The sequence below is a fragment of the Lycium barbarum genome, chromosome 5 (assembly GCF_019175385.1).
Source record: "Lycium barbarum isolate Lr01 chromosome 5, ASM1917538v2, whole genome shotgun sequence".
Taxonomy (NCBI): Eukaryota; Viridiplantae; Streptophyta; class Magnoliopsida; order Solanales; family Solanaceae; genus Lycium; species Lycium barbarum.
Window position 1 is genome coordinate 2,028,551 of NC_083341.1, and position 72,089 is coordinate 2,100,639.

Below are 72,089 nucleotides of genomic sequence, written 5' to 3' on the forward strand. Positions count from 1 at the left end.
CATACCTTTTCTTTTCTATTTAAAGTTGTAGAGATTATTGTAGTGGTGTAAACTTTATTAAATTCAAGACCGTACAATAATTTGGATTGTACTAAATTCAAGATATATTAGCCCAAATAAATTATGGGCTAATGTAATCGGATTAATTATTTAAGTCCAATAAATATGGATTTAATTAAAAATGTCCAAATGCATTGGGCTATAAATAATGAACCCACTTTGTTGAGCCCACTTTGCTAAGCCCAAAATGTCATCTTCCTAGAGGCCTACTTTAGTACTACGTGTCAAATGATGTGGCATGCCAAGTCAAACAAAGAAGCCTGTAGGGTCATGCCACATGCCAAAATGATGCAGCATGGCTAGTCAAATCAAAGGCCAATGAAGATGTGCCACGTGTACAAGTGACTTGTTCCGGCCAATCAAATATCGTCATGTCAGCTTAAATCTGATTGGCCGAAGGAAGTCTGTCCTTATCACAACTCTTCCATCCTACAACTATAAATAGGGGTCTCATAATTCAGAAAGGGGATAAAAAATTCAAACAAGAAGCCAGAGGGAGCTCGTGGATCAAACATTACAAGTTTTCCACAAGCTGCAAGCATTTCTCTACAAATTTCAAATATTCGAAGATCAAGAATGAAGGCGAATCAAATATCAAGGCGTTCAAGATCAAATTCACTTGTTCGTGGCGGCCATCAAAGTGTTCATGACGAATCAATTCAAATCAAATTCAAATCCAGCATAAATTCAAGATCAAGTCAAGATCAAATCCATTAAGTTCAAGCTCAAGCTCAAAAGCCCTTGAATTCAAGTACAAGTCAAGATCAAATCCATTTAGTTCAAGCTCAAGCTCAAAAGCCCTTGAATTTATTGTTGAAAAGACGAATCAGAGGAATCTTAGAGATTGTAACACTCATATTCTGAAATCAAATACAACGATTGTTGCGATATTTTCCTGTCTTGATTATTATCTTCTCGACGCGAATTTTATTGTCTACAAATTCTGGCACGCCCAGTGGGACCAAGTCTGCCCTTCATCTCTTCTCTCACAAATCAAATCCGCAGTGAAAGATGGAAGCTCCATTGTAATGGATACTTCAAGTCTCGTCTTCGAGTTTCGGTAAGACTACACCCCGACAAACCTTGAAGTAGGGGGCATTTGTAGATATCGAAATTTTGTGGGACTCTACAAGACGAGTCCAATCTCTGTTAGGGTTCTTGGAGGTTACTCTACCCTAAACCCTAGCCCACGCCTATATAAAGTGACACATATTCTCTTGAAAAGGCATCTCGAATACCCCATAAACTCATGGGTATTCACAAAGAGATCAAGACATCAAATATTGTCACGAAATACCAAAGTGTTGTCTAACGTTCTTGGTGATCAAATATATCTCAAGGAGGTCCAAATCATCCTACGTTCGAGAAATACGCTACTAACAACCCTCGAATTATGGAGAAATATTAGGAGAGAAGAATCAAGGGAATAAACAGATTTGTACCCGCACTGTTTATCAATAAAATATTCCTATTTCTTTATATTTTGTTTGTGGTTGCAGTTTACTTTCCGCATATCAAAATTTGTTACAAACAATTATACTTTACCAAATTTTGTTTTCTATTTAAAGTCATAGAAATTATACTTTACCAACTTTTCTTTTCTTTTCTCAATTTTCCAGTTACAACACCTCTTCATCTTTCCTTCTCACAATTAATTTCCTCTCAATTTTCTCTCTTTAACCCTTAAATCCCCACTAAAAATTCTCATCATTCTCTTAAACTACTCCAATTTTCTTGTTAAAGTCCACAAGTATTGAGTTACTTATTTAACCAATTTTTATCCAAAAAGAAAGTTTTAACCGAAAACATCAGAAAAGTCGCATCAATTTTTTTTGCGATAAAATAATTATATTAAAAACACAAATTACAAATGATATAGACTAAATTTTACCTTAAAAAGCTACACTAAACTTTAGAAATAAATAAAAAACAACATAAATAAATTTAGTACACCAAACAAAGGAGGAACAAAATTTGAGAGTGGTTCCAAATATCAGAAACTTACACCAGAAGCAATTTGACATTAGGTATTTTTTTTTCTTACTTACCACAAGTTCTACCTGATAGCTACCGGCGAAGTGACCTTCGTAAATTAATTGTCTCTGTCAATTTATGTGATACACTTTGTTTTTTTAATTTATCTGAAAAAGAATGATGCATTTCTATATTTAGAAAAAATTTAACTTAAAACTTTCCCTTTTGCCCTTAATGAATTTACAACCACATAAATATTTATGATTTATTTTAGATCACAAGTTTTAAAATTATTCCTTTCTTTCCAAAATTTAATATCTAGTCAAATTATGTCACATAAATTAAGACGGAGGAAGCTATGTCGCTCGAACTCTTCAAAAATATCAACAATACATGTCGAATATTTCAAAAATAGTATATTTTTAAAATATCCAACATAAATGCGATATCAAAAGTGAAGAGTCCGCGAAACGTAAGGAGTAAGTAATAATAAAGAGAGTGGCCAAAGGAGTATTTTAAAGGTGAAGTCCACTAAAACGTGTCAAAGTTTGAACTATTCTACGTCTCAGTAACGTGACCCATACCCTTTCTTGAATACATATATATAAACTTTATAATATAAAGTCATCAAAATTACACTTTACCAAACTTTTCTTTTCAATTTTCCAATTACAACACCTCTTTATCTTCCTTCTCACAATTAATAACTTCCTCTCAATAATAACCCTTAAACTCCTCCAATTTACTTAAACTCTTATACTGTGCATTCTTGATAAAGTCCCACAATATTGGGTTACTTTTATTTTACTAAATTTGATCCAAAATCTTTAATTATTGTGATTCTTGATTTATGGAATCAAAAGGGTCAGATAAATTGTTAGCACCAGGGTTTAGATTTCATCCAACAGATGAAGAATTGGTTAGGTATTATTTAAGGAGAAAGATTATTGGTAAACCATTGAGATTTGATGCTATTTCTGAAATTGATATTTACAAAGTTGAACCATGGGACCTTCCAGGTAATACCCTTTTTCCTATTTGTTGTAAAGTCTTGATCTTTAATTTTTTTTTTTTTTTTTTTTGTGAAATGGGCTTGATTTGTTAGATCTATGTGACCAAATTTAGTGAATTGATTTGCTGTGTTTCAAGTTGAGGAGGGTTGTTGTAGGTTGAGAAATTAGAGTAATAAACATTCGTACCGATTTAAGTGTTTTAGTTTGACTGACCACGTTTTTCAAGAAACAAAAGGGGGCTTTTGAATCTTGTTTGGTGTTAAACTTGCCAGGTAGAATGTTGGAAATGAAAAACTTACTAAATATAGAAAGAGGCGGTCCTTTTGGGACATACCAAAATGGAAAGTAAGACACTTAAATTGGGACGGAGGGAGTAATAAATTATCCAAAATATTTCTTTATCGTTATTCTTGATTTATGGAACCAAAAGGGTCAGAGAAATTATTAGCACCCTTTTGAATTCTTTCAAGAATGTCCTTATTTACTTTGTTAGTTACTCAATATTTGTTGTAAAGTCTTGGTCTTATGTGCTTTTTTGGGGTGAAATGGGCTTAATTTGTTAGATCTATGGAATCAACTATGATTGACTGTTGTGTGAGCTTTGTTTAGTATGTTCAAAGTATGAGAGGGTTGTTGTAGGTTGAAAATTAGAGTTAAAAAGATATTAATAAATTTTTGAGACCCCGAATAGGAATGGTTATAAAGGATTTATAGGGGCGAAATCAATTAATTCGGGGTTGAGGGGTAGTTATGGATTGATATAAATTTTAACCAAATGATCAAGGTATCTATCTGATTTTGAGCTTTGTTTAGTTTGTTCAAAGTGTGAGTAGGGTTGCTGACTTGCTGTAGGTTGATAATTATTAAAAATTAATTCTCTAGAACCCAAATAGGGAATGGAAATACAGGATTATAAAGGCAAATTCAAGTAATTTGGGATTGAGACATAGTTAATTGATTGATAAATTTCCAACTAAATGAACAAGATTTCATCTTTATGAATTTTTGGTACTTTTTTCGAGTAAAAAGATAGTAATAAATTTCCAGACCCCGCATAGGGAATGGATATAGAGGATTTATGTAGGGAGACCCAACTAATTTGGGGTTGAGGGTAGTTATTGATTGAGGAATTTCCAACTAAATGAACAAGATTTCATCTTTATGAATTTTTGGTAGTTTTTTCGAGTAAAAAGATAACAAATTTTCGAGACACCGGATAGGGAATGGATATAGAGGATTTATATAGGGAGGTTCAACTTATTTGGGATTGAAATGTAGTTATCAACTAATAAATTTCCAACTAATTGAACAAGATTTCATTTTTCTGAAATGTTGGTAGTTTTTCTCTCTTACCCTTTCTGTTTATAGCTTGAAGGCCTGTTGTAGTGTTGTTCTTCACTTCTCAACTAATGACTTGGCATGTTGCAGTAGGTTGACATTCAGTGTAAACTTTATAGACCCCGAGTAGGAAATGGATATAGAGGATTTGTATAGGCGAACTCAACTAATTTGGGATTGAGAGGTAGTTATTGATTGTTGAATTTCTAATTAAATGAACAAGATTTCATTTTTCTGAATTTTTGGTAGTCTGTCTCTCTTACCCTTTTTGTTTATATAGCTTGAAGGTCTATTGTAGTATTCTTCTTCACTCAGCTTCACTTCTCTACTAATGACTTGGGGGGTTGCGGTAGGTTGACACTCCGTGTGAAAAGATAATCAATTTTCTAAATCCTGAATTGGGAATGGATATAGAGGATTTATATAGTCAAACTAAACTAATTTGGGGTTGAGGCATAGTTATTCATTTATAAATTTCTAGCTAAATGGACAAGATAGTTATCTGATTTTTTGGTAGTTTTTCTCTCTTACCCTTAAAGTTGATAGCTTGATGCTTTATTGTAGTATTGCTCTTCACTCAGCTTCACTTATTAACTTATACAGAACTGCTGTAGTTTGTATGATAGGCATCTATGAATGGTGTGTGGTTTGGTCCTTCAGGATGATTAGTGAATTAGTTCTGACCACTACTCCGAACTAGTTGGTGTCAGTTGTATGAATTGAAATACAAATCCACAACCAGACTAAAATACCTCCTTGCAAACACATTCTAATGCAGATTAGAGTGACTACTAGTTGGTATCGTCTACGTGGTTCTTTGCTTCTCTGTATTCTATTATCAACCAAGCTAGAGATAGTAGTTCTTTTGGGACATTTCTCTCCATCTGTTGCTTCCCAGCAAAGTAGGTTTGATTTCATTCATTTTATCGGATTTTGATTATTTATTCTGCTTCTTACTCCAATTTTCTAATGTTCAATTTGAAAGTTAGGAGATTGACTTGTGGTTCAAATTTTTGTTCAGAGTGTTTGAGTCACGTGTATGTGTTTATTTAGTCAGCAGTACCCTACGATTGAGCATAGGTACTTTGGGTTTGTCCGTTAGAAATTAAACCATTGATCTGTTTAGTTTGAGTATCTATAGTACATTCTTATCTTCTATCTTTTTCTTCTGTGTATGGCACTTTAGATCATGTTATCCTTCGAGAATATGTTCACAACACTCTTGTGTTTTTGGCATGTTACACCATAGCTTTCCTATCTTATTTTCCTCTGTATGGAGTTGTAAATCACAACCTGGTAGCCCGTTTTGGCGTTATTTATTAGAACATTTGATTATGGTTTTACAGAATTGGTGTTTATATAGGCACAAGTCCTAGAGTAAGCTTAGTATAATTTATTTTTGATTGGTTTAGCTTAGCATTATTTTATCCATGTCTTAGGTATGTCGAGGCTGAAAACAAGAGATTTGGAATGGTACTTTTTCAGCGTGCTTGATAGGAAGCACGGCAATGGAGCAAAAACCAATCGGGCGACAGAACGAGGCTACTGGAAGACAACTGGAAAGGACAGGGCTGTCAATCATAAGTCTAAGGTTGTTGGTATGAAGAAGACCCTAGTTTTTCATAGTGGTCGGGCTCCAAAAGGTCAGAGGACTAATTGGGTTATGCATGAGTACAAACTAATTGATGAGGAGTTGGACAAAGCTGGAATTTCTCAGGTGAGATCATATGAACATGTGGTTGTGGGAAGCTAGAAGGAGATAACTCCCTCCCCCCTCTCTTCATGAGCCTTATGATAGTGATTATTTTTGCTATTTTATATATTGAGTTGTATTTTCTTCTCGTTTACTTATTTTCTTCTCTCTCTCTCTCTCTTTTTTTTTTTTTGGTGTAAAAAGGATGCACTTGTGCTATGTAGAGTCTTCCAGAAGAGTGGTGCAGGGCCGAAGAATGGGGAAAAGTATGGGGCACCTTTTGTCGAAGAGGAATGGGAGGAGGATGATGAGTTAGAAATTGTGCCCAAGAAGGAGGTTGCTGAAGAATTTGAATTTGGAGATGATATCTATCTAGATGGACATGACCTTGAGCAGGTATATACTCTTTTCTTTGTTCTGGGTATGCCATGGTCTTTCACCCCCACCCCCACAGCTCTCTCTCAGTCACACATACAGAGTGCAAATCATTAACACCTTATCCAACGGTCAAAAGAGAACCCAGCTGACTCATTTTGGATCTGCCGAGTGATTTGGTTTACGTTCATGAAATGTGGCTGTTGATCAGGAATAGTGATTCATTTTCGTAAAGTAAGTCAGGAGGTAGTTATTCATCCTTGAAGTTACTCTATTGTGGTGTCTTTGAACACCAATCTGAGTAACAACGGGAGATCTCTCATTATCAATTCAAACATGATAGTCAATCTTATATTCCTGTTTTCTGGTGTCATTTGAACATCAAAACATAATTAGATGGGACATTTATCAATACCAATTCAGCTCTCCTTCTTCCTTGTGCTAACTTATGAATTTGACTTAGGGAGTGAAATGAAATTGATTGCATTTCTGTTTATGTACTTGATGGGGCCTGCTTCTGCGAATTTCGGCGTGCTAGTGATTTTACACCTATTAAAGCTATGGCGAGAACACGATCTGTTTTAAGGGGCAGAAGGGCTTCCAAAAGCTATATGATGTTTTTGCCTTTTTCTTGTGCTTCTTCCATTTGAAGCGAATTAGCGGTAGCTAAGTGGGAGAGATGATAAGATGAGTTTCAACTGAAGTAGCTAGTGTTTTTCTTTCTTTCTTGGATGGGGTCTTCGGTGTTATAGTTCTCAATCCTTTAGCGTGTGTGAAATAAGTTGTAGGTTCAGTGAAGCTGCAAGCAAGTGCATACCTTGTGAGTGTTCTGAATATCTTTAGCCTTTTTGTCTCTTGAACTTGTTAGTAAGATCTTGTTGCTGCTTCTCTCTCCTGGATAAGATTGTGTGAGTTAGGATAAAAGCCTGAGTTGATGAAGCTTTGGATTCTATATCTCGAGTCATCCTGTCTGTACCTCCAAATAAAAGAAAACAAGGGTAGCAGCTCGTTTCCTGTTTTGCACAAAATTATATCTAGATGAACTTGCTGTCAGTGTTGGATGGAGGTAATATGTATCTTCTCATTTTGGTTCATGTTTCTCTTGCACCAGATTCTCGGGACTGACACACCTGTGGATAGTGCTCCACTTTCTTCGAAACGCTACTGTGAGGAAAATGCTAGCAACAATGGGGAAACAAGTAACTCCTTTGAAGAAGCAGAAAACTGGCTTCAGCCCCCGGACGAGCAGGAATCATTTGATCCTGCAATTGAACATTACGCAATCGCAAATCCAGTCAAGCATGAATTCATGAATGAACCAAGCAATAGTGTGAACTCTGAAGATGCAGATTACTTACTTGATGAACCAATTGTAACTGCAACTGATAACCTTCAATTCAATGATGGAGCATTCCTTGAAGCTAGTGATCTTTCAAGACCCATCGAGGTTGATACATCAAGTTTTGACATGCTTGAGGAGTACCTTACATTTTTTGATGCAGACGATGACTTCCAAAGTATGGATTTCAATCCACCAATGATGATCGGAGGTGATGCTCATGTCTCTGACTTAGCATCTCTGGAGGAGAAGGTAACTTTACTTACTAACTCCACTTGTACTAATCGTTCTGTTCTGGTCTTCTTGAATCTTAGCTTATTACCTTCATGGCAGAACATTGGTGAGCTAGCTGACCAACCAATTGCATCGAGTGAAGAGCCCGAGGATCAGAAGAACAATGTTGCATCATGCTCGAAACTGGAACCATCTAAATTTGGATCGGGTAGCGGTAAGGGTTCTTTTTGAACTTACTACTGATAATAACATAAGATATGGGGGTGGAAAATTAACGCATAGAAACATGATCTGCCCAATTTTTAACTCAGCTCATTTTGGGCTGACATGCAGCTCAAATTGACTCATGAGAAATTTTGTCCAAACGTTTTTAAAGATACCTTTTTTGTTTGTTTGATATGTTATATATAGCAGTAATAAAGAGAATTTTCTTTTATTAGATAAACAAATTATAAAAAACAAACAAATAGTTAACTTAGTAAGAATCTGGCAGGTTGGGTTACTGACAAACCCAAAAAAAAAAAATTATTAACTCACCTATCTTGATCTTCCCAAATTCATACCCATTTGACACCCCTAAATTTAGATATATTACTCTGGCCATTAGCTTAACACAAATTTCGGTTAAAACCGCAATTTTGTTTCTTAGGATTACATCTTTTAACTTGTTTATTTTCAATGTTGCAGACTATAAGTATCCATTTATGAAGCAGGCAAGCTGCATGCTGGGCGGTATTCCTGCTCCTCCTGCATGTGCTTCGGAGTTCCCTTCAAAAGCTCTCCGTATGAATTCTTCCTCGGAAGCATCCAGTTCAATCCATGTCACTGGTTTGGTTCAAATAACGAACATGACTATGAGTGGCAATGGAACAGACGGGTTGGTGGGCAAGCATGGGAATTACAACGTTATCCTATCTTTTGGCATATCACAGCTTGATGATAGCTCTGCTCACTTGGGATCAGTAGTTAGTGTTCTTCCTGGGAAGACGATGTCGACATTGTCCTGGTTCTGGTTCTATTATCTGTTCCTTTGGGTGCTCATTCTTTCCACTAGCTTCAAAATTGGCACCTTAATTCGTGTCAAGTAAGGGCTCAAGAATATAGGGCGCTCAATCAAATCAAGCTTGAGACTAGTTTTACTTTGAAATTCTTGGTAGATTATCTTGATCTTTACTGAAGTGACATTATTAAATATGATATACCTATACCAGGAATTTTTTAGTGTTTACATTAAAGTGAATTGATACAGCTTCTGACTGTTGACATATGATGTATGCAATCTCCTGAACGAATTTAAAACTAAATGGTGTATCACAGTGAAACTCTTTTACAGCAGTCGAGTACTGTGAATTTGCGTAGAGGCATTGTCATTTCTACTGTTTCCTTGGTTCTTTTGTAGCTAGATTGTTCTCAAGTTCTGTCAGATGGGCAAAACTTGATCACAAGTTACGAGGATTGGGCGTAACTTTGGTACAAATTGTTTGTAAGTTTTGCCGGATGGGCAAAACTTACCTGTGTTTAATTACATAAGTTTTGTTGGATGGACGGGCAAGATTTGGTACCATCTTAAATTGTTGAAAGTTTTGTCGAATTGACAAAACTTGTACTACGTGGTGTTTAATTATTTACAAGTTTGGATGAACTAATAAGACTTGGTATTGTCTTCATATCTTGTTAAACAAGTGCGCAAAAGTTGCTACTACAAGCATGAAGAGTGATTTAAAAGACTCAAAAAAATACGAAAAATGATTTTCTATGCCCACTTATAATAGAATAAAACGAGCTTGTAGAAGTCTTCTAGTTTTTTTTTTTTTTTTGACAGATCTCTCTTATAGAAAAAAAAAATCATATGACTAGAATTACATTTGTAAAGATAATCTAAATATCTAATGGAATCAACGCTTATAGTAACATCTAACGAGAAATGTGATAAAGTCGGAGGCACTTAAATTAGTTTAACTCTTATACACTAAATTATACTAACAGTATACATACTCTTTAAACTATCCACGTATATAAATTTAGATTCAAATTTAGTACTGTTGAACTAAAATGACTTGCTTTACTTATAGTGCTCATTTCTTGGTGCAATAAATTTCAGACACGATTTAAATTCCAAATTGAGCACTAAAAAAGTCAACTTAATTGAGTTCCCAATTTGACCAAAGAATTCACCTCCTTAGCACTCATAATATCACTTATTCGTTGAACGTGAACTATAATAAGATGCAGAATCATGATGGATTCTGCAATATTGCTAATGACTTACAGCAATATATGATTTATCAAGTCATGTAAGAATAATATAGAGCAATAACAAGGGCCGGCTTAGGATAATTGAAAACGAATTCAATTCTAGTAATTAGAGGCAGGTCAGGGTTGGCAGGCATGTCTTGAGCTTCTCAAGTTTAATTGGGAATGTGACAGACCAATGTTACGAATTTTCGAAATCCAATGAATTTTTCGTAAAGTCAATCATTAAGCAGTGTCCAATCTATACATAAACTTATCGATAACAATTCATATTCATGCAAGACTTGGTGATTGAGGATCCATACATAATTTTATGAAATATCTTAGAGATCACGGAGCAGATGCTTTCTTCAGTATATATGCATACTTTAGATAGTAGGATATAGAGAGGAAAAAACGAGTTTTTTATTATATATAAACTATTAAAAGGTATAAATAAATAATCTATTGTAATGGCAAAGGGAATTTAAAAACTGCTTCTGGTCACAAGTTTAAATCCTATGTGTGATATTGTAATTTCTTTTTAAATATCTTATATAAAACTCTGACTTTGTCACTAATCAATATGCACAAATTGATTCGGACATCATATACTTTTATTTTAAGAAAATTTAAAAAGAAAGAGCACTACAAGAATGGACTGTTCATTTTGGTACTATGATTGAGTTTCAAAGACGAAAGCAAACTAGCAAAGTGTGCTCTGTGCATATGGCCACCACCAAAGCAATACAAAGCAAAAGAAAGAAAAACATGACATTTGTCATTCAAAGAGTGAATTCCAAGAAAAGAAAACTTCCAATTTTTCTACTCCCCACTATACACATTGAGATGAAAAGGAACTTAAAGAGAAGGTGAGTTAGTGGGTATTTAATTTGTGGTCTTCATTGCTCCTTAGAAGTGTCCAAAATTGCGTGCCTAAGCCTATCCAACCAAAAGGCAACATATGCGAAGACCTTCTAGTAACCCTTTCTTGTTATTCCATCAAATATAGAATATGAATTTAAGTCCTATGTGTTGACGTAACGGTGCAAAAAATATCTACATAATTAAGTCGATTAAAAGGTAATGACAAGCAATTATATTTAATAACATCGACCCGTAATCCAGAATGATAAGTAACTTATTATAACAAATTAAATTGCACTGATGTTAGAAAAAATAATTACACTATCACTATTAATGTATTTAATTTAAATTCGTATAATATTCCTTCCTTTTTCATATTGGAAAATAGAGGCACTATTGATCACAAGGGTTTGATAGGCTACCACATTATTTAAAGTAAAACAGCTGTTAAAACTGCTACTTGATCTTGCTAGGTGCTATTTACAATAATAATTGTGACCACCAAAAGTTGTGGTGGAAAGTTGTGGTAGCATGGATACGATCCTTCTAATATTAATTAGAAGTCTCGAGTTTGAGTTTTCGATATAAAGAAACCTGGTAAGGAGCGATTTTGAACCTTATGTTATGCGAATTCAAATTAAATAAAGTTTTAATGCGAGTATTGGACAATAAGTGGGTGAAAACCCCAATATTGGTGAGTTAATGGGATATTTAATTTGTGGTCTTTACTGGTCCTTAGGAATTTCCAAAAATTGCATGTCAAAGCTTATACTCTCTCCGTCCCATATTACTTGGCCACATTACTAAAAATATATGTCCCAAATTACTTGTTCATTTACAAAATCAAGATAAAATTAATTAAATCTTTTCCATCTTACCCTTAGGCCTTAGTATTAAATGTTCTTGAAAATAGTCAATATTGATTAGAGTGTATTTATTGGAAAGAGGTAGGAGTAAGGTAGTAAAATACGTTTTTTATTTATGATTTCTTAAGGGGCGTGCAAAAGGAAAAGTGGCCAAATAATATGGGATGGAGGGAGTATCCAACCAAAAGGCATCATATGTGAAGAGCTTCTAGTAACCCTTTCTTGTTATTCAATCAAATCTCCAATAGTCTTTCCATTTTCTTGGACCATGGACGAACCTTTAGAAGTAGAAATAGCGCCCGTGGCCATTTTTCGGTCCTGCTATTGAAAAATAATTATTATCTTGAAATTTCAAATTTTGTAAAGTGAACTTTAAGATGTTATTTTGAAGTTTCACTTGTAAATTTTCAAACTTCGAGTTATTAGCTATTTTTTAATTATAAGAATTGAAAAATAACTATTTGTGAATTAAATAATAGTACAATAGTTAGAGAAAGTAATAGTAGTGATTAGTAGTGATTGTTTCTCCAAATTGATCTAACCAAATAATAGTGGTATAGTTTGAGAGAAAATAACATAATCTAATTGGGAATTACAGTGAAAGTGTATTGAATTAAGAACATAGAAACGCATTTACTATGAATGCTTCCGTATACACTATAAAAGGTCTAGCGATACAATAGGCATTGCAATACAAAGAGCTTTACTTAGAGAAATAGAAGGAACGTGTAATAGACATTGCAATACAAAGAACTTTACTTAGAGAAATAGAAGGAATGTGTACCACATAGATACAATCTGAGAAAGTTTCAGATGAATATTCTACCATCACTATATTCGGACATGAATCTGAACGAATCTGAACGAATTTATATTGAGAAATAATTATAAAGAACTTATGATGCATCCATTTGTGTAAAGGGTCCTCGATATTTCCCAGAGTTGTAAACAATTGAACATCTTTAAAGTCTGTTTACAGGATACCAAGTCTTATTCTAACGCTTAGCCAATGAACCAACATTAATAAAGTAAAGCACCTTGCATAATTTCTTATTAAACCTACCAAATAAATTAATTTCACCGCAAAATATATTGATTTACTTAAACACTTTATCAATCAATAAAACATTTTAATAGTATGATCTTTTTATTAATTAAATGTACCTAACACATTAGATATCGACAATCTTTGCATATGGAAGTCACTAAAATATGTAGTCAAGTGAGAACAGAAATTGACAGAGTGGAAATGTATCTAAAACTCCTTGGCCCCATTATCCTAATTCATTCTTTTTAAGCCTCAAATAGAAAGTGGGAGCAAACTGTATCTCTAATAAAATAAGAGTTTAAGTAATATGTATTGACATGTAAAAAATATTTTCCAAAATCTAGTCATTTATTAGGTACAGGTAAATTTTTTGATATACATTAATCAATAGTATGATAAAAACGATAACTAATCTATTGTTATAGGCTAGGATTTATTGATAGTATTGTACGTAAAAGAATCTTTACATTGTCATTTTATTTGTAGCTCAAGGTCGGATTTACACCACAAGTTACGGATTTGGCAAAACCAATAGCTTTGTCCCAAATTCTCTGTATTTTGTGTTAAAAAATGATCACTTAATATGTACTATAAATTATCTATCTCGAACCCGTTCGTTATCTTATCATAAAATTCAGAATTCATCAACTGGAATCCACCTTTTCATATAACTTAAATCCATAATATAATTTTGCATGAAGCTAGCTAGACGATGAAGGTCCACCACTTACAGACCCATGATAAGTCTATCTATTGTAAAATGTAGCCACCTACATTACCACCAACACCACTAACTCCAATCAACACGTTCATATTTTCCTCTTCAAATAAAATATACTCGTTAAGAAGCTACTAGACAACCATGCAACTAAGAAAAGTTGGATTTTGAGTGCCTATAAATAGCAAGACTAACCTTAAGCTTGTCACTCACAATCATAAGCATTTACTCTCTTGGCAAAGTGACACTTCCCTTACAAATATTGCATAAACACAAGTACTTATAAATTACTATTGTACTTGATATATAATAAGCCTTGCATTGGGAAGTTTGGAATTTAACATAATGGTGCATTCCAAACTTTTAGGAGTTGCATTAGTGATATTACTCTTTGTTGATCTTGCTTGTGGTGCAAGATTCTATGGTATGCGAGAAGGCGGTGGCGGTGGCGGTGGTGGAGCGGGAGGTGGTGGTGGTGGAGGGTCAGCATTGGGAGCAGGGTCAGGTTATGGTTCAGGGTATGGCTCTGGGGAAGGCTCAGGATATGGTGAGGCAGATGATGTGTTTGGGAGTGGCGGAGGCGGTGGAGGTGGCAGGGGTGGTGGTGGTGGCGGCGGTGGTGGAAACTCAGGATGGGGTAGTGGCTCTGGATATGGCTCAGGCTCAGGGTATGGATCAGGTGGAGGAATAGGAAGGGGTGGTGGTGGTGGAGGCGGTGGTGGCCAAGGTGGTGGTGGTGGAGGTGGCTCAGGAAGTGGTTCAGGATATGGTTCGGGGTATGGAAGTGGAAGTGGTTCCGGTTATGGAAGTGGTAGTGGAAGAGGCGGAGGAGGAGGCGGTGGTGGTGGTGGCGGCGGCGGAGGAGGTGGTGGCGGCAGCAATGGTGGCAATGGTTCGGGATATGGTAGTGGCTCCGGCTATGGATCAGGATATGGAGGAGGGAATGGAGGCTACGGAGAGGATGAACCTTGACGTACTAGATGAAGTTAATTAATTAATTTACACATAATTACCATCTTTCGCATATGAATTTAGAAGTTTGTGAAATAAAATGCATTGTTTCACTTACCTTATTTACGTGGCTAGTGAACTTTGCATGCGTGCATGAAATGAATTTTTCACTTTACATGTTATATTGCATGTTCTATACCATAATTTTCCAGCTTTGGGTAATATATATACCTGCAACAAAAGATTTTCTACCTAGGATGTCTTAGTATAACGATAGTCATTTTAGTGGGGGGCCGAATAGACTAGCCCTCTGATTGAGTCGGAGAATGCACGACTAGTGTGTGTGTACATACATAGGGCTAATCTGTTCGGCCTTGGTCAATTTAAGTTGATCCAAGGCTTTTTCAATCTCGGAGAGACGGACCAATCTCCTTGATATTCTTCCGTCCAGGAAGACTTGGTTCTATCGAAGAACTAACATCCCTTCCAACATCTCCGTCATAAAGTGGAATGTCCTCCGTTAAAGAAAGCAGCCAATCGAGAAATGGAATGGTCCAAGTAAAGAAAGTTCACAAGAAAGGAAGCAATAAAAAGTACTGCTAAGTGCTACCAAACTCTTTCAAATCTTACTTCTCATCGACATATACCTATGAACTATATGTGCGTGTGGAGTCTCATATATTGTTGCTTAATTGATGCATAAGCTGAAACAGATGCTGATATTGATGACAATGACCATTTCTTCTACAAGACATGATAAAGGAATAAAAATAATTCATCGAACCAATCCAATAAAAATCACAATTCTCAACTCAATGTTACCTACTGAAATATTACAACTGTATAAAATGACCATAAATTCAGCCAATTGAATCAATTCCAATAGTTCTATTGCCTCAAAGGTTTCAAAACTCAACAAAATTCAAGCACTGCTTCCAAAATCACCATATACAATTAGAAATTCCAGCTATCCATTACGAAAATCACAAACGAAATATTTAGAGATCAAAATCCATCCTCTCGTGTCTCAGTAACTGTCGCTACTTTCTTAGATATCATTGACTCGGCTATGCTGATCGCTCTTTGAGATCCTGTAATAGTCACCTTCTTGCAAAAGCCCAGAAGTTTTTAAATATTTGTAGGGTATCTATGTACTCCTATGTTGCTCGGACTTTTCAAATTGTTGTGGCACCCGTGTTAGATCCTCCAAAAAATGCACGACTTTTGGAGAGTCCAACATGCAACTGGCGATATTTTTGAAGAGTCCGAGCAACGTAGCTACATACTCCATATGTCAACATGCCAAAAGAAACAATAAATCCAGGAAATCTTACCTGTCAGAAGTACCGGACATTAAATTACCCCTATCTGATATCTTTATTCTAGCTCCACTTACCTGCAAACACAGCATACTTAGGACTCTTTTGGTTTGAGCTATAAGATGAAATAATCATGGTATAAATATTAGTATCGCTTTATCCTGTTTTTGATTTGTATTTTGAATCTTGAAGAGCTAATCTTGAGCTGAGGGTCTTTCGAAAACAGCCTCCCTACCTCCCAAGGTAGGGGTAAGGTCTGCGTACACTCTACCCTCCCTAGACCCCACTAGTGGGATTACACTAGGTATGTTGTTGTGGTTGTTGTTGTTGTCGTCGTATCCCCTTTTTAGTACAAAAAATCGAACGCCCGATAAAAATGATCTCTGAATTACAATCTCGGCACCGCTAATTCATGTATTGCAATCCCCGCATAAGTTGTTTCTAAACCAAACGACCCCTGCCCTTAGAACATATACGGGCAGGAAAAATTACAACTTCTTCACTCACCTGACTTATCTCCATTACACTCCTTCCGTTCCGGCCAAGCACTAAACCAATACGCTTATCAGCAACACCAATAGTAACAGAATTGTTCCTATCCTCCTGCAAAACCACCAAAGTAGAACAGGTGAAAACTGATAACAAAATCTGACAGTTCTAAAAAATACAACATGATAAGAATATTGTCATTATCAGCTCCAACACCAATACAAAGAAAAAGAACAAGTTGACTTCAAGCGAAAGCGGGTTGCAAACCCAGTCAAAAGCATTAGGGGAAACAGATGGTGTTCTCACAGAATTAAACTGGCCCTTGTTCTGATATCTGTTATTTGGAAATCTCCCTCCAATTACTCCATTTGGTGGTCCATAGTTCATGTTAACATAAGCTGCTAAGAAAATAGGGAGCAGTAGAAGTAGAACTAGGTATCAGAATATGACATAAAATAAAATAAGAACTGCAAAATGCGGCGTCAACTACTACAATGATCTCCTAAATGGAACACCGAACAGCTCGGAAAACATTACAGAAGAGATGGTCATAAATGTTGTAGAAAGCACGACAGACAAGACAGAAGTAATTACAAGCACAGATAATGATTAAAACACAGGAACAAATCCTACACCTCCTGAGCTATCACTTAAATGGAAGTATTACAAACTAATTATATTTGAATAATACCTGCATAGGGAAAAGGAGCATTCATGCTTTGTATATAATGAGTGTCTTCAGCCAACTTATATAGAATCAATTCAATAGCCCGCATCTGCTCCCCAAGAGTTCCAATCACTACTACTAACCTATCATGCAGTCCTGGAAAATTTTCATCCTGAGGTAATATATTTATGCCAGCCCGAGAGTCTTCAATAAATGACCTGTAAAAGAAAGCCATCTATGTTAACACTAATTTGATGATTTCATCAATTATCTTTATTCTGCATCTCAAAATTGTATTTGGAAATATAGTATATATGTTTCCTTTATATAATTTTGGTTGCAGATGAAGTTCAAAATGCACTATCACACTAAAGTTTAGAATGCACTTTCATATAATTTTTCTAAAGGCATGCTTGAGCCCTAAAGCTAGTGCAAAATATGATGTGCATTTAGAGTAGCTTACGTATTGGTTCATTGCAGGACTAAAGCGCTAGGGCACGAACCTCACCACTATTTTTTTTTTTTGTTGAATAGAGTGACACTAAACACTATGTATTTCATCTTTTTTTCACCAAATTCTATTTTTTTATTTTTTTTCAATTCTTCTGTCCACATTTTGGTTTATAGTTATCATTCTTGAACTACAAATAGATTTTTATCTTTCACTTCTTCTGTCCGTATAACCCATGCTTTATTTGTGTATTGTCCGTAAAGCTCCAGTATATAATTTGATGCTTCTTTTTGCCTTTCGCCTTTGATAACACTGTATAATAGTCCCTCAATTTGCAGATGAACTGTATGGTTATTATCCTAACTTTTCTTGAGGACCCTCAATGCCCTAGGTTTTTGAAAATCTGTGGTGAATTGGAACCTCCCCGAACATTGTACTTTGCACAAGAGAAGTCGTAAGCACGACATAAAATAACAGAAAACTTCAACCATTTATTCCCACCAGACTCACATGTTACACATTGACAACATCCTGGTCTGGAATGGGGTACCAACACATGAACGCAGAGAGTTCAGCCAGTCACATGGGACAAGGAACCCAGTCAGATCAACAAGAAGAATTGAACCAAAGCTTCTAATGGCATATATAATTTGTTTTAAAGCAGTAACAAACTAGGATGCAATGCTTGCATGGCTCACACAGTTGATCAAACTTCCAGTCAGAAACTTAAAAGCGAAAATGGAACATTTTTTTTGTCAAGGCAAAGTCAGCTAAATTCATCACAAGGATATGCCATTGCGTACTCAAATTCAGATTGATTATGTCACATAACATTATCAGAATCAAAATCAAGCATTTCTGAATCAGTAATATTTGCCTGGTGGAAGAGCTAGTTATGTTAAATGAGTTATGAGACTATGAAACCTGCATGCATTTCCAGGAGTAACGTATTTGGGGGGAGAGGGAGCAAGCTAAATACTTATACTAGGACATAAAATGAGGAAAGTGTCATACTTTATTGTAGCTCCTCCCTTCCCAATAATTCCACCACAAGAGCTGTTGGGCACAACTAGTCTAACTTTTGATCGCGGGTCAGCATCACCACCATCTTCAACATAACTCTGAGTTGGAAGAAGACAGTTTTCTCAAGCCATCTGTCAATAATAGTACACAGAGTGGGATTTAAGACATGATGTTACCTCATCTAGTAGTTTATTAAGAATAAGATCAACTGCCTTGAGTACATCATCAATTGGCCCAGACGCCATTACAATCCTATCCATGGTGCCAGGGAAAAATTCGTTGTTGCGTGACAACTGAATTCTCGCCCCAGAACGAGACTGAAAGTCACTGATTGTCGAGCCGCCCTTTCCAATAATTGAATCAGCTTCAGCATTTGATAGAAGGAACTTGACAGATATTTTATTCTCCTCATGGTCTGGAAAAATAACAAATACAAAGGAGAAACATCAGTACTATGAAGAGTAAGAAGGGAATGAAGTACTGCGGCGTAATCAATTAAACATTTTGGTCAAATTACTGAAAACATGATGCTTGGAATCATAAAATGTAAATTGAAATTTTATAGACATCGCCAATCTAATGATATCAGGCTTCTTTACAGGCATAACCCCTAGTAATGGAAAAAGAGTTGAAACAAATTCTCACCTCCCTAAAGCAGGAAAAAAGACATATTCTCATGTTAAGTACAAAACCTATAAGATACATGATACTTCATTACAGCCCAAATAACAAAACAAACAACAACATACCCCCAGTGTAATCCCACAAGTGGGTCTGGGGAGGGTAGGATGTACGCAGACCTTACCTCTACCTTTGAGGGGTAGAGGCATATTTCATTACAGCGCATTAACCACAAACTATCATCACAAAATCAAGTCAACCAGAAAACAATCAGACAACATTTGACGCTTAGTGTAAAAGTATATACAAAAGGTAACTTTGTGACCATCGAATCTTTGAATATGAGTAAAAAACAATGTAGAAGAAAGATAATTCTTTCATGGATAAAGTCTGAGTCTATTAAAGACATTTCTTCTTGCTACAAATATATGTAAGATTAGAAATGCCCAAAAAGAATGATGTCCATTCACTGTTTGACATGGTTCTTTCGATCTTAACAAGACTGCTGCTTAAGGCGAAGAACAAAAAAATTGGCATAAAAGAGAATGACTGGGAGGACTAGAAAATTAGTATTAGCAAACAGCAATGATGTTATTGAACCTACAAGGTTGCTTTATTTGTAACTTTTGTGAATAATTGCACTTCCTTGTTGGGTCATTATGCCAAACAACACTTACCTGACTTATCAAGAGGGGGGAGGAGTAGTAAGGATGTATCACGAAGGTGCTTTGAAGCATCAAAAGGTAATTCTTTTCTCACAAGTATGTAGTCGATAATGGTCGAAAAATGCAGCTCAACTGCACAATTATATGCAAGACACACTTTCTAGATTAAGCACCGTCTTTCTTTCTTTTTTTCAAAAGCAAAAACTTCCTATCCAATCCGTAAGGTGATGTGTTTGAGGGTCAATATTAGTCTTTGGAAACTAAGAATGACCTCATTAACAGCGGCGCATTGTGAGAATGTGAAGGCTTCATATAAGAATTAAAATCTGATGAAGCTCAGTGAGATACAGCATAGACAAGAATTGCAGTTTTTTTTTTTTTGGCTAAATGTGGAAATGAAAAAAATTAAAAATGATCCTTTATCTCGAGACATAGGAGAGGTTATACCCTTCCAAAAACTTATCACGATTATTTTATAGAAGTCAAGGCGTCCTTCCAATAGAAACTAAATAAATCAATTATACCAAGAAATGCTTGTCAAGTTAATTATCATAACTAAACTAACCAAAATTGTTTTCGAGTCAGGACAGCAAACAAGCATACTGCACAGAAATGAAAAAAACCACCAAGACATCTGGTTGCAAGCTCAGAATTCAGACCAGTAAATAGCAAACATACAACTCTCGTTCTAAAGGGCTCACCTTACAAACAGAAAATTGAGAGTACAAGTCTCAGTTCCCTTTTCTTATTTAACTTCCTAAATTTCTAAATGATCTTTTCATCTTTGGGTGGGATTGGGAGGAGTGGGGGATGGAGATCTTATCGACTTTTTGGATCTAATGGCCAAGTCCACCCCTTCAATCATACTGTTCAGCATGCTTTCATCAGGGAGATGGTGAAGCTGAATATCGTCAAAATAAAAGAAAGAAGCTCTGTCAAGAGATTGAGATATCTGATCTTCATGACCTCATCATCCTAATCCTGCATGCCCTTGACTAAATGGAGACCTCTGCTAAGGATGAGGAACTTAGGGTTTACTTCAATGACAAAAGGTATACTTAACACCACCAGAACAGATTCAGGACAACACAGATGTGGCCCATGTTGAACATCCTCAATATCAAATTAACCCGCAATATACCATACAAGCTATTGCAAAAATAGCGACCTCTGGAAATTGAAGCGAAGATGTTAGCCCTCCTATAAAGCATATTCTCTAGCAATGAACGTATGCACACACGTCCGAACCGGCACTTTTGCCTATGCAGTCAACTTTGGCACCCAGGGGCGGATGTGCAGTATAACAAGTGGGTTCAACTCAACCTAGTAGCTTCAGCTCAGGTAGGTACAAATAATATGTTATGAACCCCGAAAATCAAATGAACTGCGGGTTCAGAATATCCGAATCCATAAAGTTGAAATCTTGGATTCGTCTCTGTTGGCAGCAATGCTGCCGTGAAAGAATTTGATTACCTAGTCCATTTGTAATCAAAGTACTACACATGATCATATTAACTTTGGTCCTAACTGCTATACATAATATTTCTTTATGATATTAAAATAGAAATTCAGGATATGGATGTTCAAGTCAAATGTATCATATGCTCAGGGACTAAGTCTACTCCTTTGCAAGTCCCCGTTATTCCTTCTATCTTCCACAAGTGAAGATCTTGAGGAGGTTGTTCAATTGGAAGCTTACCAGAAAGTTCCTACATTGTTTTAAAACATTTAAGAAACGAACTCGTCCTGATATGATTCATTCAATCTTTTTAATTTAGTTTTGGAACTCTTCCGTATCACTAACTATATATGCTAGTCTATAATCACAAAGTCAATCCTGAAATATTTCTACCGGACACATTTTTTGTTTCCCCTATCTTAACTTACTTGGGTTAAACTGAATCTGCTACCTCACTCATTTCACTAATTTCTTTCTCATTTAACATAAACAGTCACTTTTCAAGTTTATTTCTTTTTAAAAAGATATGGACACTTGAATATGCTACCTCATCCATTGCTTCTAATTTCTTTCTCATTTAACACAAACAGTCTCCTTTCAAGTTTATTTCTTAATGATTAAAAACACAGAGTTTCCAAACTAAACTATCACCAACTAATTAGTAAAACACACCTCAACTATCAAGTACGAAAATTGAACATCTGATAGTTGAGGTGTGTTTGCTAACTATTTGGTGATGGTTTAGGTAAGAAACTCAAAAAAAGTGATACTTGAGATGTGTTTTTTACCCTTAACTCAAAAACTAAAGAAACTTGTATTTGCTACCTCACTCATTGCTTCTAATTTCTTCTCACTTAACATAAAAAGTCACCTTTCAAGTTTATTTCTTTTTCCAAAAACCTAAAGAAACTTGAATTGCCACCTCACCCATTGCTTCTAGTTTCTTTCTCATTTAACATAAACAGACACCTTTCAAGTTTATTTCTTTTTCCAATAAAGAACTTGAATCTGCCACCTAACCCATTGCTTCTTATTTCTTTCTCATTAACATAAAGTATGACCTTTCAATTTCAAATTTGTTTCTTTTTCCCAAAAAAGCTACACAAACTTGAATTTGCCACCTCACCCGTTGCTTCTAATTTCTTCCACGATCACCTTTCAAGTTTATTTCTTTTTCCCAAAAAAAAAAAAAAAGATTCACAAAATCAGAATTCTAAAAACCACATTATTATAAAATTAAACACCAAACAAACAACATAAATAGTCACTTGAATTTGCTACCTCATCCATTGCTTTTAAGTTCTTTCTTATTCAACATAAACAGTCACCAAGTTCCTTTCTTTTTTTCCAAAAACACTAAATAAACTTGCTAGGGTTGTAAGTTCACACAGTTGCAACCAAAAATTAGGTCAAGAATTTTCAAATCAGAATTCTAAAACCACATTATTAAAATTAAACACCAAATAACAAACATAGAGCAGATCAGAAGCTATTAACTATAATTTCAAATCCTTGATTAAACGCAGTTAAGTTACAATTTTTCGAAGCTTTGAAAATCAGAAAATTCTTAAGAAAGATTAAATTCGATTAAACTGGAAAAAGATATTAGAACAAATTGATCATGAGAATGTAATTAAGAACTTTGCCAGATGGAAAGATAGAAGAGTACAATTCCAATAAATAGATAAATCAAATAAGTTTAAAATCTTTTAGTAAGATTTCAACTTTAGGCCACTAGTTTTATTGAGCCGACTCTACGTAAACAAAGCCTGAAAAGCTTCAGAATCTTCCAAGAAAGCTTCTTTCTTGTTCCTTCCAACTGCTCCTTCAATATCTCGAGTTGATTCAAGTTTTGACATCTTTCAACATCGATACCCTCCACCCAATCGCGGAGACCGTTCCTCCTCGGGGTCGAGATCCAGCCCCCGGAAACAACATCATAATTAGAATGATGGGAATTCAGCCCTGATGTTGACTGTTCCGTACAACTACAACTACTACTAGAAAAGTGTCTCTCGATAGCAGAATTAACGTCTCCACAAGTGTAAGGCCTTCCGGTGGGCGAAAAAACAATAGAGGCAACACGAGAACCCGTCATGGATTCGAGTTCTTTAGCTTTTTTGAAAAGTCCTTTGTGATTTTTTCAATTTGTATCTTCTTCCCCCTGTTCCCATTCTCTAATTATCTTCAAAAACTTTAATATTACTTATCTTTTTTCAAACTGCTTTGAATTGTTTTTTCTTGAGCCGAGAATCTATCGAAAACAGTCTCTTTACCTTCCAAGTAGGGGTAAGGTCTGCATACACTCTACCCTCCCCAGTGCACTAGTTATATATTGTTGTTGTCAGGGGCGGACCTAGTAAGAAGCCAGGGGGTTCCGAACCCCCTTCGGCGAAAAATTGCACTGTATATATAAGGTAAAAATTATTTTTTATGTATATATAGTAGACGTTGAACCCCCTTAGCTTCTTCATTTATGACTTCTTTATATTTTTGAACCCCCTTGGCATAAATCCGGCTCCGTCACTGGTTGTTGTTGCTTCTTCAAGAAGCAAATTGTGCTTGAAATTAATCTCAAACTTGGTATTCTTTTGCTGTTTGGTGTAAATGTGTATTTATAGGTTTAGGTAAGGATTCCTAAAACTATAAGAAATGGTAGTTTCCTATTGAAAAATGTTCTCTTTTCTATATTGGGTTTCCTAATTTTTTTCTGTGTGAAACAATGAGACGTTTTTTTTTTTTTTTTTTTTTTAATTTTCTTTTTCCTATTTGGTTTCCTAATTTTCTTTTATCGAATCTGCTACCTCACCCATTGCTTCTAATTTCTTCTTGTCACGCCCTTTTTTGCGCCCCGCGCTATAAACGCGCAAGTTTTTTTTTTATTATTAAAGGGTTTTTCCATTTGAAGTGACGGTTTTGAAAAGATATTATTTTATTCACAGAGTCACCACTTGGAATTGAGTTTTGGTGTTCCAAGCCACCTTATGAATCCCTAATTAAAAGGAAATGACTCTTTTATTATGGTCCGCGAAAACAGAAGACCAGGTAAGGAATTCTGTTGACCGGGGAGAAGGTGTTAGGCATTCCCCGAGTCCCGTGGTTCTAGCACGGTCGCTTTATCGACTTATACTTAGCTTAAATTAATCTTTAAATATATTATGTATTTGAGCCTTGATTTGCTCGTACTTTTATTGTTGAACATTTATTGGTCTTAAACCGGATGCGTACCCGCATTCCGAATCTTTTAAGCGTCTCAAAATAAGATGCATAACTGCATTCTTATTCGAAACAAAATTAATTATTAAAACAAGTTCGGCCAAGGTGCGTAACCGCATCCTTGAGTTATAAAAAAAACGTCTCGAAATAAGATGCGTAACCGCATTCTTAATCGAAACAAACGTCTTGAAACGTGCCTAAAGCTTATCTAGCGTTAAAAGCAATTATTTGTCTCTAAAATCCGAGACTTATTATTATTTGGTTATTATTTTTTAGTCCTTTGTCACTCTTTGACAACGGGTTTTGAATAAATTCGCAACCCATCTCGCTCCCTTACAATTGGTTTTACACTCTTTTCGTTTATACTAGACAACGGAGTTTGAAATAATTCGCACCCCCATCTCGTTCAACTCACATTTAGTCAATTAATATGGCCTTAACCGTTAGTCTTGGCCTGATTCTTCTGTTTAAGAAATATATTGAGCAAATATACGACCGAATAATTAAATTAACAAGACCTCCATTAATTACAACAAAGCATAATATCCAAAACAGAGAAGAGTATAAAGAAAACGACATTGCCTCCAATTTTATCACTGTAACCAAGGCCTCCATTTTTTACATTTTTGTTTTCTTCCGGGACATCCCACTCGGGAATGAATACATAATATTTAAAAGCGAGTAAAAGAAAAGACACGCAAATTAAATGAACCTAACATATTTGCCTAAAGTTTATGTCGGATCTTAAATTTGCTGATTAATGTTAACGAATCCATAAGTGCTTCAGCGATCCAAATAAATTAAATAGAAGAAATAAGATATTTTAATCCCATGTTTCATGCATAATTCACAATCATGACTCAAGCTCATTTGATTCTAGTTATTAACCCACCCCACTATACTTTTACTACCATTAACAACATTTATATTACTTAAAAGAAAATTCATCATCACAGCAACGGTAATAGCATGATTAAACTAACATACTAACCCAAACAATATTAACTTAGTTTCAATGCAAAGTAATAAATATATCACTTTACGTACACAGAGCCAAACCAAACGAAATGGATTTATTTCAAAGAGGAACAACAAAGTATGAGCTTAGAAATGGACCTTAAACGGAACTTTGAACCGTCACTCTACCTTAAAAAAGCTGAAGATTATGATGGGTCCTTTTTTCTCTTTTGTGAACCCTCTTATATAAAAAATGAACCCTCGCCCTTTTGTTGTGGGGTCCCTATATTTTTTCTTGTGGAACAATTAACTCTCCTCTTTTTATCATGGTGATGTATTGTGTATATTTATTAAATTATGGGGACCATCAAAATAATATTCCCTCCCCTTGGGTCACGTGTTCTACCCATTAAAAAATCTGTTTTTTTATTTTGTCTTTTGTGATGTGTGTGTATATATTGTGAAGTAGTGAGCAAGAAAATGGAGTGGGAGAAATTAATTTGTTGGAAAGAATCTTATGAGGTGGAACTTTTTGGTTGGTCCTCCTTTTTTTTTTTTTTTTTTTTTTGTTTTAATAAAAATCTAAATACACTTATAAGTATTTTAGCCACCTAATTTTAGACTAAGAAAAAAAAACTTATACCTTTAAATCCGGTTAAAAAGGAAAAAAAATATTTTTTTGAAAATTTTCTCTTTATCTTAACTACGACTCTATTTTTGTTTTATATTTTTTATTTCCACAACAAAATCACTAAAATGAGATAAAATTCGAAAAATACAAGATTAAGCCAAAAAGAAACATTTAGTGTTAAAAATCGTGTAAAACAACTCAGAGAGGGTCAAAAATTGCGTGTCTACGCTTCTCATTTAACATAAACAATCACCTTTCAACTTTATTTCCTTTTACAATTAAACTAAAGTCCCCCTTTCAATTTAAAATTTGAAAAATACAAGATTAAGCCAAAAAGAAATATTTAGTGTTAAAAATCGTGTAAAACAACTCAGAGAGGGTCAAAAATTGCGTGTCTACACTTCTCATTTAACATAAACAATCACCTTTCAACTTTATTTCCTTTTACAATTAAACTAAAGTCCCCCTTTCAATTCCAAGTTCCTTTTTTTTTCCAAAAAAAAAATAAAAAAATACCCAAATCGAAAAAAAAAATTCCTATCTTTACTTAAATTTAACTTCTAATACCCAACTTAAAAAAACCCAATCTTTTTCCTATTTGGTTTAATTGACTTCCTTTAAAAGGAAACCTTACCCATTGCTTCTAATTCCTTTCTCATTTAACATAAACATTCACCTTTCAACTTTATTTCCTTTTACAAATTAAAAAAAAAAATCACCTTTCAAATTTGTCCCCTTTTTTCCCAAAAAAAAAAAAAAAAACTGTTGAACCACTGACTGCCTGCAATCAAAAGGGTGAAAAGTCATGTTAAGTCTTTGACAGAATCGGGATTTTAAAAAAAAAAATCACGTGAAGTTAAATGCCTTTGCGAAACATGCTAAATACATACCTAATTTTATTCTTTTAGATCCGTGGAGACATCTCTCCGGGGTGTTTCTTCGTAATTCATGCATACGAAACTGAGAGATAACTTTATAATAAACCTTAACATTGCAGTTTGATGGGTATTTGTCACTTCAATTTCATTCCAAACAGCAGCGAACCCAAGATTTAGTACGAAATAGACTCCAAACAGAATTTGGCTCAAAGAATTGAAACCTAGCTTCTTAAACATCAACTCTTTTCAACCCCAGAATAAGAGGATAAACTACAGATGACTCTATTGATAATTTGAAATATCCAAGATACTCACTTTTTTAGCTCATCAAAGACTAAATTTTTAGGCATAAAAACACCAGCAAATCCTCATAAACACCTTCAAAATTGACAAAAAATATGACAAAGTACTGATTCAGGTACAAAACATAACACCCATCTGTTGCTTCTAAGCCTAAGAAACTCAATGAATCACATATTTCAAATATAAACCTTTGTTCTTGGCCTTGGCCACCAATTTCCAGGAAACCCATAAAGCAAATAGTGAAAAATAATAACCAAAACGTTCAAAGAAAGAATTTTTCCTCAAATCATAAGAAATACAGGAATTGTTTTGTCCCAAAAAGGAGAATAACCTCAAATCTATGTACCTGAAAATCGATATACAGATTACCTATAGGGCCATTTGTAGTTTTCAATTTTTCATCCAAAAAATTTCGCAGAGTTCTCAAATCTTCACCAAATTTGAGATACAACCTCTAAACCACAATACGAGTAAATAACAAATATATATTGGAACAAAAACATCTACTTCATAGAAATCCATTTCTGTAATTTTTATTTATTTCCAAAAACCCTTCAATGGAATTTCTGATTTGTTTTTATTTATTTCCAAAAACCCTTCAATGGAATTTATGATTTGAAGTACAATCATGGTACCACTAAGAAATCAATCAAAAATGTAGATAAAGAAGGGAACTTACCTGTACTAGTTGTAGTTATGCCTTATGGGGCAGATTTTTAGTTATGCCTTATGGGGCAGACTTTTAGTTAAGGCATAACTAAAAGTATGCCCCTAAGGTGGAATTTTTCCTTAAGGTATAAACTTTGCCTTATAAGGCGGAACTTATAGTTATGCCAGGTCCAACATAACTTTAGTTATTCCTTAAGGAAAAGTTCTGCCTTATAGGGCATACTTTTAGTTATGTCTTAAGGGACACACTTTTAGTTACGGCATAACTAAAAATTTACCTTGAAAAGTAAATATATATATATATATATATGCCTGGTTAAACTTAAGTAAAATTCTGCCGGTGGGGGCATAGCGAAATTCAAACTCTGCCTTGCGATTTTTTAAAAATATTTGACTGAGTGGGGTCCGAACCTAGAACCCATAGGTTTTAGCATAAGGGAAAAATTTAAAGATTACAAATATGAGGGACAAAATTTAAAGACCACCCAAAAGAAGGCCAATTTTTTTAAACACTTATTGGGTCTTAAGAGGTCTGATTCGCTCAGATCTATGAGGAAGTCTTATAACCATTCATAGCTCAATTCCTCAACAACGGCTTTTAAATTGATAAACTTTGTATCAATAGCTATAGAACAACTGACGCTTTCTTCCACAAACTCAACCTGAATTATTCCCCAACTCTTTTACTACTATTCTCTCTTGGGGGATAAAACAACATAGATTCATATACTCATCGGATTCCGTAATTTTTTATTTCTTTCAGTGAATTTTTTTTTCTTTCATGTGAGTTAACAATACCATTGAAGTTTAAGAATACCATGAATATATATAATTTGGGTTTGATAAAGAATACCATGGATGAAAAATCACGGCAGATTGTGATTCTTTGACTTTCAATTATTTTGGTTCTCTTACTCTTTACTATTTGTTCTCTTGATTTATGATACCATGATACCATGACTTTCAATCAAAAAACCCTTACTTCATTACTGGAGAAGAAAACCCTTCACTAAAGAAACTGAAGTGTTTACATAGAGTGGCATTCTTTTATTATTTAGGATTTAATTTTTCGTTAAAAAAAAAAAGGAGCTTTGGCGGGTCTACTAAAATTATTGAGGGAAATATTGGGAGAAAATAAACCGTTGCAATAGCTATTTTTTCAATAGAACCGTTGCCATAAAGAATCTACCGCAGCGGTTCACACAACTGTTACTATATGTACCTCTATAGCAACGGTTCTTGGACTAATGCAACGGTCTAATAGTAGAAGTGTTCCGTTAGGTAAAAGGGGATACTGCAACGGGTGTAACCGTTGCAAGAAATGTTCTATTGTAACGGTTTGATAACTGTTGCCAAAAAACCATTACTATAGGCCTATTTTCTAGTAGTGTCTCCTTCAATTTGACGGACGCGTTGGAACTTCTGGGATTGAGTCCCTTTGTGAATGCTTGGGCGGCCTATTCGTTAGGTATCAGCGGTAACAGTATTCTTTCCTGCTGGAATCGGGTGATGAACTCTCTGGGTCGTTCGTCATCCTTCTAAAAAATCTTGAAAATATCTGTCTTCCGTGTTTGTACCTTTCATACCCCTGCGTGAGCTTTTATGAAGGCATCCGCAAGTAACTCAAATTAAGGGATGGAGTGTTTGGGTAGTGACCAATACCACTGCATCGCCCCCTTAGTCAATATTTCACCGAACTTCTTTAAGCTCACTGACTTAATCTCATCATCCTCGAGATCATTACCGGCTATAGCACATGTGTAGGCAGTAATATGCTCTTGCGGATTGGTGATTCCGTCGTACTTTGGTATATCTAGCATTTTGAACCTCTTCGGGATCAGCTTTGGTGCTGCACTCGGAGGAAAGGGCCTTCTCACCATATATTTGGTTCCTTGACCGGTGAGAATCGGAGGTGCTCTTGGGATGTGATCCACCCGGGAATTATAGTCATCCATTTTTTTCTCGTTGGAGTCTATACATTTGGTCAAAGCTTTGAGCATTCTTATCATCTCAGATGACTCGCCATTGACCGGCCTGTCCTGACTGTCATCGACCTCAATTTCCCATTGAACTTATTCAGATACCTGATCTGGTTCTGGTGCTAACACATCGCTGAGATCCCTTTGGAGTCGGACAATGGCATCTTGTTGCTACTGCATGGTGACATGGTGTTCCTTTAACAAATTGTAAATCACACGTAAATTAATTTCCTCCGCCTCTCCTACGGGACTCCATGCCTATCCGCACCATCAGCACGTGGGTTTTGGACGGGCTGATTGCCTACTGGATCGAAGGCGGGTATGCTGTTGGGTGGTACAGCGGCCAAGTTTGTGTTGTGTTCACTAGATTCATCTTCGCTGAGATGAACGGAGTGGCTCGGGTTTGACATGATTAGCCTGAAATCACAAAAACGAACATAACAAATGAAGGTTGTCTATATAAGCCGTCACTATTATCCTTTGCCCCATGGTGAGCGCCAAACTGTTTACCCTAAAAAGAGAGCAACAATTGAATTTGTACGCGGTTTAAAGGATATGTGACCAAGCTTGTTAACAAAGATACAACGAATGAACAAACAATAAAGAATTAAACGTAAAATGAAGGAGATAGCCTGTGAATGCAAATGGCGGGTCCGAGTGAGGAAAGATTATGTCTCCTTGCTCGGACTAAAATCTAGCTAAAAAAGATGAAGCTTTTGTAATGGTCAGGCCTTTGTATTTAGAGAGAATTGATATACATAAAGACACAAATGAGATGAAGATGATGATGCCCTCTAATGGGGCTGATTCACATGCTTTTTATAGTGCTAGTGTCCTACTTTAGCTAAAAGACACAAACTCCAACATGGGTAAACGATTCCTAAAATATCGGGTACGTCCGTTGAAGGCGTGATCCTCGGAAATAAATCTGTGAAAGATAACCATTCACAGATTTGGGCTTATCTTCTCGGACACATCTCAAACTTATCTTCTCGGACTTATTTTCTCGGACACATCTCGAACTTATCTTCTCGGGCTTATTTTTTCGGACCATCGTTAATCACACCGTATATTCCTTTGATGAACTGAAGAAAACTTTTCCAAGTTCTCACAGCACACAATTAGGGATAATCAAGATATAAACCACACGAAATATGCTTCTTTTTTTTTTTTAAAAAAGAAGTTCTTGTCTATTTGGATTAGTAAAACAAATAAATAAATAAAGTTCTGTATTTGATAAACCTAACTACAATTTTAAATTAGGAACAGTTACAACTTTTAAAAAATTAGATTTTAATAAATAAGTTAGTGATTTAGGTATTTTCTTAGTTCCATTTATTTTGGTCTAGCGATTGAGTCCTAAAATAATTATCTAATATTTTTATCATTATATTTATTCTTATCTAAAAAATATTGACAAAAGGAGAAATAAACAAAAAGACAAAAATAAAAAATTATCCTAAACTAACCGAACCTGCACGTCCCTTCTTCAGTTTTCCCTTATCACGTTGCACACTCACACACACGTCCTACACTACACAGACATGCACATAATACACGACCATCACCTACACTCTTCTTAAGCATGCCAAACAGTTATTCGAGTTTGCAGATACTTGTAGAGGTGCGTACAGTATAAGCATTCTCAAAGTACTAGATTTTTATAATTCTACTGAATTTTTCTTTGTCATGTTGTATATATATCATCGACTTGGTCTTTAAATTTCTTCATATTACTCTGTTGTCTTCTCTTCCTTGTTAATATTTATTTACTAGCTAATTGATTGATTAATCATTAAATTTAACTTCTTCCATTTTATTTCATTACAAAAAAGGTATCCATCCAACGGACATGAGGAAACTGAAATAAATTGCAAGATTGCAAGCAAAATGGATCCAGCGAAAACCATCAATTAAAGTATAATGGCATAGATAAGAAATTTACATTATTATTATTATTGTATGTTTAAGATTTTTGTACTGTCTATTTATGTCTATGTCGATCCACTTTTCACCAATTGTAAGATTTCAGTTGCTATACATAGTATACATGTATATATTCTTTCATTCTTTATATTATTTCTAACAGTTTATAGAAATATACAAGTTTATTGTCTTGCATTATACAAAGTTTCATAATGTATTATGATGCTTAATTGATAAGCTCAGTGTTTGTGTTTTCTTTATAACGGAGTTTAAAAAGCAACATCATACAGTTAAAACTCAACAAGAACGGTACTATCAAAGAAAGAAGGAGATAAAAGATTTTCTATCCTTGATGTAAGTGTAACTAGAGTTAGTTGCACTCTGTAATTAGTTCTGGCTATTTTTTTCCCCTTCTGTTTAGTAACATTTCAATCGGTAAATAAATTGATCTCCGCTTAAATCTTTGATTCTGCAAACATGTGTTCAAGGAATAAGACTTTCTTGAAATTTGCAATTTATATATGGAGTATTAGTCGTGTACCCGTTCTTTAGTACAAGCATGATGATAATAAGATCATTAGCTTCATGTATAGCTCATTGCACAACAAATTGATCTTGCCTACTACACTGTTTTTTTTTCGCTTGAGCATTTTAACACCTTTATTTTGTTATCGTAGCAAAATGACGTGTTTATAATTGTGTCAGGATTAAAAAAGAACTTGCAAGAGAATATCAAAATTTGATTAAAAGTTAACTGTAGCAAGATGACGTGTTTGTATCTAAATAGCATTATACTTGATGTACGATAAGGATAATTAGGATCTTAAAATTTTAGCCTTTCAAATACATACTTGATATACATATTATTTTAAAAAGAACCTTATTCTATTTCTAACATCTTATTAATTGGCACGCTTTTTGACTTGTAAAATTTAAAGATTCAACGTTTTAACCTCTGATAAACATAAATCAACCTTAATTTTTCTTCTCAAAGTTATCACTGGTCACTATGATTTTTTTCAAGAGTTATTTCTTCTCCTATTTTTGTTATATTGATTATTAGCTTTATTCATGCCTATCAAATTCTTCACATTGAGCCTAATATCTGTGAATAATGAAATTATAGATAAATAATAAAACCTCTTAAGCAATTATATTTATTTTTTGTTTACTTTTTATCCCTTCTCAAAATAGAGGACGTATAAATTGTAAATATAGATGGTTTAATTTTATTATTTTAAAAATTCATAGATTAGGAAACTGCAACAATTATCTATTATTTACTTAAATATACAACTAAATGTGAAAATATACAAGAAAAAAAAGAGTATTCTTATAAGTTAAAAGTGTCAAGTAGCTCAAAGTTGTAGGAGAATTTGTTCTATTGAAGATCTCTTCATGTTTTATCAAAGTCTTTTCTATCTCAAGATTAATAAAAAGTTAAAAATACTCTTCATAAAATTTAGTCAAACTATTATCTTATTGAATCATTTCATTTTTGTTTTGTGGTTATTGGTGGATATTTAACATGTTATTTAAAAAAAAAATCTCAATTTAAAGTATGTAGACTACAAGATTGATATGATGAATAATTTTTTCTCCATGGTACATATCTTTTTGTATATTTTTTGTTTCAATTCTGACGTTAATTTCAATAATATCATTTTGTATTAGATCCTGCATTATGAGTCAGTGCAGAATTTATACTAAAAGGATGTCATGAAACAAAAATAGAGAAAACATTATATTTTGTGGATATCGAACATTTCAAATAACTTTGAAAGTTAGGAAGTTTTATTGACACATCGACAAAGAATATAAAGGATCAAGATGTGATTATCCATTATGTATTATATTGTAATTCTAATAAATTTGGTGTATTTTTTAAATTAGGATTAATAGTCTATAACATAAACTAATGATAAAAGAACCACACAAAGAAAACAACGAAGAGTACATAAAAATCACAAAGAACATGTGAAAATATTGCGTGAAAAAGTTCTCATTACAATAATATGTGAAGTAAAAATGATGACGTAAAAATAATTATACAATTGGTGCTAAGTATATTTAACATAAAATGATAATTATACATATTCATAAAAATGTCAATCTCCGTTAACAAGTGTGTGTTAAAGTTGTGTTGGTGAGATGGAAAAATATTAAAGGTACACATATTGTAAAATTTTGGACAGTAAAATATTCAATTTTTATGTTTTAAATTTTTTAAGTTAATTTCTATAATATAAAATTGGTTAGGATGTTGAGGGTTTGATTTTGAATATAGGTAGCTATATTGGTGGAGTTGATCTGTGAAAAAATTAGATCCCGATGACTTCACCAGTCAGATGCATTATTAAATCATCGAAGTTGTTTTTTGTACTATTTATATTTTTGGTGTAAAATAATTTTGCTATTATTTGTATAGGTATAAGCGGTTGAAACTAAACTATTTGGAATCTCGAAAACACAATTTATTTCAAAAGTGTAGATTCAGAAACTTTACGATGTAATTGTGGCATCAGAAAAATTAGAAAGTTAAATATGTCGGCATCACTAAGATTTTTAAGATGAATTTAAATTTTATGCGGTACAACTTCTTCATGTTGTTACGATGTTGTATTAGTATAATTTCTTAATTTGTTAATATGAGTATTCAAAATAATCAGAACTTAAAGCTGTTATAACTCTTTTTGTTTTTTTTCTCTGAAACGATCCGCGCATCGCGCTAGTACTTATACTAGTAATAATTATATTTGCAGTAACAGTATTCCACCTCTTCCTCCATGATTAGTAATCAATTTATGTAGAAACATGAGTAGTCTGTGAAACGGTAAAACATGAAGAGGTCACATCACATTTATAATACCCCTTTAATTCTCACCAAAAGATTACTGCTTCTCCCTTTAAATGTATGAACACAAATTTGATGCCAACTTATAAATTGAGAATGCCGAAAGTACAATAGAGACAATGCATCTTTTTTTGTCATCTTCTCCTTAACTTTCAGCAATCGTTATTTAATATTTCATATAGTATATGATTTGATTGGGTTTAATTCATTTGCTTTTATTTCTTTTCGTTTTCATTGATTTTACACATTTTTGTTGGTTAGTTTTGATAAATTCCTGATGCTACTTGCAGGTTTCGGAAAGTGTCGAGGACATCCCTATCTCTACCACAAGACCCTTTGCGTTTCTTAATATAACACCTTATTTTGATGTCTTCTTAATTTCATGTGAGGGGTTTTCCCAGGAAGTGAGAATTAGCTTGAGTGGCATATGCCATTTGCCATAGATTGCAATAAGTTTTTACCATTTTTCATGCTTCTTCCTTTCTCTTATTTTGCTTTAGTGAAAGTTAATTTTGAGTTCTTATGGTCTAAAGAATTGTTGGATGAAGCATGGCAGCATGAAGTAAAGAGGTTTGCGACTAATTTACACAATTTTTCTTGATATCATACTTCAACAAAGTTAAAAACGGTACTTTGAAAGATCCAATCTTAATTCTTTTGTAATCTTTTCCATATATATATATATATATATATATGGAGTAATAAGGTGATCCACTTCTAAACATAGATCTGCAGCATTTATGGTAAGAAATCATATTGAGATAGATACTATTATACAAATACATAAACAATTAAAACAAAATGAGATGAATTTTTGTGAAAGTGTGGTATACATTACTATTAAAGATTTTACTGAGGCATTAGATTATGCTGGAATATTGGGTCCAAACTACTATGTTTCTCCAGCACCAGACAAAATTCCTCAGTACAACATACAAAAAGACACAGACAAAGTGATCTTCTATGATCGCTATTCCTCTATGACCGAAGCCTTTAAAAGACTAAACTAGAAAAATGAGACATTGATCCAAGAAAAGATGAAGCTCCTGGAGTAGGTAAAGATGTTAGAACACAGACTACAAGCAGTCAAGTTCGAGTTAGCACAATCTCAAAGTTTTCATCTCAGACCAAAATGAACGAGAAGGGTGTGCATTCTCCAATGAATGCAGTTAGATCCACTGTATCGGATAGGGATACAGCTAGTCCGGTTCAAACGGTAGCCGGTAAAAGACTTATCAAATCCATTGATGGTTGTCACTTTGCCAAAAAATGAAGATGAGGGATGTTTATCTCTCCAGACAAGGCGAAAACTACCAAAGACTCTAACACAAGGAGCTACCTCTACAAAGAAAAGTATATTGGCCAAGAAGAAAAAGAATGAGAAAATAGAGAACACAGTTAAACAGACATTAGAAAGATTTTTTCAGATAAAAGAAGAACAAGATAAACATATAGTCCAAAACCCTAGTCCAGAATTATCTCCAAGTCCAGGGACATCACCAGTCCATAGTTCAGATATTGAATGAGACATGGTAAATTTTCAGAACTGTGCATTCCAAAACTTGCAAGGTCCAAATGATGTAGATTCTGGAATGGGTTTTGATACCATTTCACTACATAATTTAGACACTTGAAGAAATCAGTAAAAGAAGTAATCATGATAGACGAAGATAAAAGAAGAAAAGAAAAGATTCGTTAAAAAAAGCAGCAATGGCTAGAAGACAATATAGATAAAGTAACTTTATTAAAGTAAGCTTTAATAAAGTAGCTACAGTAAAGGACAAATCAACAAAAGGACAACAATTAAAGTTTCTTTTGAAAGTTTCACGTGACGACGGGGCCCAAAGAGTACTCGGCTGAACTTAGAAGGATTCTTTAATATTTTGAAATATGAAGGTGAACTCGGCGAGACTCCTATAAATAAGAGCATTTGGGGAGAGGCGAAGACATCATTAATAACACTCATGAGCAAAAAGCCTAACATCCATATTCCCCTTCTCTTTCATCAAATGCCTCATCTCCCTTTCTTAAACCCAATCTTTGTAATATAAACTTCTACTGCGAAATAATACTAGTTTTTGAATAAATACTTCTAGTGTGAAGGAGTTTTAGGGTTCCCCGAAAGGGAAACCTCCCCCCATCTTTAAGTCATGTAAGTTTTATTAACTATGTTTCTGTACAATTCTCCCTATTATGTAAATCATGTCCATATTTATGTAAGATGTTTCTAGTAATTTCTTGTTATTATGAATCTGTTACTCTTAGTATACGGTTATTCGCTTAATTTCTTAATAAACTCGATGGATTAACCTGTAAATTTTTATGCGTTAAAACAGCCATTAAAATGTCCAAAATGATGAGGGTTTAACTGTTGGCCATGACCGGGGGGTGGTTAAAGAAGAAGGTTATTAAGAACAAAGGTTAAGAGAAAGAGATGAATAGTGTAACAAAATTCATGACTGGACAGAGTCTAGATTATAAAAAAAAATGTAAAACATGAGAGATCAATAGAAACTTAGAAATATAACTACATGATAAGAAGACATCTAGGAGTGAGGAAGTACCGAGTAGGATTGTTTAAACATTTGATAAAAACCTCATTATATTTTCAGTAAGTTCTTCAAAATTTCTTTGAAACTTTAACATATTGAAAAAGCTTAACCCCCCCCCCCCTTCCTCTCTTTTTTTGTCTAGTAACAATTGGTGGTCTTATAAAATATGGTCTTAGGTTCTAAAAATCTTCTTGCTTTAAGCTTCTGTTTATCTCTCATGTTTTTTTTTAATCTGGACTCTGTCCAGTTATGAATCTTGTTGCACTATTCATCTCTTTCTCTTAACCTTTGTTTTTAATAATCTTCTTCTTTAACCACACCCCGGTCATGGACAATAGTTAGTTCCTCATCATTTTTGGACATTTTAACGGCCGTTTTAACGCCTAGGAATTTATAGGTTAATCCATCAAGTTTATTAAGAAATTAAGAGAATAACCATATACTAAGAGTAACAGATTATTCATAATAAGTTATTACTGGAAATATCTTACATAAATATGGACATAATTTACATAATAAGGAGAACAGTATAAAGACATAGTTAATAAGACTTACATGACTTAAAGACGGGGGGAGATCTCCCTTTCGGGGAACCCCAAAAACTACTTCACACTAGAAGGATTTATTCAGAAACTAGTACTATTTCACAATAGAAGTTTATATTACAAAGATTGGGTTTGAGAAAGGGAGATGAGGCATTTGATGAAAGAGAAGGGGAATATGGATGTTGGGCTTTTTGCTCGTGAGTATTGTTGATGGCGTCTTCACTTCTCCACAAATGCTTTTATTTATAGGAGTCTGGCCGACTTCAACTTTAAATTTTAAAATATTAAAGAATCCTTCTAAGTTCAGCCGAGTACTCTTTGGGCCCCGTCGTCACGTGAAACTTACAAAAGAAACTTTATATTATTGTCCTTTCGTTGATCTGTCCTTTACTGTAGCTACTTTATTAAAGCTTACTTTAATAAAGTTACTTTATCTATATTGTCTTCTAGCCATTGCTGCTTTTTTCAACGAATCTTTTCTTTTTTTCTTTTGTCTTCATCTATCATGATTACTTCTTTTATTGATTTATTCATGTGTCTAAATTATGTAGTACAATGGAATCAAAACCCATTCCAGAATCTACATCATTTGGATCTTGCGAGTCTTGGAATGCACTGTTCTGAAAATTTACCATGTCTCCTTCAATATCTAAATTATGGACGGGTGACATCCCTGGACTTGTAAATAGTTTTGGACTAGGGTTTTGGACTATATGTTTATCTTGTTGTTCTTTTGTCTGAAAAAATATTTCTAATGTTTGTTTAAATGTATTCTTTATTTTCTCATTCTAACTGTATTCCCTATTTTCTCATTTTTTTTCTTCTTGGCCAATATACTTTTCTTTGTAGAGGCAGCTCCTTGTGTTAGAGTCTTTGGTAGTCTTCGCCTTATCTGGAGAGATGAACATGCCTCATCTTCACTTTTTGGCAAAGTGACAGCCATCAACGGATTTGATAAGTCTTTTATCGGCTACCATTTGAACCGGACTAGCTGTATCCCTATCTGATACAGTGGATCTAGCTGCATTCATTAGGAATTGCACACCCTTCTCATCCATTTTGGTCTGAGATGAAAAACTCTAAGATTGTGCTAACTCGAACTTGACTGTTTGTAGTCTGTGTTCTAACATCTTTTCCTGCTCCGGGAGCTTCATCTTTTCTTGGATCAATGTCTCATTTTTTCGATTTAGTTTTTTAATGGCTTCGGTCATAGAGGAATAGTGATCACCAAAGATCACTTTGTCTATGTCTTTTTGTATGTTGTATTGAGGAATTTTGTCTTGGTTTTGTCTAAGTGCTGGAGAAATATAGTAGTTTGGACCCAATATTCCTCTATCATAATCTAATATCTCAGTTAAATCATTAAATCCTCTAAAAAGAGGTTTTTGTATATCTTTAATAGAGTCTATGACTTCTAGCCACGTTTGGAAAATACCATTAGTTTTGCTATGAACTACAACATAATATTTAAATTTTCGTCTAAATTTTTATCTGTAAAATATTGGCAAAGTGCGTTTAGGGTGTTGACACCTAATTTTGGCTCGACGTGCTTAAAATTAACGTTTTGGGGGGCCCTGATTCGTTAAAGAGCACGAAATACGTTTTACACATTTTTACATTTTTTTTCAACAATTTATTGATGATCATCCTTATTTTAGGAATTTTCTCAATTTATTGTCATTTTTTAAGAATCGTTATTTTGCACATGTACAGCGTAATACTACCATTTTTGTGCAATCAATAATTGTTTCTTAATTTTATAGAAATACATTTTCATATCTTGCACATTAATATTTATATTTTATACTTACGTTATTATTTATACATGTATTAATTAATTATATTTTAGTGCGGCCCGACAGTGTAGAGAAAATCGAAGCAAGTAATTTTTAAACACAAAGCAAGAATTCGATCAAGTCAAGGTCTCGTCATCTTTTTAAAAGTTAGACATTTGAGGTGATGGGTTGGGTTGTTGATCCATTGATTAATAAATTTTTATACAATAGTTAAAAGGGTTAATTACCTATTGGACAATAACCCAAGGATTAAAATAAGCATTGAGGGGACAAAGGGGTGCATTCTTTTATTTTTTTTGGACAAAAGAGGGTGTTCATTGATATTATAAGAAAGGGTGGGGTTAATTTTTTTTTTTCATCCTTTGTCTTCATTCTATACATCTACACAACACATTCCACACACACTAAATATTTTCAGATTTTACCCATCCTCTCTCTTTTCTAAGAAACCCTAAACATTTTTTTCCCTCTCTTCTATTTCACAAATAGCAGCAGCCGCCGCCAGCCCTCCACGCCGGAGCTCCGAGCTCCGGAGAACACCACCTTCAGCGTGCACACCAGCCCGCACACCATCACTCCACGACCCCATGACCCCACTGCCCCATAACTCCTTCTTCCTCACCCAACGAAATCGCCGCCTTCCACCATCTTCTCCGGCGACGAGCTCACCGGAATCCCACACCAACACCACTATCCCTTCGCTCCCCCCCCCCCCCCATTCCTTCTTCCTCCTATCACACAGCCCCCCTTCATCTCCCTCTCTCCCTCACCCACTGCCCGCTCCGGCGAACTCACGACGCCGGAGCAGTGAACACCAAGCATCCCTCCACCTAAGAGTTTTCTTCCGTGACAACATCGTTAGTTATACTCCTCTCACTCTCTATCTCTTTGCTTTGTGTTCTTAACCCACACCCACATTTTGTTTTCTTGCTAGCTATATTATGACCATTCTCTTCTTCAGTACTTTGTTTTCTTGACTAATGTAAACAACTCACCTTGCTTGTCCCTGGCTAAGTTGATTCCCATTTTCTCTCATTTGTCCTGATTCATTCCTTTTGCTAATTCTCCATTTGGTAGAACTTGTTTGAAGCACTCAAAATCACTTGCCAGGAAATGGGTTCTCGCTAAATCTTTGGTTTTTATTTCTAGTACCTCATTCTTTTGTTCAGTTACATAGACTTTGGATATAAAAGTTTTGAATATGTAACTGTAACTCAGGACCTTATTAGATTTTGTTCTTGAAGAGTGCATTTTGATGGGTCTATGTGATAAAAATATTTAAATTATGGATATAAATTTCGTTGCAGTCAACCGTTAGTAAGAAATCGTAGAAGATGGAGTGTTGTTGTTTCTTTCGTTAGTTTTGATTCTCCACTAGTAATGGCTTCAAGTAGGTAGAAAATTCTGGCAAGTCCAGTATCAATGTACACCATTACCTGACATATGTTATTGTTTGTTAACTCATTCTTTCATTTTTCCTAACTTCTTGTCCAATGATATTCTTTGTAATCTGTAATGTTTAATAGGAGTAACTGATTATTTAATTTCGTGAACCTCACATAAGGTCAATCCTACAGTCAATATATATATATATATATGAATCAACTCATTTTTATTCTTTACCTTAATTCTCTAGCCATGATCAAGAGTGAGTTCTTTTCTGCCCCAAAAATCATTCTTTTTCTTTTCGCCTATGCAAATCAAGTTTAAGTTTTAGCCTCTCGAGTCCCTTCGATTCTGTTGTAGTCTCTCTTCTTCAAGTTACTTGTCTGTCAAAGGGAAAGAGAACAAAACTTCTCCCTTTATTAGCTAAAATGTTGAGCTGGCCGATGAAGAAATTTTCGTCGATTTCCAAGGCCTTCCATGTACAAAGACGGATTTTTATTTTAAGTTTATTCATTATTTCTTTAATTCATCCGATAGTTATTTATTCTCTTACTAACATTTTTATTAAGTCTCATGTAGGTATCCGGAGTTACTTTTTGAAGATACACTCAAAAGAAGTTCAAATAGCTTCTTAAATCCTCTGTTTATATTTTGTTTACATTCTTACAAGCATAAAATATAGTGAAACTTTACTTTTTTAGGGTGCAGGTTGGTGGTATTTATCTATGATCTACTTAAGTGATTTAAATTTTATGTGTTTTAGACAAATTAATATTAGGTAGTTATTATTTTTCGTAGCTAATATTCTTATAGTTATCATGTTTCGCTAGAGTTTTAATTCAATAACTTAGCACACTTAAGTAAATAAATAGGGTGATTTTACTCAATATTTAGGCTTTAGAATGTACTCTCATAATTAATTTATTAGGCGTACATACCTAGCTAGTTAAATTAGTTAACTCATCTTGAGTGCAAAATAATTTCACGTCCATTCTTTATACCTTTTTTTCATACAAGCTCCTAAGTTGTGTCACACCCCATTTTAACCGGGTTGATTTAGGAAGTATGACGTATTGGTGATTCTTATTTATTTTGTTTTAAGGAGTCGCCACCTAATTAATTTAACGGTGAATTAGGACACCTAGAGGTTAACTAAGGCAAAGTTAAAAAAAACTAAACCTCAATTAATAGTCTGCTTAACCAGTGTGATTCTAGGTAAGGGCTCTATATTATCCCAAAGGGAAGGGGTTAGGCATCCTTTAGAATCCGTTAACTTACGGTTATCCGACCAAACTTAGGTTAATTAATTGATTAAATGCGGATATAATATTTAAGAAAATAATTTTGTAAATTATTATTAAGGTAAAAAGGAAAAAATATAATATAATAATGCTATTTAAAATAATGCTTATAGATATTACTAAGGTCTTAAATGAGAAATATTAGCTAGAATAAGACGAATAGAAAATATGATAATTTATATAGAAAGGAAATTTCAAATGTCGTTTAGCGGAGAAGGTTTAAAATGCTAAGTAACACTTAAAAATATGTTGATATAATTTTAAATACTAATACTATTTTAAAATAAAACCTGTAAAAGATAATGTGCATATGAGTAATAGTTTTAATAGAAGATTTTGTAAATTTGAACTTTGAATAAGATAGTGTGATATGAATATGAACATATCGAAAAATATAGACTATTTTTTAGATGGAAAAGCAAAAGGAAATGAGTTTCCTTTCTTTATTTAATTATGCCCGGCTAAAATATATAATTGGGTGAACCTCGAAAATAATATTCATAAAATATGCTTGAGTTTATTATGTATATTAATGACGTTTTGAAATATATGTGATAGTAAGAATGAAATATGATTCCCTTGACTTAAAATATATAGCCATACCGCTTTTGCAAATTAATTATCCTTGAAATAAATATTATACATTATAAATAGTTTTAACATAAAAAAGAGAATAAGAACTTGTGGATTTAATAATTAATTTTCTTAAATTATCTACCCGTTACTAAAGAAAACTATCCATGTTAATTTCCATAATTTTCTTAAGCTAAGGGGAAAATACAATAAGAAAAGCGTTAGTCAAATAATACATAAGTCAAAAGCAAAAAAAAAAAGATAAAGCAGAAGTATAAATAAAAGTTAAACGGGCTCGGCCCATTTTTAGGACTGCTGCTGTCGGGATTGGGCTCAGCCCATTTTTAAAGCTGTTGCGACTGTTCATACTTATTGGGCTTTGGCCCAGAAGCCTCCTTTTTCTCTTTATCTGCGGACAGAAATGACACGGAAGAGACGTCGTTGGGCTTTTAGCCCAACGCGGAATGCGGGAGAAGAATGAGTCGCTCGGACTCGTATGCGATGATCATGCATAAGAAAAGAAAAGGATTAGTATACGCTCAACGAATATGTAAAAAAAATAAACTAAAAAAATCTGACCGATTATGTATACACTATGTATATTTAAGTATGTCTCATGTATTTTTCTGAACATACTTGCCATATGCACGCATATATAATTCACATGTACGAATATTTACTGCCCATAAATTCTGAGATAAAATGATCACATTGAAAATGAAAAGAGACTGAAGAAACGAACGGTTATTAAATTCCCAATAATACCGAGACTGGATCATTCTTTCTAACTCGTCAAATGGTTACAATAGCTGATTAGTTTTGCACCTACTAGTAATGATTTCCGACGATTATGCATTCGCAGCTTCTTCGGGCGCAGCGAAGTGAGGCTTCGAATCTTCGATCTACCCAAATACTAGCGAATCCGAATTTGCGATGCTCGGATTTGCAACAACACAAAGCAGATAAAAGCAGAAAACGAAAATAAATATTCTAGAATTTGACTAGATACTAGAGAAACTGGTTTTACGGAGATTTTGAGGCGGCTAATGAACTAGTATCAACGGTGACTTTACCACTGAAAAGAAACTCGTTCTCGCTTTAGGGGGGTTTTCGGGGTTCCTTCCAAACTGTTCGTCCAGAAATCCTCGCTTATTTTTTATACCCTTTTTTTTGTATTGTGTTGAAGAAAGAAAGAGGAAGCGGGGAACAACGAAGAATGGGGGACAGGACATGGTGGAGACGCAGAAGTGTGGGAGACAAACGAGCATGGTGGTGGCAGAGGGAGTGGGGGGTAACGTGGTGAAGATGGCAGGTGAGCAGTGGGGAAGTGGGGTGTCAGAGGCGTAGTGAAGGGGTAGGTGAGATCACGTGGGGGGGGGGGTTGCGGCACTAGGGTTTAGGGTAAAGGGGAGGAAGAGAAGAGGAGAAGAGCAGAGGAGGCAGGGGTGAAATGAGGGGAAAAAGGATGGGGTGGTGTGCGGCGGAGAAGGAGGAGGAAAATGAGGGGAAACCCTAAGGGTTTCCTTTATTTTGAACGAAATGGGTCAGACCCGGTCCATTTGTGGACTGGGTCAATTTTTAGACCGGGTATTAAAAGAATGGGCTAGCGAATTAAAACACGGACTGGTCTAAAAATTAGGGTAAAAAATATAGGCTGGTCAAAAAATATTTGTGAGTTAATTGGATTTTGATTTGGGATCCGATAAATCAAAAATACGGACTGAGTGCAAGAAATAGTTTGTCTTCTGAATTTGAATAAAAGACCCATTTTAATTAATGATATACCGAGGGTGACAAAATATTGCTTAATACAAAATGTGTGATTGTTAGGACTCGGGTAATAAAATCATATGGTGTTATGATATCCGTGTAATAATATTTTTTTTGAAAATCTACAGTAAAATAAAATACTATTATTTAATTATGCAAGATAAATGTGATGCGTGTGCGTAAGCTGATAAAATGCCGAAATGATAAAATTGTGAATTATAATAGTAGTAATAAATAATAATAATAATAATAATAATAATAATAATAATAAATGCGGTAATAGCAATAATAATAATTGATAGAATAATGCAATGGCGGTATTGATAAGAAGCTAATAATTATAGTAAACATAATATATATTTATTTTATTTTCTCAAAAATATTAGAAGCACAAATAAGTATTTCGGAGGAGAGGCGGGACAAAATTGGGTGTCAACAACTTGTCCCTCTTTGCCCGGTAATGATGAAAGAGTTGTCGGGCAAATACGTTGACTCAGTAGCCTATTTTGTCCCGGCTAAAGGGAACTTGAGAGGATTATGACCGAACTCCGGTCTCTGAGTTGCCTACATATCTCGGGCTGTACGAGAATCAGGTCGAGTGTAGTTCTGGGATACTTACGACACTTGAACCCCGATTGGCGCAATGCTTGCAAAATATTATCCCAGTGTTGAATTATGATAACACTGGGTATTATGATAGAAACTTGAGAATTCTTGAAAATTGAATTGCTGGAATGCAAGAGAATACTTGTAATTAGAGACGAGTGTTCGAGGTAGATCTTTGACCCGTTTCGGGAAGTCTGATTATCCTTCCCGACAAATTGCCCCAGTTCACTGCCGAAGAAAAAGTTCCACGATTTGATGTGTGATGCCAATTTCGATACCACCAGCTAAAAACAATTGTTAGCAATAAAGAAATAATATGTGTAAATAAGACAGGGTTGGAGAAGTTACACTTGCAACCCCTGTTTCGAAGGTTGAATCCACATTCGGAGGTGGGTGCCTAAACTGAAATATAAAATACCTGCATTCGGAGGTGGGTGCCTGAACTGAATATAAGATACCCGCATTCGGAGGTGGGTGCCTGAAATGAAATATAAGATACCCGCATTCGGAGGTGGGTGCCTGAACTGAAATATAAGATACCCGCATTCGGAGGTGGGTGCCTGAACTGAAATATAAGATACCCGCATTCGGAGGTGGGTGCCTAAATTAAATTTTGAAATACCCGCATTCTAAGGTGGGTGCCTAAATTGAAAATTGAAATACCCGCATTCTAAGGTGGGTGCCTAAATTAAAAATTGAAATACCCGCATTCTGAGGTGGGTGCCTGAATTGAAAATTGAAATACCCATTCGCTTCCACACTACAAAAGTGTAAATCCATATCCGTTTCTATGTCCGTATTATACGGTGCAAAAATAAATCCACTTTTACTTCCACGTCTGTATTATACGGTGTAAAGAATAAATCCACTTGTACTTCCACGTCCGTATCGTACGGTGTAAGAAATAAATCCACTTTTACTTCCACATCCGTATTATACGGTACAAAAAAATAAATTCACTTTTACTTCCATGTCCGTATTATACAGTACAATAAATAATCCACTTTTACTTCCATGTCCGTATTATACGGTACAACAATAAATTCACTTCTACTTTCGAAAAATAAATCTGCATCCACTTTCCATAATTATATGTGTATTTTTTTTGTAATATAATTCTACTTCCACTTCCATGATCACATCCACAATGTAAATGTAAATCCACGTCCACTTTAGAAATAATATTGTAGAAAGGTATCCACATCTTAATCCATGTCCCGTTGTGATGGAAGTTAAATCTATAAATTAACCCCACAATTTAATATACGATGCAATATTTCGATCTTGTTATCTTATTAAAATACCTCATTCTAAAAGAATTTGATAACGATTTGAACATGTATGAAGTGATGACAAAATTGAGGAATTCTAACCAATAACAGGTGATCAAGGTCCGTGTCCATGATCATATGTATTTGATCCGTCGAGGAATGTCATGAGCTAAAACAACTGTTAGTGATAAGAATATATAAATAGCTGGGTTTGAAAGAATTATACTCACAGCCCTTGGTTGAGAAGATGAATTTGTGTCCACTGTTGCAATCGAAATTTCGTGACGAGTGGAACGACTTCCGCCGTTCAGCATAAGCTACCTTTGCATCCACGTTGAAGAATATTTACATTTTGAAGAAAGTTAACTCTTTGATCATGTCCATAATTTAATATATGCACCATGTTCATGTTAATTGGACCTGTCTCAGCAAAGAAAAATTGTGATTTTAAAAGAAAATTGGTTGACTTGTGCAGGTCGGGGAACTTGGCCCTTGAATTGATTCTTGCCTCGGTCGCATCCACGTTCTTCGATGTTTCACCACATATTTTGCTTTGCCGGGGAGTTTCAGTTATAAAAGGTGTACTTTAAAAACAAAAGAAATGAGATTTGGATGACCTTGAAAGGAAATACTTAGTGGCTCTAATCTTTAAAATGATTAGGAAGACTCGATTTTTTGAATTTATTCGCACTTTAGAAATATGGATGGACTTTTATTTAAAAATGGTTAAACATTTAAGACCACTTTTATGCTACTTCTAAAAATCTGTCCCAGTTTCAGTCCTAGAGATGCTTGATTCTGGACAATTGAAAAGTAAGAACTTATAATGAAAGTTTTTGAAAGTGATTTGACCGACTTCAAAATTTGTCTCAGTTTCAAGTCCTGGAAACACTTGGTTCTAAACAATCGAAAAGTGAGAAAGTTGTAATGAAAATTTTTTGAAAGTGATTTGACCAATTTCAAAAATTTGTCCCAGTTTCAAGATACCAAGACACATGAATTTAAACGGTGGGAAGACCAAGTCTTGTATAAAAATCCTTATGTATTTTATAGGAACCCAAATGTTTGGACAAACTGAAGATAAAAAAAATTAAAATAGAAGGGCCGAACCCGCCTCGGGTTGCCTACGTATCCCAAAAGAATCAGGCCAGACGTAGTTCGTGATAAAAATAAAGACTTTTGAGTTTTTGTTTTTTTAATAAAGGGGGGGCCGAACCCGATATGGGTTGCCTACGTATCCAAAAGGAAATCAGGCCACACGTAGTTCCACCCATACAACAAAACACTGAAATATTTTGAAAAAGTGGCCGAACCCGATGTGGGCTGCCTACGTATCCAACAGGAAGTCAGGCCAAACGCAGTTCATTACAAACAAATGACAAAGTCTTAATTTAAAAAGGTCGTAACAAAACATAGAGGCAACATGACAAAAGGAACTAAATGTTCTAGTTGATGCCTCCGGCCTACTACAAAAAAGGAAATTTAAACTTAAATTACTGAAACTTCCGGCGGACCGGGGCTAAGATAGAAGTCCAATTCTGCAACTCGAGTCCTGGCTCAGCAGCCTATAAAGTCAATATTTCAGCAAAGTCTTTGATTATCATAGCATGATCATCTCCATCTTCCACGAACAGGTTCTTGATTCCCTCCACGATATCATCATAGGCAACCTCAACAATCAGATCTAAAGGTTTTGAGAAAGTTTGATCAATGGTAGGAATGGATTTTGGCAATGGAATCTCCTTCCTTTTATTCTTTCGTGCTTTCTTCATTTCTTCCTCAGTTGGCTCATATCCCAAACCGAACGTAAACTGTTGCGTAGGGATAACGACTGGCTCAACCCGCCCATTTAATGTCTTCCCTAGCCCAAATCCAGGTTGGTACCCATTTCTCAGTATTTCTTTTGCAACCATAATTGCGGCGCATGATCTTTTGAACTCTTGAGTTTGACATACTTCACCCTCTTTAGTGACATTCACAACCTCCCAAGCGTGGTAAGTTGCTCCGTCGAACCCTCCTTCTGCCTCGATGAACGGGATGGATTGCTCTCGATAGAAAGACGTGTCCCCTTCTCCATGTATACATATTTGTTGCTTATCCCACTTGAATTTGACAGTTTGGTGTAAAGTAGATGGTACAGCCCCAGCCAGATGGATCCACGGTCTTCCTAACAGCATGTTGTATGTCGTGGAGATATCAAGTACTTGAAAATCCATAATGAACTCAACAGGGCCAATCAACACTTTCAACTCTATTTCTCCAATAGGACACCTTTGAGCCCCATCAAATGCTCGAATATTCATATCACTTGTCTTGAGCTCACTAACATTATATCCGATCTTCTTCAGACTTGTTAATGGACAGATGTTGAGTCCAGAACCCCCATCAATCAACACTTTAGCCACGAACATGTTGCGACACTTGACAGTTATATAGAGTGCTTTGTTATGCATGCATCCTTCTGGCGGCAGTTCTTCATTATCGAAGCTGATTCGATGGCTGTCAAGTACGCGCTCAATCATCCCAGCTAACGCCTCACTAGCCGTTTCGCTTGGAACATATGCTTCATTCAAAATCTTCAAAAGTGCATTTCTGTGCATATCCGAACTTAAAAGCAAAGAGAGAATAGGAATTTGAGCATTGGTCTTTTTCAACTGATCCACAACTGAGTACTCACTAGCCTTGATCTTCCTAAAAAATTCTTCTGCTTCGGCTTCTGTCACGACCCTTTTTGGAGGTACATTGGTTTCCTTAGCTTTCCCCAATCTAGCTAGCTCTTCTGGAGAATAGCATCTCCCAGACCTTGTCATTCCTGATGTCTTAACCTTGTCAGTGATCGTTTCCTTTCCTCGACATTCCATCACAGCTTGTTGATAATTCCATGGTACGGCTTTTGTATCGAGCACTGGTAACTGATTTGGTTCTTGAACTACTTCCACAGGCGTTGATGAAGCTCCCAATATCTCGACAGGCACACAACCCCTTATCACTACAGCCAGAGAAGCAACGGCTACAAGACCATGATCTTCCACGCTATCCACAAGCACTATGAATTCAGCTGGATCGTCATCATTTTCATCTATTCCAATCATATTTATCGTGGCCCCATCATGGGTCGGGAGTGGATTATTAACCACATTTGGTGCCGGTTGTTTGACCGTGATCTGTTTTGCTTCAATAAGATCTTCAACCTTATGCTTCAATGCGTAACAACGATCAGTGGAATGGCCTTTTACCCCCGAATGATATGCACATGTTTTAGTGGGATCAAAGCTTCTAGGTAGTGGATCTGGAATTCTACCTTCCACAGGATATACTAAGCCTGAAGCTTGCAGTCTTTCAAAAACAACGCTCAGTGGCTCTCCTAATGGTGTGAAATTGCGAAACAGTTTATTTGGGCGAGGTGCGGGTGCATTGTTTGGATGATGAGGTTGTGATGGTGGAGCTGGATATGTTGGTGGTCGTGGAGCTCGATATGCTGGTTGTGTGTTGTAAACAGGGTAGGATATTTGTGGTGATTGAGGTTGGTAAGATGACAAAGCTTGGTCGTATGGATGTGGAGAATATTGGAAATATTGTGAGTGGTGAGCGTTAGGATTGTATCGTGGTGGTTGTTGATGGCGGTATGATGTGTTTCCCAAATCCATTACCGATGCTGCTTTCTTTTCTTTTTTCTTTCCGTTTCCGAGAGCACCAATTTGTAGGGACCTACTAGTAGACTGTAAAGCCGCAAGACTTTTTATTCTCCCTGTCTTAATGCCATCCTCGATCATGTCCCCAGCTTTGATCACCTCTGCAAAAGTTTTTCCGCCCATTGTCACCAAGCGTTCATAGTATTCCGGTTCTAGCGCTTGAATGAAGAAAGTAACCATTTTTGTCTCCTCCATGGGTGGGTGTACCCTAGATGTTTCTTCCCTCCACCGTATACCATATTCTCGGAATGATTCGACTGACTTCTTCTTTAATTTTGTAATCGAGATTCTGTCCGGCGCGATCTCGACATGAAACTTGTAATGATCCACAAAAGCATTTGCCAGGTCATCCCAAGTACGTCATTTGGTTGTATCTTGCTTAGAATACCACTCCAAGGCTTTTCCACTCAAACTCTGATTGAATAGCTTGACTCTTATCCCTTCATTCTTTCCTACGCCAATCAACTTTTCACAATAGACTTTCAAATGAAAGAAAGGGTTTCCCGACCCATCAAACTTCTCAAATTTTGGAATCTTGTAACCTGGTGGCAATTCTACCTCAAGGAATGCACATAATTCTTCATATCTCACGCTTTGATTACTACCCAGTCCACGCAAACTTCTCATGGCATCCTCCAAACTTTTGAGCTTTCTATTTATCATTTCATCATTAACTGACCGTGCCTCATTTTCAACTTCGACATAATGATCAACATCTGTGCGACATTGTCCTTGAATCTGTGTCATGGGTGGAGCTGTGGTATAAGTATACACTGGCGGAACTTGAAATGTGTTGGTAACATCATGTGCCGGCGGTATGAACTGAGCTTTTGAAGAGGTGGCTGTAAATAAAAAAGGAGCATTTTGAGTGAGGGGTTCGGAACGAACTGGCTGAGAAGCCATTTTTGATAACGTCCAAATACACTCCTCAAAGAGAAAGTGTACACGGTCGTATGCAATATATTTACCCAACTATGAGTCGGGGTCGATCCCACAGGGAATAATATGCTAGGCGATTAAGAAAGTAAGGAATTTTCACCAACTATGCTAAAGCCAAACGATAAATGGTATTTTGGTTTTTGTTTGTGTAAATTATGACTAATGCGGAAATGTAAACTAACCTAGAAAGCAAGTAAAATGATCAATGGCCACAAGTTTGGATACAAAGGAAATTACACTCAAGTAACGATCCAACGCATTTCACGATTTTACAACTAAGAGCGGGTTTGTGTTGATAGATAATGATATCTAAAATCTCATTGAAAGTCTTCCAACCAAATCAATGAATTTCACTCTAAGCTTTTCCAAGCCTTAGAGTGTGATATTAGGCACAATCAATTTAACCTCAAGTAACTATCCTCTTCCGAGCTCAAGTTATCAGATGAGTTTAATGACCCAAATTCTTGTTAATTAATCTTTCCCAACCTAGATTTCCTTTTCCAAGCTCAATCTAAGTAAATGGGTGAGTCCTAGGGTTAGCTAATACCTTTGGAAACATTCAAGAACGAGATTAATTAAATCAACAAAGACCCACTTCAATAGCAATAAAAATCATTCAATACATAAGCAAAACAAGAATTTCAATCCAAACTTTAATCAAGAATATTTTCATAAACAAGATTCAAGTCTAGAAATGAAATACTACACACTAAAATATTCAATACAAAACAAGGAATTGAAGAAAGGTTTAAGAATTATCTCATTAAAGTGCTCCAATCTTCTCCTCCAAATGTGTAGGTGAAAACCCTAGCCTCCAAAACTTGCAAAATGGCAAAAGATACAAAATGTTTTGCCCTAGCTTTTCTTTAGTAGCTCAGATTTTTCCAAGTCCAAACAATGACAAAATAAACCCCAAAGTTTCAGTTTTGCAAATCTGTCCCGTTTTTGCAAAACTGTCCAGTTTTGACAGTTTTGCAAAAATGTCCAGTTTGGCCTCTTTTTGACTTGCTTTTCACTTGGTTTCTTCCGATCACTTTGATAACGTCCAAAATACACTCTCAAAGAGAAAGTGTACACGGTCGTATGCAATATATTTACCCAACTATGAGTCGGGGTCGATCCCACAGGGAACAATATGCTAGGCGATTAAGAAAGTATGAAATTATCACCAACTAAGCTAAAGCCAAACGATAGGTAATATTTTGGTTTTTTGAGAAATTTATGACTAATGCGAAAATATATAAACTAACCTAGAAAGCAAGTAAATTGATCAATGCCCACAAGCATGGATACAAAGGAAATTACACTCAAGTAACGATCCAATATATTTTATGATATTACAACTAAGAGCGGGTTTGTGTCAATAGATAATGATTTCTAAAATCTCATTGAAAGTTTCTCAACCAAATCAATGAATTTCACTCTAAGCTTTCTCAAGCCTTAGAGTTTGATGTTAAACACAATCAATTCAATCTCAAGTTAACTATCCTATCTCTAGCTCAAGTTATTAGATGGGTTTAATGACCCAAATCCTTGCTATCAAACTCTTTTCCTAACTTTCACTTTCTTTCTCAAGCAAAGTAAAAGTGCTTAGGCACAAATAATGTTTGCAACCATTAGGAGATATTTAAGCATGAAGAGTTAATAGAAAAACAATAAACCCACTTCATTAGAAATAAAAATCATTCAATACATAAGCAAAACAAGAGTTTCATTCAACACTTTAATCATAGAATATTTCCATAAACGAGATTCAAGTGAAGAAAATAAATACTACACACTTAGATATACAATACAAAACAAGGAATTGAAGAAAGGTTTAAGAATTATCTCATTAAAGAACTCCAATCTTCTCCTCCAATGGTGTAGGTGAAAGAAACCCTAGCCTCCAAGCTTGTAAAATGGCAAAAGATGTGTTTTACAAACCCTAAAAGAGTATTTATATCATCCCAAAAACGGAAACAAAATCTGGGCAAAAATACCCTCGTGCACAACATGCTGCACAACATGCGGTTCGCATGTTCAACATGCTGCACCGCATGTTCAACATGCTGCACAGCATGTTGTTCGCATGTTGAACATGCTGCACCGCATGTTCAACATGCTGCTTCGCATGTTCAACATGCTGCTTCGCATGTTCAACATGCTGCACCGCATGTTCAACATGCTGCACGCATGTGTTGCTAGCATATGCTGCCAGAAAGTGCTTCTTGTTCAATTTTTGCTCCGTTTTGCTTCATTTTGCTCTCCGGACATCTTATCCTACAAAACAACATAAAAACACACAAAGTAACAACAAAAGTTCTTAAAGAGTCACAAAAATTTAAGGAATTAGCATCGAATATCGCGTAATTTCACGACTTATCAATACCCCCAACTTAAAGTCTTTGCTTGTCCTCAAGCAAATCAAAACTAAAATCTCAATGAGGAATCACTTTAAGCACAAGAACATGACTTTGGTTGGTACCAACAATTAGGCTACAAGCATGTGAAGATTTAACCAAATAACTCCCTCATTTCAAAATACAATTTCAAGAATGCAATAGAGAATTAAAACTAACAAGCAACAACACTCAAGTCTCAATAAGTGACTCAAAACCACTAGTTTCCTAGATATGCTCAATTGACTCAACTTGGAATTTAACATCACCACTCTATCGTAATCCATATGCCCTCACAAGAAAGAAAGTCCCAAAATCACTATATTCACAACAACAACACAAGGGACAAATACACAAAAGTCACTCACGCTCAACAAAGAAGTTCTAGTGCTAACAAATATCACACCATAAGCTTGCCCTTATTTTCGTTCATCACTAACTCAAGAACTTTCAGTCGGAGATCACATAGGGACTTTTTAAGATCGTAATGTAGGCTTAGGGAAGGGTAGGATAAGTATTTGAGATACAAGTGATTACACCCTCCTTGAACACTACACAAACTTTCCTCTTCATTTCAAAACATCGCTCCTTCCTTTGCATACTAGTTTCCCTAGTTATTCAAACTTTTTTTTTTTTTTTACACAAATGGTTTGCAACCTTTTTTTTTTTTTTTTTTTTTTTTTTTTTTTTTTTTTTCTTCCTTTCTTTTGAATTTTTCACAACACCAACCTTCACCGCTCTCAAGCAACACTAACACCCCCAACTTAGGCTTTTGGCCTCAAATTCACAATTTCATGTTCAAAGAGGGAAAGGTTCAAAAGAGAGACTTTTCATCAAACATGGTAAAGGCTTGTAATGTGGCAATCAAAGAAAAAGTCATAAGCTCAAATGGGGTTACTAGTGATATTATTTATGCAATGGTAGGCTAGAAAGACTAAAGAGGTTTTTTTTTTTCACAAAGATAGCCCAAGGTCATCTCTCCAACCAACATAATCAAAATTAGCATTGAACGACTAACCGGGCAAGTTCTAGATGATAAAAGTAAACACAAGATTTATTCAACAAACACTCACACACATGGCATATGAACTAGTCAAGATGGATCAATTTCACTTTCCAAGCAAGAACAACTAGTGCAATATCTCATAATCCAAAGTCAACACACTAGTAGGTAAAGAGTCACAAAATGAGCCAAAAAGTTGTCACAAAGATCATTCTTTCCTATGCACCTTGCTTTTTAACTTTCACAACAATTTGGAGAGGTATTCACATTTCAATTTCACATGTAAGAGACTAACTCTATTCGTACCAAACAAGCCAAGAGTTTTCACATTTTTCCTCAAAGGAGAATAAAATAACAAGAGTGATTAATCCACAATATGTCAAAAGAACAAAATTTTCAAAAATTTTGAGCAAGTGTCAAAATATAATGCGCTACCGCGTGCCACCCCCAACTATAAACATTGCAGTGTCCTCGCTGCACATAATCAAAACAAAACATAAAAATAGAAAAGGAAATTTTTTTTTTTTTTTTTTTTTTTTTTTGCTGGCATGACATGCGACCGAACATGCGATTCGCATGTATGACATGCGAGTCGCATGTGATGTCATCAGTTTTTTTTTTTTTTTTTTTTTTTTTTTTTTTTTTTTTTTTTTAGTCTCTGTCACCAGATGCGACGACACATGCGATTCGCATGTATGACATGCGAATCGCATGTTATGACACCAGAAAAAAATATTTCGCAGCTTTTACTGGTTTTGGGGGCTGTCCGGGTATCCGATTTGCTCAAAATAACTCCAAAAATTCTGAAATTTTGCAGATTAGTCAAAAACCATAGACTAAACTATTCTAAAAAATAAAATTTCAAAAACGATTAAAAACTTTTAAAACGATGGGTTACCTCCCACCAAGCGCTTGATTTAACGTCGCGGCACGACGGTTACCTTTACCACTTTTCCTTCCATTTGGAAGATATGAATTGGGCACCCAACTTGGACTCAAGTTTGTGACCACGAGCGATGGGGGGTGGTAAGTAGATGAACAAGCCAAACGTTAATTTCTTCATTTTGCACTTCTTGGCTTTCAAATGAGGAATGTCATTTTGCCTTCTTACTCTTTCGAATTGCAAGATGTAAGGCACTTGTCTTTCTTCTTCACCATCCAACATGGATGTATGTGGCTCAATTCCCATATCACCATACAAATCCAATGTTGAAAAATGCTTGGAATGAGACTTCAACCTCCCAATTTGCAAAATTTTTCGGATTTTGACATTCTCATTTTCCCCCAAACTAGAGTCAACTTCCACCATTTTTCTCAAGACAACTGTTGACTCTAATTTCTTTTCTTCTTTGGCATCTATACTGAAAATGGATTCGTTTGGAGGACTTTCAATTCTTGATTCCTCCTTTTCATGATTGGCCTCCAACATGGGCATTCTCTCCTCATATTGAGCATTTGAGAATTCTTCTTGATTTTGTTCAAATGCCCACGGAAGATTTTTGTATTCATTCATCAAGTCATTTTGGAGACTAGTTTCCAAGTACTCCTCCAAGACTTTTTGCTTTTCATTTCCTCCTTCAAGTAGGCATTCCATCATGAGCTTGAACTCTCCATTTTGTCCATTCTCAACTTCTTCCACTTCCATTTCCCTATAATTGTCACAACAAAAAGTAGACTCGTCATAGTGGGGGTTCGGGGAAGGGAAGGACACATAAGCACAATTAGCCCCATGGCCATTTTGACCATCACATCTACCACATATGCTCCATTCATGGGTTCGAGATTGTGCGCACAATCCTCCCCCGGGAGACTTTAAACAATTTTGCCAAGAGTGGGGTCCTCCACAATAGGGACAAGGGTCATCAAAGTATGAACAACTTCCATCCGACCCATTTTCATGGAATGATGCCATATTTTTTATTTTTTTTTTATAAAAATAAAATTCAAGCAAAGAAAACAACTACACTAATATTTACGAATTTGGACCAAAGCAAGCAAGCTTAAATCCCAAACTAACCTAAATACGCCAAATTGTTCCCCGGCAACGGCGCCATTTTTGATAACGTCCAAAATACACTCTCAAAGAGAAAGTGTACACGGTCGTATGCAATATATTTACCCAACTATGAGTCGGGGTCGATCCCACAGGGAACAATATGCTAGGCGATTAAGAAAGTATGAAATTATCACCAACTAAGCTAAAGCCAAACGATAGGTAATATTTTGGTTTTTTGAGAAATTTATGACTAATGCGAAAATATATAAACTAACCTAGAAAGCAAGTAAATTGATCAATGCCCACAAGCATGGATACAAAGGAAATTACACTCAAGTAACGATCCAATATATTTTATGATATTACAACTAAGAGCGGGTTTGTGTCAATAGATAATGATTTCTAAAATCTCATTGAAAGTTTCTCAACCAAATCAATGAATTTCACTCTAAGCTTTCTCAAGCCTTAGAGTTTGATGTTAAACACAATCAATTCAATCTCAAGTTAACTATCCTATCTCTAGCTCAAGTTATTAGATGGGTTTAATGACCCAAATCCTTGCTATCAAACTCTTTTCCTAACTTTCACTTTCTTTCTCAAGCAAAGTAAAAGTGCTTAGGCACAAATAATGTTTGCAACCATTAGGAGATATTTAAGCATGAAGAGTTAATAGAAAAACAATAAACCCACTTCATTAGAAATAAAAATCATTCAATACATAAGCAAAACAAGAGTTTCATTCAACACTTTAATCATAGAATATTTCCATAAACGAGATTCAAGTGAAGAAAATAAATACTACACACTTAGATATACAATACAAAACAAGGAATTGAAGAAAGGTTTAAGAATTATCTCATTAAAGAACTCCAATCTTCTCCTCCAATGGTGTAGGTGAAAGAAACCCTAGCCTCCAAGCTTGTAAAATGGCAAAAGATGTGTTTTACAAACCCTAAAAGAGTATTTATATCATCCCAAAAACGGAAACAAAATCTGGGCAAAAATACCCTCGTGCACAACATGCTGCACAACATGCGGTTCGCATGTTCAACATGCTGCACCGCATGTTCAACATGCTGCACAGCATGTTGTTCGCATGTTGAACATGCTGCACCGCATGTTCAACATGCTGCTTCGCATGTTCAACATGCTGCTTCGCATGTTCAACATGCTGCACCGCATGTTCAACATGCTGCACCGCATGTTCAACATGCTGCACCGCATGTTCAACATGCTGCACGCATGTGTTGCTAGCATATGCTGCCAGAAAGTGCTTCTTGTTCAATTTTTGCTCCGTTTTGCTTCATTTTGCTCTCCGGACATCTTATCCTACAAAACAACATAAAAACACACAAAGTAACAACAAAAGTTCTTAAAGAGTCACAAAAATTTAAGGAATTAGCATCGAATATCGCGTAATTTCACGACTTATCACACTTCTAAATCACATTTTGGCTTGTTTTGCTCTATTTTGTTCCATTTTGGTCCATTTTGATCCATTTTGCTCTTTTATGTTCTCCGGGTATCTTTTCCTACAAAACAACATAAAAACACCAAAAGTAACAACAAAAGTGCTTAAAGAGTCACAAAAACTTAAGGAATTAGCATCGAATATCGCGTAATTTCACGACTCATCAAGGGGTTCGGAACGAACTGGCTGAGAAGTGGTAAAATAATTTGCTTGGTTAAATTCGTCCAAATTTGGGAATGGAGGTGGCACAGGCAAAGTCTGACGAACTCCCTGGGACGGAGTCATATGTGGCGGTGTTTGAGAAAATGACCGGTTATGAAGTACCATATGACTTAGTTCGGCAACTCGTCGCTCCAGACGAGCAATGGTCTCCAAATGTGTTTCTGATTCTTTGGAGGATGTGGGATCACTTGTGATTGGTAAACTAAGAGATGGCTTAGATGAAGTGGTTGCATTGATCAAACTTTGCTCCATTTTAGAACGAGTCTTTTTGGTTAACCAGGTGATTAGTGATGGATTGGAATTTGATTTCTTGCCTCTGGACCGTGTGAAATATGAATGCTCTGCCAGTTCCCCTTTAGCACAAGTCAACCTTTTGTTTTTGAAAATAAGTTTAAAAGAAAAAAGACAAAACAAGAAAAGGAAAAAAGAAAGACGAGTCAGTATAAGGGAAGGACATATTATTGTATGTAAACACATTATTGCACATAATTCATCGCGTTTTATAATGCAAGGGACCTCGTTATGCCAGAGGTAGGCCTAACGAATATTCGAAGGGCAAAACATGTCTTTTATGTATCATGCCACAACTCCTCCTAAAAGTAATTTACAAGAATAATAAAAATTATTACATGCCAATCAATAATACATCTCAAAATCAACCTAAGATATCTAATATTTCAACTCCACTAATTTCCTTTGATTGTCTTCAACCTCCGGCATTAATTTTGGATGCGCCACGACAACCTGCAACAAAAGGTCAGTTTTCTTGAAATATTTATCTATAGAGTACTAGGTCCACATATTCCACATATTTGTCCTTCAAATAATGCACATAAATAGTGAAAGTGTCACTTAGAGTCATAGACTCATTTGGACATTTGGTAAGGTTGACTAAATGGACTTAATACACCAAGGGTATTAAGCCTCCTAGGTTTAAAATGATGCATGTCCTTACAAGGTTTTGGCTTCGCTCTACCCTAAGTAGACTAAGAATGGGTTTACTAGACACAAGGTTCCCGAGCGGACTGCTCGAGTGAGAAGGCTACGCGATCCCCGTTACTCGGGCACCCCGCGCATACGCCAACTCTCCTAAAATTTGGATTCTACAAAAGAAATTTGCGAGTGCGCAAAACACACCTCGCGTGTACGTGTGATAGTGTGAATTTTCCAGAAATGAAGGAGATATGAACGGAATGCCAGTTTATGGAAAGCAGTAATATACATATTACATAGAAAAAATGCACATAAGGAATGGAAAACCAAACATTTAAAAGCATATAAAACAACAATATGGGAAAAAATAAAATAAACAAACAAAATATCCCACAAATTTATTTATTAACCTAAGTTGTTATGGTTAGAGCCTAAAGTCCCCAGCAGAGTCGCCAAGCTGTCACACCCCATGTTAACCGGGTTGATTTAGGAAGTATGACGTATTGGTGATTCCTATTTATTTTGTTTTAAGGAGTCTCCACCTAATTAATTTAACGGTGAATTAGGACACCTAGAGGTTAACTAAGGCAAAGTTAAAAAAAACTAAACCTCAATTAATAGTCTGCTTAACCAGTGTGATTCTAGGTAAGGGCTCTATATTATCCCAAAGGGAAGGGGTTAGGCATCCTTTAGAATCCGTTAACTTACAGTTATCCGACCAAACTTAGGTTAATTAATTGATTAAATGCGGATATAATATTTAAGAAAATAATTTTGTAAATTATTATTAAGGTAAAAAGGAAAAAATATAATATAATAATGCTATTTCAAATAATGATAATAGATATTACTAAGGTCTTAAATGATAAATATTAGCTAGAATAAGACGAATAGAAAATATGATAATTTATATAGAAAGGAAATTTCAAATGTCGTTTAGCGGAGAAGGTTTAAAATGCTAAGTAACACTTAAAAATATGTTGATATAATTTTAAATACTAATACTATTTTAAAATAAAACCTGTAAAAGATAATGTGCATATGAGTAATAGTTTTAATAGAAGATTTTGTAAATTTGGACTTTGAATAAGATAGTGTGATATGAATATGAACATATCGAAAAATATAGACTATTTTTTAGATGGAAAATCAAAAGGAAATGAGTTTTCTTTCTTTATTTAATTATGCCCGGCTAAAATATATAATTGGGTGAACCTCGAAAATAATATTCATAAAATATGCTTGAGTTTATTATGTGTATTAATGACGTTTTGAAATATATGTGATTGTAAGAATGAAATATGATTCCCTTGACTTAAAATATATAGCCATGCCGCTTTTGCAAATCAATTATCCTTGAAATAAATATTATACATTATAAATAGTTTTAACATAAAAAAGAGAATAAGAACTTGTGGATTTAATAATTAATTTCCTTAAATTATCTACCCGTTACAAAAGAAAACTATCCATGTTAATTTCCATAATTTTCTTAAGCCAAGGGGAAAATACAATAAGAAAAGCGTTAGTCAAATAATACATAAGTCAAAAGCAAAAAAAAAAAAAAAGATAAAGCAGAAGTATAAATAAAAGTTAAACGGGCTCGGCCCATTTTTAGGACTGCTGCTGTCGGGATTGGGCTCAGCCCATTTTTAAAGCTGTTGCGACTGTTCATACTTATTGGGCTTTGGCCCAGAACCCTTTTTTTTCTCTTTATCTGCGGACAGAAATGACACGGAAGAGACGTCGTTGGGCTTTTAGCCCAACGCGGAATGCGGGAGAAGAATGAGTCGCTCGGACTCGTATGCGATGGTCATGCATAAGAAAAGAAAAGGATTAGTATACGCTCAACGAATATGTAAAAAACATAAACTAAAACAATCTGACCGATTATGTATACACTATGTATATTTAAGTATGTCTCATGTATTTTTATGAACATACTTGCCATATGCACGCATATATAATTCACATGTACGAATATTTACTGCCCATAAATTCTGAGATAAAATGATCACATTGAAAATGAAACGAGACTGAAGAAACGAACGGTTATTAAATTCCCAATAATACCGAGACTGAATCATTCTTTCTAACTCGTCAAATGGTTACAATAGCTGATTAGTTTTGCACCTACTAGTAATGATTTCCGACGATTATGCATTCTCAGCTTCTTCGGGCGCAGCGAAGTGAGGCTTCGAATCTTCGATCTACCCAAATACTATCGAGTCCGAATTTGCGATGCTCGAATTTGCAACAACACAAAGCAGATAAAAGCAGAAAACGAAAATAAATATTCTAGAATCTGACTCGATACTTTGAGACTATGATTTGCTAGAGAAACTGGTTTTACGGAGATTTTGAGGCGGCTAATGAACTAGTATTAACGGTGACTTTACCACTGAAAATAAACTCGTTCTCGCTTTAGGGGGGTTTTCGGGGTTCCCTCCAAACTGTTCGTCCAGAAATCCTCGCCTCTTTTTTTATACCCTTTTTTTTGTATTGTGTTGAAGAAAGATAGAGGAAGCGGGGAACAACGAAGAATGAGGGATAGGACATGGTGGAGACGCAGAAGTGTGGGAGACAAACGAGCATGGTGGTGGCAGAGGGAGTGGGGGGTAACGTAGTGAAGATGGAAGGTGAGCAGTGGGGAAGTGGGGTGTCAGAGGCGTAGTGGAGGGGCAGGTGAGACCACGTGAGGGGGGGGGGGGGGGGGTTTGCGGCGCTAGGGTTTAGGGTAAAGGGGAGGAAGAGGAGAAGAGCAGAAGAGGCGGAGGTGAAATGAGGGGAAAAAGGATGGGGTGGTGTGCGGCGGAGAAGGTGGAGTAAAATGAGGGGAAACCCTAAGGGTTTCCCTTATTTTGAACGAAATGGGTCAGACCCGGTCCATTTGTGGACTGGGTCAATTTTTAGACCGGGTATTAAAAGAATGGGCTAGCGAATTAAAACACGGACTGGTCTAAAAATTAGGGTAAAAAATATAGGCTGGTCAAAAAATATTTGTGAGTTAATTGGATTTTGATTTGGGATCCGATAAATCAAAAATACGGACTGAGTGCAAGAAATAGTTTGGCTTCTGAATTTGAATAAAAGACTCATTTTAATTAATGATATACCGAGGGTGACAAAATATTGCTTAATACAAAATGTGTGATTGTTAGGACTCGGGTAATAAAATCATATGGTGTTATGATAGCCGTGTAATAATATTTTTTTGAAATCCACAGTAAAATAAAATACTATTATTTAATTATGCAAGATAAATGCGATGCGTGTGCGTAAGCTGGTAAAATTCCGAAATGATAAAATTGTGAATTATAATAATAATAATAATAATAATAATAATAATAATAATAATAATAATAATAATAATAATAAATGCGGTAATAGCAATAATAATAATTGATAGAATAATGCAATGGCGGTATTGATAAGTAGCTAATAATTATAGTAAACATAATATATATTTATTTTATTTTCTCAAAAATATTAGAAACACAAATAAGTATTTCGGAGGAGAGGCGGGACAAAATTGGGTGTCAACAAGTTGCATATAACTTTTTTCAAATAATTATTATATCACATATGTTTTGAATCTTTCTTTTTTTTCATTCAAATGTAAATCGTTCATTGTTAAGTAAATACCTTATGATATATTCATGTAAAGCCAAAATTGTTAGTCATTGTAATTGTGTCCTTTGTTCACTCGTAAATAATCATGTATACGTATTTTCTACATATGTAAATACTTACACCCTTTATTACGTGAATAGTCATATTAGTTATTCTTTAGTCTAAATTACATTAATATTTTTTTATAAATAATAATCAAGCCTTTTTTACACATCCCTCGTATAGTTAAATTGGTCCAGCCGGGAACCACATTTGTGGATTCTGAAGGATGCCTAACACCTTCCCTTCGAAATAATTTGAATCCTTACTTAGAATCTCACTTATTTTCGTAGACTATGTTAAGCTGCATATATTAATAATTTATAGGTACCCTAGTATACCTTAAATGCTAGGTGGCGACTCTGTACATAATTAATTCTTTCAGAGTTCTATAAGTTGTGCTTTGTTTAGCCTTGGTAAAAATGGGGTGCAACAACATGGCGACTCTGCTGGGGAAAACTTAGGTTCTAACCATATGTACTCAATCTGTTATTCGAGGTATGTTATCTTTATTTGAGTTTTGTTTATTTTACGTGCATGTATTTATTCGTCATGTATATCCTTCCCCTTGTTCCCTTATTTGTTTGCGTACATATCTGCTTTTAATTTCATACACTGTATTATTGCCTTTTTTTTTTTACTAATTATTTACCATACTCATTTTTTTATTTTATTGTAAATTATGCATCTTGCTTTTACTGTTTCTCTTTAATTGCTATCTTTTTTTGGTTTTATATTAATATGCATATGTGTTATCGGTTTATATAAAATGACATTCCGTCCATATTTCCTCCACTCCTGAAAAATTCACACAAATTCACACACTTAAAGCGGTTTCGCGGTTCGCGGCCGTGCACTACTAAATTACCATTTTAGTTGGATCGATCTTGTGGATTTAGTCGATCGGCGGTGCAGTCGACGGCCACGGACTTTCCACTCCCAAGTTGTCCGCTTGGGGGAGCCTTGTGTCACAGGAAAACCAACTCTTAGAATTCCTAGGTTTCTGTACATTTCATTTTGCAGTTGTTTTTAGCTAGGTTGAATTTTCTCCTTTATTTCGAACATTCTTTTCATTTTTCACATACTCTTTATTTGCTACATGTTTTTGTTTTTAAATAAATATTGTTGTTGTTTGCTTTGCACTACCTTAGCACTTTATCTAAGTATTTTTAGTTGACTTGTGTTTAACCCTGCATTTTGTGAAATGTTTTTCTTCAATCATGTATTTTATACCCTATCTGCAAGAACTACGCACACCTGATTCTCTTCTTTGATGAGATACGTAGGCAGCCCTTTTGGGTTCGGTATTATTATTCAAAAAATCACAAAAAACAAATCCTTTATTTTGAAAAAAAAAATCACAAAATATTTTATTTCTTTCTATCCTATTTGAACGAATTACGCACACCTGATTCTCATCTAAGATGAGATACGTAGGCAACCTTTCTCGGGTTCGGTACCCCTATCTAAAAAATACAAAAAAAATATTTTTTTAGATTCATATCTTTGACTTGGTTGGTACCAACACAGTTAGAATGTGCATAGGAAAGAAACAAGTAACAATCAGTATGATAGAGAGGACTGACTTCGTGGTAAACTATAGATTCTTTTGGTACCTCTTATTCACACTTTAAGTGACACTTGAAAAAATTATCTTACATGCTTGTAAGATAAGAACAAAACCGACCTCATTGTTTCATGTGCATTGTATGGTGAGCTTTAGATAGTGTTCAGTTTCATTGCATTATGATCTAGAACTTGGCCTTAATGTTTGTTGAGGCGAAATTATGAGTAACACTCACCATAGAAAAGGATCGTAGGCCTTCTTTGACCCGTTTGAGCCTTTTTAGCCTACCAAATGACATTATCCCTAGCATTACCCCTTTGAGCCTAAAGCCTTCTTTTGACCACCACATCATAAGCCTATACTATTTTTGAGTGCTTACATGCACTATATCTCTCTTGGCCCAACCTCCCTGAGCGCACTAAAAACGTGCAACCGCGGATAGAGATCTGAGCTGAAGCTTCTGGAAAAAAAAAAAGGATTCGACCGTCCCAGAAAAACAAAGGCTAAGGACGATCTCCAAAGCAAGAAGGAGCCCATACCAAAAAAAAAAAAACCAGTCATTCGGGATCTCGGACATACAACCCGTTATTTCTTTTATTTTTCACACTCAGGCATACAACCCGGAATTAGTATCAAGACCGGCATACAACCCAGGTCAATTCTCTTAATCCTCACAGAGTCTTGGGAATGCAACCCTAAACTAAAAAAAAAGGTTTTAACTTGCAAAAGAGGCCGCACAAGTACAAAAGAAAGGGACAATAAAACAAAGTAGATCAGCGTCAGAGCACACAAATACCAAGCACAGACATAGTGCAATGCTTAGGAAAGATTAGTCACTTCTTACCCAAATAATATCCTACCCTTTTCCCAAGCCTACATTACAACCCCATAACAAGCCCTACGTGATTCTATGCTAAGGTTTCTCTCATTAGTGGATACTTACATGACGACCAAGATTATGGTATCACAATTGCAAGCATCGAACATCTATCTCAGTTTGAGTGTACTTCTCTAGACGTCCCAAAGTTCAAAAATACTGAATACGTGTGAAAAGGGACTTTCTTTATGGTGAGGGCACTTGAAACATGAGGATAGGTATAGTTCAAAGTCTTTGTTTGAAACAAAATGAACCAATATTTTCAATCCTTAGGTATGCCTGAGGTACCACTTGAAGCTGTAGGAATTACCAATAAGTCGATCTTGATTTGTTGGACGATAAATAATGGCGAATTCTTATGCACAATACTAACTGTTCGTACCAATTGAAGTTGAGGCATGTTATATAAATCATTGTTATTAAAAAAAATCATTTTTGCTAGATTTTGCTCTCATGATTTGGCTATTTTTCTTAATTTTGTTTTTACTGTTGCACAGTAAATATAGTTCAATGTTGTTGTGTTGTTACTAACTCTACGAGGTATTGACATATGGTCTTACCATGAAAGATCCTCGTATTTCTCCGCTGAAGTATGAAATTGGGAGAACATTTTTGAGTAGCTTAAAAAAATGCAAGTGCACATCGCATTTCGCGGGAAATATGCAATTTTTGTTTGTTTTCTAAACTGGGAAAGAATTTTGAGGGGGCCCTCAAAAATTCCACCAATGGCGCATTTCGAGAGAAAAGGCACGGGCTCGTCCAGCCCCACAGTAGGACACTGCATTGGCTCGTCCAGCCCCACAATAGGACACCAAGGGCGTCATAGTCTAAAGGCATCATTCTCATCGCCTAAAGTCACCATTTCATGGCCCAAGGACCTTACCTTTTGCACTTCATTCGCGCCGAAGCAAAGGCGTTACCTTCCACACCTGCATTGCATTATTATTCTGTATCGCATTTGCCTTACTTTATTATTTTTTCAAATGCTCTGCGTATGCTCGCATACGCATTGCACCGCACCTGCATTGCTTTATTGTTTTCAAATGCCTCTGCGTATGCTCGCAGACGCATTGCATCGCACCTGCATTGCTTTATTATTTTCAAATGCCCTTGTGTATGCTCGTAGCTACATTGCACTGCACCAACATTGTTTTATTGTTTTCAAATGCCTCTGCGTATGCTCGCAGACACATTGCACCGCACCTGCATTGCTTTATTATTTTCAAATGCCCCTGCGTATGCTCGCAGCCGCATTGCACTGCACCTGCATTGCTTTATTATTTTCAAATGCTCTGCGTATGCTCGCAGACGCACTGCACCGCACCTGCATTTCTTTATTTTTTTCAAATGCCCCTGCGTATGCTCGCAGCCGCATTGCACTGCACCTGCATTGCTTTATTATTTTCAAATGCCCATGCGTATGCTCGCAGCCGCATTGCACTGCACCTGCATTGCTTTATTATTTTCAAATGCTCTGCGTATCCTCGCAGACGCATTGCACCGCACCTGCATTGCTTTATTATTTTCAAATGCTCTGTGTATGCTCGCAGACGCGCTGAACCGCACCTGTATTGCTTTATTATTTTCAAATGCTCATGCCTATGCTCGCAGCCGCATTGCACTACACCTGCATTGCTTTATTATTTTCAAATACCCATGCGTATGCTCGCAGCCGCATTGCACTGCACCTGCATTGCTTTATTATTTTTCAAATGCTCTGCGTATGCTCGCAGCCGCATTGTACTGCACCTGCATTGCTTTATTGTTTTCAAATGCCCCTGCGTATGCTCGCAGCCGCATTGCACTACACTTGCATTGCTTTATTATTTTCAAATGCTCTGCGTATGCTCGTAGATACATTGCACCGCACCTGCATTGCTTTATTATTTTCAAATGCTCTGTGTATGCTCGAAGACGCACTGCACCACACCTGCATTGCTTTATTATTTTCAAATGCTCCTGCGTATGCTAGCAGCCGCATTGCATTGCACATGCATTTCTTTATTGTTTTAAAATGCCCCTGCGTATGCTCGCAGCCGCATTGCACTGCACCTGCATCGCTTTATTATTTTCAAATGCCCCTGCGTATGCTCGCAGCCGCATTGCACCGCACCTGCATCGCTTTATTATTTTCAAATGCCCCTGCGTATGCTCGCAGCCGCATTGCACCGCACCTGCATTGCTTTATTGTTTTCAAATGCCCCTGCGTATACTCGCAGCCGCATTGCACCGCACCTGCATTGCTTTATTGTTTTCAAAAGCCCTGCGAATGCTCGCAGACGCATTGCACCGCACCTGCATTGCTTTATTGTTTTCAAATGCCCTGTGAATGCTCGCAGACGCATTGCACCGCACCTGCATTGCTTTGTTTTAAATGCCCTGCGTATGCTCGCAGCCGCATTGCATCGCACCTGCATTGCATCATTACTTTGCGAATGCTCGAAAAGGCACTGCACATACATTGCATCATTGCCTTGCGAATGCTCGCAAACGCACTGTACATGCATTGCATTATCACTTTCAGATACCCTTCAAACGCATTGCATCATGCCGGCTTAAAAAAGGCGTTACTTTTCACACCGGCACTGCATTTACGCCGAAGCAAAGGCGTTATCTTCTGCACTTGCATTCTCGCCGAAGCAAAGGCGTAATCTTTTGCACCTGCACTCATGCCGAAGCAAAGGTGTTATCTTTTGCACCTGCATTCATGCCAAAGCAAAGACATCATTTACTGCACCTGCATTTTTCGCCGAAGCAAAGGCGTTACATAGCACGACCGTTTTTCATCTTACATTTGCTAGGACCATTCTAACAACACTGGGGCAAAATTTTGATTGGACGATCAAAATTTGCCACAACATCCATTAGTTATCACCTTTCGAACTACATTGACCTGATTCTCGTGATTGGCGAGATATGTAGGAAGCTCTATGCAGAGTTCGGTCACATCGAGACGAGAATCATTCTTTCCCCAGCAAGTATACAATCTTGCACCCTCCAGCATCTCTTAGCTCGATACTGGGGAAATTTTGGAAGCGATGACGTGGGTATGCGAGCGCTTTTTTGACCCTGAACAATCCTTCCCCTTTTATCATTTTTCTTTTTATCGCAACCCTGCCGACAAACTGAGAGTATTGTCAAAGCTCTACCAACGTCTGGCCTCTTTCTCCGTACATATCCTTTTAGCAATTTTTTGTCGAGCCAAAATAGGTTACATGTCAACGTCTTCGTCCGAAAACTCTTTCATCGTCTCCGGTCGAAGAGGGACAAATTGTTGACACCTAATTTTGGCTCGACGTGCTTAAAATTAACGTTTTGGGGGGCCCTGATTCGTTAAAGAGCACGAAATACATTTTACACATTTTTACTTTTTTTTTCAACAATTTATTGATGATCATCCTTATTTTAGGAATTTTCTCAATTTATTGTCATTTTCTAAGAATCATTATTTTGCACATGTACAGCATAATACTACCATTTTTGTGCAATTAATAATTGTTTCTTAATTTTATAGCAATACATTTTCATATCTTGCACATTAATATTTATATTTTATACTTACGTTATTATTTATACATGTATTGATTAATTATATTTTAGTGCGGCCCGACAGTGCAGAGAAAATCGAAGCAAGTAATTTTTAAACACAAATCAAGAATTCGATCAAGTCAAGGTCTCGTCACCTTTTTAAAAGTTAGACATTTGAGGTGATGGGTTGGGTTGTTGATCCATTGATTAATAAATTTTTATACAATAGTTAAAAGGGTTAATTCCCCATTGGGCAATAACCCAAGGATTAAAATAAGCATTGAGGGGACAAGGGGGTGCATTTTTATTTTTATTTTTTTGGACAAAAGAGGGTGTTCATTGATATTATAAGAAAGGGTGGGGTTAAAAAAAAAATTCATCCTTTGTCTTCATTCTATACATCTACACAACACATTCCACACACACTAAATATTTTCAGATTTTGCCCATCCTCTCTCTTTTCTAAGAAACCTTAAACATTTTTTTCCCTCTCCTCTATTTCACAAACAGCAGCCGCCACCACCAGCCCTCCACGCCGGAGCTCGGAGCTCCGGCGAACAACACCTTCAGCGTGCACACCAGCCCGCACACCATCACTCCACGACCCCACTACCCCATAACTCCTTCCTCCTCACCCAACGAAATCGCCGCCTTCCACCATCTTCTCCGGCGAAAAGCTCACCGGAATCCCACACCAACACCACTATCCCTTCGCTCCCCCCCCCCCCTCCTTCTTCCTCCCATCACACAGCCCCCCTTCGTCTCCCTCTCTCCCTCACCCACTGCCCGCTCCGGCAAACTCACGACGCCGGAGCAGTGAACGCCAAGCATCCCTCCACCTAAGAGTTTTCTTCCGTGACAACATCGTTAGTTATACTCCTCTCACTCTCTATCTCTTTGCTTTGTGTTCTTCACCCACACCCACATTTTGTTTTCTTGCTAGCTATATTGTGACCATTCTCTTCTTCAGTACTTTGTTTTCTTGACTAATGCAAACAGCTTACCTTGCTTGTCCCTGGCTCATTGAATATTGAGTTACTTGTTTGTGGAATGGTCTATTCTTTAAAATGTAACAAGGAAAAGGCTGCTTTCTTTTTCTTTGATATAGCTATTTGCTAAGTTGATTCCCATTTTATCTCATTTGTCCTGATTCATTCCTTTTGCTAATTCTCCATTTGGTAGAACTTGTTTGAAGCACTCAAAATCACTTGCCAGGAAATGGGTTCTCGCTAAATCTTTGGTTTTTATTTCTAGTACCTCATTCTTTTGTTCAGTTATATAGACTTTGGATATAAAAGTTTTGAATATGTAACTGTAACTCAGGACCTTATTAGATTTTGTTCTTGAAGAGTGCATTTTGATGGGGCTATGTGATAAAAATATTTAAATTATGGATATAAATTTCGTTGCAGTCAACCGTTAGTAAGAAATCATAGAAGATGGAGTGTTGTTGTTTCTTTCGTTAGTTTTGATTCTCCACTAGTAATGGCTTCAAGTAGGTAGAAAATTCTGGCAAGTTCAGTATCAATGTACACCATTACGTGACATATGTTATTGTTTGTTAACTCATTCTTTCATTTTTCCTAACTTCTTGTCCAATGATATTCTTTGTAATCTGTAAAGTTTAATAGGAGTAACTAATTATTTAATTTCGTGAACCTCACATAAGTTCAATCATACAGTCAATATATATATATATATATATATATATATATATATGAATCAACTCATTTTTCTTCTTTACCTTAATTCTCTAGCCATGATCAAGAGTGAGTTCTTTTCTGCACCAAAAATCATTCTTTTTCTTTTCGCCTATGCAAATCTAGTTTAAGTTTTAGCCTCTCGAGTCCCTTCGATTCTGTTGTAGTCTCTCTTATTCAAGTTACTTGTCTGTCAAAGGGAAAGAGAACAAAACTTCTCCCTTTATTAGCTAAAATGTTGAGCTGGCCGATGAAGAAATTTCCGTCGATTTCCAAGGCCTTCCATGTACAAAGACGGATTTTTATTTTAAGTTTATTCATTATTTCTTTAATTCATCCGATAGTTATTTATTCTCTTACTAACATTTTTATTAAGTCTCATGTAAGTATCCGGAGTTACTTTTTGAAGATACACTCAAAAGAAGTTCAAATAGCTTTTTAAATCCTCTGTTTATATTTTGTTTACATTCTTACAAGCATAAAATATAGTGAAACTTTACTTTTTTAGGGTGCAGCTTGGTGGTATTTATCTATGATCTACTTAAGTGATTTAAATTTTATGTGTTTTAGACAAATTAATATTAGGCAGTTATTATTTTTCGTAGCTAATATTCTTATAGTTATCATGTTTCGCTAGAGTTTTAATTCAATAGCTTAGCACACTCCAGTAAATAAATATGGTGATTTTACTCAATAATTAGGCTTTAGAATGTACTCTCATAATTAATTTATTAGGCTTACATACCTAGCTAGTTAAATTAGTTAACTCATCTTGAGTGCAAAATAATTTCACGTCCATTCCTTATACTTTTTTTTCACACAAGCTCCTAAGTTGCATATAACTTTTTCAAATAATTATTATATCACATATGTTTTGAATCTTTCTTTTTTTCATTCAAATGTAAATCGTTCATTGTTAAGTAAATACCTTATGATATATTCATGTAAAGCCAAAATTGTTAGTCACTGTAATTGTGCCCTTTGTTCACTCGTAAATAATCATGTATACGTATTTTCTACATATGTAAATACTTACACCCTTTATTACGTGAATAGTCATATTAGTTATTCTTTAGTCTAAATTACATTAATATTTTTTGTAAATAATAATCAAGCCTTTTTTACACATCCCTCGTATAGTTAAATTGGTCCAGCCGGAAACCACATTTGTGGATTCTGAAGGATGCCTAACACCTTCCCTTCAGAATAATTTGAACCCTTACCTAGAATCTCACTTATTTTCATAGACTATGTTAAGCTGCATATATTAATAATTTATAGGTACCCTAGTATACCTTAAATGTTAGGTGACGACTCTGTACATAATTAATTCTTTCAGAGTTCCATAAGTTGTGCTTTGTTTAGCCTTGGTAAAAATGGGGTGCAACATAGGGTGGCTACAAAATGTTTGGAATCTTTTGTATTATGTGATATCCATAAATTGTCTACCAAACATGTCTGATGTCTATCTATTATGCATTCTGGTAGTATTC

At 35.5% G+C, this 72,089-nt stretch overlaps 3 protein-coding genes across 7 annotated transcripts; 2 read left to right on the forward strand and 1 right to left on the reverse strand.

The window, feature by feature from the left end:
* Positions 1–2,661: 2,661 nt before the first annotated feature.
* On the forward strand, positions 2,662–9,384 carry LOC132640081 (NAC domain-containing protein 78-like). Of its 2 annotated transcripts, none has more exons than XM_060356509.1 (6): positions 2,662–3,053; positions 5,825–6,102; positions 6,283–6,474; positions 7,565–8,044; positions 8,126–8,240; positions 8,714–9,384. In XM_060356509.1, the coding sequence occupies exons 1-6, from the start codon at positions 2,885–2,887 to the stop codon at positions 9,112–9,114; spliced, it is 1,635 nt and encodes a 544-aa protein (XP_060212492.1). In that variant the 5' UTR covers positions 2,662–2,884; the 3' UTR covers positions 9,115–9,384. The 2 variants fall into 2 exon arrangements, with proteins under 2 accessions (XP_060212492.1, XP_060212493.1); XM_060356510.1 differs by lacking the exon at positions 2,662–3,053 and adding an exon at positions 5,143–5,287.
* A 4,718-nt stretch (positions 9,385–14,102) lies between these two features.
* LOC132642120 (glycine-rich cell wall structural protein 2-like) lies at positions 14,103–14,729 on the forward strand. Its single transcript, XM_060359389.1, has one exon. The coding sequence runs from the start codon at positions 14,103–14,105 to the stop codon at positions 14,727–14,729; it is 627 nt and encodes a 208-aa protein (XP_060215372.1).
* Positions 14,730–15,479: 750 nt separating this feature from the next.
* Positions 15,480–27,851, reverse strand: LOC132640082 (protein BTR1-like). 4 transcript variants are annotated; one of them, XM_060356511.1, is made up of 8 exons: positions 27,757–27,851; positions 18,834–19,072; positions 18,649–18,755; positions 17,208–17,401; positions 16,823–16,917; positions 16,535–16,630; positions 16,042–16,104; positions 15,480–15,815 (listed from the first exon to the last, which is right to left on the reverse strand). In XM_060356511.1, the coding sequence occupies exons 2-8, from the start codon at positions 18,915–18,917 to the stop codon at positions 15,714–15,716; spliced, it is 741 nt and encodes a 246-aa protein (XP_060212494.1). In that variant the 5' UTR covers positions 18,918–19,072; positions 27,757–27,851; the 3' UTR covers positions 15,480–15,713. The 4 variants fall into 4 exon arrangements, with proteins under 4 accessions (XP_060212494.1, XP_060212496.1, XP_060212495.1 ...); XM_060356513.1 differs by having other exon boundaries at positions 16,823–16,914; positions 27,757–27,850; XM_060356512.1 differs by lacking the exon at positions 27,757–27,851 and adding an exon at positions 20,645–21,903.
* Positions 27,852–72,089: the final 44,238 nt, after the last annotated feature.

Coding starts and splice junctions, on each gene's coding strand:
- LOC132640082 (XM_060356511.1), bottom strand. CDS start 18,917: ATGGATAGGATTGTAATGGCGTCTGGGCCAATTGATGATGTACTCAAG. Junction 17,402..18,648: donor AAGGGAGGAGCTACAATAAA/GTATGACACTTT, acceptor TTTCTTTTACAG/GTCATTTATTGAAGACTCTC. Junction 16,105..16,534: donor GTGTAATGGAGATAAGTCAG/GTGAGTGAAGAA, acceptor CTGTGTTTGCAG/GTAAGTGGAGCTAGAATAAA.
- LOC132642120 (XM_060359389.1), top strand. CDS start 14,103: ATGGTGCATTCCAAACTTTTAGGAGTTGCATTAGTGATATTACTCTTT.
- LOC132640081 (XM_060356509.1), top strand. CDS start 2,885: ATGGAATCAAAAGGGTCAGATAAATTGTTAGCACCAGGGTTTAGATTT. Junction 3,054..5,824: donor TGAACCATGGGACCTTCCAG/GTAATACCCTTT, acceptor TCCATGTCTTAG/GTATGTCGAGGCTGAAAACA. Junction 6,103..6,282: donor ACAAAGCTGGAATTTCTCAG/GTGAGATCATAT, acceptor TGGTGTAAAAAG/GATGCACTTGTGCTATGTAG.